General features: G+C 38.2%; 3 protein-coding genes and 2 long non-coding RNA genes across 5 annotated transcripts; 3 read left to right on the plus strand and 2 right to left on the minus strand.

The window, feature by feature from the left end:
• The first annotated feature begins 18,818 nt into the window (after positions 1-18,818).
• Positions 18,819-24,102, plus strand: LOC114291833 (uncharacterized). Its single transcript, XR_014366714.1, has 2 exons — positions 18,819-19,103; positions 23,804-24,102. It is a non-coding gene; the product is annotated as an uncharacterized LOC114291833 (long non-coding RNA).
• On the minus strand, positions 20,153-23,918 carry LOC114291832 (disease resistance protein SUMM2-like). Its single transcript, XM_082925233.1, has 2 exons — positions 23,785-23,918; positions 20,153-21,386 (listed from the first exon to the last, which is right to left on the minus strand). The coding sequence occupies exon 2, from the start codon at positions 21,375-21,377 to the stop codon at positions 20,745-20,747; it is 633 nt and encodes a 210-aa protein (XP_082781359.1). The 5' UTR covers positions 21,378-21,386; positions 23,785-23,918; the 3' UTR covers positions 20,153-20,744.
• Positions 24,103-25,937: 1,835 nt separating the features above from the next.
• On the plus strand, positions 25,938-27,066 carry LOC145823855 (uncharacterized). Its single transcript, XM_082923389.1, has 2 exons — positions 25,938-25,966; positions 26,061-27,066. The coding sequence occupies exons 1-2, from the start codon at positions 25,938-25,940 to the stop codon at positions 27,064-27,066; spliced, it is 1,035 nt and encodes a 344-aa protein (XP_082779515.1).
• On the plus strand, positions 27,066-32,138 carry LOC145823856 (uncharacterized). The gene is made up of 4 exons (XM_082923390.1): positions 27,066-27,540; positions 27,730-28,357; positions 31,628-31,813; positions 31,895-32,138. The coding sequence occupies exons 1-4, from the start codon at positions 27,066-27,068 to the stop codon at positions 32,136-32,138; spliced, it is 1,533 nt and encodes a 510-aa protein (XP_082779516.1).
• Positions 32,139-41,210: 9,072 nt separating this feature from the next.
• LOC145823376 (uncharacterized) lies at positions 41,211-44,216 on the minus strand. The gene is made up of 2 exons (XR_014365662.1): positions 43,995-44,216; positions 41,211-43,287 (listed from the first exon to the last, which is right to left on the minus strand). It is a non-coding gene; the product is annotated as an uncharacterized LOC145823376 (long non-coding RNA).
• Between the last annotated feature and the right edge of the window lie 27,873 nt (positions 44,217-72,089).

A 72,089-nucleotide genomic window follows, 5' to 3' on the forward strand; every position in this document is an offset into this window, starting at 1 on the left:
CACCATTCTGGCCGCTCTTTCCCAATCCCATCCCGAGGATGTGTTGAAGCTTGTTCATGAGGTATACTGATTGAGCATTGACATACACCCCCTCATTAACAGCTAAGATGTTCTGCACGACCCGAGCCTCAGCTAGGGTAAAACCGGATAAGAACACATCCTCCATACCGTGCTCAATTTCCAAAACTGGCGTAGATACTTCCAGCGGTGGATGGATCGATGAATTCCCAAAAACAATAGCTACTCCCTTTCCATGGGGGTATTTCACCATTTGAGGCAAGGTAGAAGAAACTGGCTTCACTTGATGCAGCCACGGCCGCCCCAAGAGTAGATTGAAAGTGGCGGGAACCTCTAGGACGTGAAAGTCAATTTCATGCTGCCCTGGCCCAACCTTAGTTTGAATTTTCGCTGTCCCCATGACTTCTCTGCTTGTGTTGTCGTATGCCCGAATCACCTGGGCTGTTGCCACAAAGTCCGCGGTCTTCAAACCGATTGCATAGGCAGTCCTCGCTAGACACACATTGATGGCGGACCCTGTGTCGACAAGCACCACGAGTATCCACTTGTTCTTGCACTCCACGGAGATGTAGAGTGGCTTGTTATGGTTTGCACCCTCAGGTGGCAGTTCTTTGTCAGAAAAGGTCAACATCGGGGTAGCTCCTCCCGGAAAAACTAAGCCCACCAACTGTTTGGGCGTGGTGTCTATTGAGAGCTTGGCCTTGTCCATGGCCGATAAGACAGCTTGTCGATGCACTCGCGATGCCATAAGCAATCCCCAGATAGAGATGTCTGCCTGTATCTTTTTCAACTGCTTCAGTACGACCTCTTCTTCGAGTTGCTTTTCTTTCTGTTTCTTTGCCTCCTTATCTTTCCCAGATGCCTCTGGCTAGTCTAGGGACGGGGGCTTGAAATACCGCCCGCACTTGGTCATATGATCGACTTCGCCGATATACCAGGTATCATCTGGCTGATTGCTCTCCCAATCCTCATCTGTGTGGGCAAGACATAAATCATCGTCCTCCCACCACATTCCGTCAGTAGCCAACAGACACCTGTCTGGCTCCGGTTCAATTGCACCCGTAGTACTCTCCGTCCACATGCTCGCAGTATTCTCTATCTTCGTGCACACAGTACTTTCAGTCCCCTCAGGGCCCTTGGCTTTCCTGATTCTCTCAGCCTCCTCAAACCCTTCTTGTTCCAACTGCGTCAGTACAGCTGGCTGTTCAACAATTCCCGCATTCACAATGCCCAAGCCTTGAGCAAAATTCTTAGCACCGGCGCTCTCCGGCGATTCATTCTGATTTCTGGCCCTTCCGGCCACCACTGATATTCTTGCCCCTGCTGGGCCCTGTTCCAACTGAGCTTCGTCAACAACGTCTGGCAGGTCATCAAGCCAGCCGGTGACCTCTGCTGACTCCCCAAAATCTGACCAGTTGATTACCATGCCCTCTAGCTCTTATTCATTGAAAAATTGGAGGTTGGCGAAGTCCTCTTCCACAGCTGCCAAGTCATCTATCCTCTGACCAGATTCATCTCCTTGTATCATGCAAAGCTCTGCCCCTACCGGCAATTCAAAGTTCGGCCCAACTTGGCCCACTGATCGGATGTAGTCACTCGGACTATATAAAAAACTCTAAGATTCCTCAAATCCTGGCTCGACAATCCCATTCTCCCCTGGAATCTCCCCTGTTTTGTCTTCGACAGCCATCACCAATGGTTTGGGCCGGGCTCTGGAGATGTCCAACATGCACAAGTCAGTGCAGTCAGGTAGGAGCACCTCTGGCTTGGGTAGGTGGGTTGGGGTAATATATATGCTGGGATCGTAAGACACGACCCCAGTCTGGATAAAGTTGATTATTTTGGGAGGTGGAGCTTGGTTGTGCGGTGAGAGAGGGTTTGTTATGACATTGGGTTTTTCTGGAGGCACAATTACCTGCTTCTCAATGAGATCTTGAATCTCATGACGCAATCTAAAACATTGGTTAGTGTCGTGACCATGTTGTTGGTGATATGCGCAGTATTTTGCTGGGTTATGAGAAGGAGGGAGTGGATTTGGCAATGGCCTCGGCTCCAGGGGCTTTAAGTGCCCTTTCCTGGTTAATACCCCTAGAGCCTTGGACAGGGGCATGTATAAAGGCGTGAAGGTTCTTTGGCCTCTGGGTTGGAATTTGGTGGTTTGTGTGTTGCTTCTGGACGCGCCGGAGAAAGGTGTAGCTGCCATGGGTCTTTGAGGGGGAATGGTGGTGACCATGCTTACTTCTGAAGCTCTAGCATTTGCGGCATTGCTGGTGCCTGTGTTGTTGTTGCGGTTGAAGGTTCTTCGGGGTTGCTCTCTATCTTGGTCAATCAGACCTTGTTTCATAGCATCCTCTATTTGTACCCCCATCTCGTGCAAATCTGAAAAGGTAGGGAAAGGGAGCACAATCATTTTCTGCATCAGTTTTGGCTGGAGATTGCGTACAATCATCCGGATTTGATCTTTATCTGTGGGCCTTAGGGTCATCATTGAGGCCTTCGCCCTCCAACGGGCCACAAAATCTGAAAAGCTCTCCTAAGGCTCCTGTCTTGTTGTCTCAAGATCACGGGTTGTAATCTCGATCCGAGTGTTATAGGAGTACTGTGCAATAAAAGCCTCGGCCATCTCGTCCCAGTTCCGCTTAACATCATCTTCTAATTTTGCATACCAGATAGCGGCCACACTTGACAAGGTCCGACCGAATAGTGAAAGCTTTTGTGGTCTGGTGAGGCCCATCAGTCGCAGTATATCTGAGAACAACCAAAGATGGACCATGGGATCCCCGGATCCGTCAAAGTAGTCGATTTGTGGCATTTTGAACCTATCTGGCAGCGTCATAGCCACATCGGTATATCCGTCCTCGACGTCTGGGATGGACTTCACCCCTTGGGATTTCTTGAACAACTTCTCGAGCTTGCTCAATTTCAATGCTGTATGGTCTACCTCAAACTCAAAGGGAGAATCCGGTTGATTGACCGGCGTAGGTGCCTTGGATAACTGTGGTAGAATCGGGGGCGGAGCCGGCCCCGTCGGGATGTCCGTATCTCCCTAGATATTTGGTGCCTTCCTGGGTGCCGGAACTCCTGGTGGAGGAGGAGCTGGGTGTGAAGCAGATGCCCCAGTTTGTTGTTGCAACCTGGCAATTAACTCTGCCTGCTGGGCCATGATCTCGGCTTGTTGTTTGACAAACTCATCCCGGCGAACAGCGTCCTGCTACATGGCTCTCATGGTCTCCTGCATCTGGCGCATCATTTCTTCAACTCCTGTCGGTCCCGCCATACTGCCTTGATCTGTCTGAACTACTGGCAGGTCTATCTCGATAGCAACAATTGAGATCTCAGTCCGACTGTCCACTGATGGGGTAATCCACTGCTCTGGCAACCTCTGCTCGGATACACTGCGTCTTCTCGACCTCCGTCTGATAACTGGGGGTAGAGAGTGGAACACTGGTTGTCCGTTGACCAGATCCTTAGATCGATTGAGTCGGTAACCTCTTGTCCAGAGTGCTTGGGGAATATCTGCTTGGTCTGAAGCAATTGTGCTAAACTACCTAGCAAAAAGATAAATAAAGCAATAATAAGGAAATAAACAAGCAGACAAACGGACAGCATAACAGCGTAAATAAACACAATGCACAGTCGGGTATAATTAACACACAATTGATACACCGTTCTCAAAGACTGATCATTATTCCCAAATCATTGTCCCCGAAGCTGAATCTGATACCCGCAAACAACTGATTCTGAAAATACTGAACTGGTGCCCGCAGGCCTAATACCCAAAATACTGAATTGGTGCCTGCAGGCCTGATGCCCAAACTTGTAAACTGATACATGCATTCGTATAGAGACGCACTCTAAAAGCACATAACAAACAAGTGAGAGCCAAAACACCCCTATGTTGGGGTAATGTTTCCCTGTCCTATTTTGTCAGAAGCTAGGGTTTCACTATGCACGCGACGGTTTCAAACAACCTATAAACAGGTAAGCAACCTATCCTAGTTTGGAACGGTCACTATGGATTCCGAATATGCACTAGGTCGAATGGTCAAAAAGGGTGCCCCGGTAAAACCGGGGTTTGTGTTCCCGTCGTGGCAGAGCCCGCAACCGGTCAGCCTTATGGCACGCTTCTTAAAGCGAGCCGCCGGCAAACCATTCAGGAATAGCATACGGCAAACACGGTATCCTAGGGACACCAATGCAAATGCAATACAAAGAAACACATAAGTGTAATCAAAACCAGATATCATGAGTTCGAGTCAAGTTCTCTAAATCCCTAGCGGAGTCGCCAGAAACTGTAGATGTCCCCGAACGTCCCAGGAGGGAAATCCCGTTCTGTTCATTTGGGCTCACTACAGTTCGGACTCAAATTGTCACGGTCCTGTATCAAATCTCGCAGAGTGCAATGCAAGACCGATGAATCATCAAAGAGTCCAAATCCAGCAAATCGTTTTTGAAAACAGATTTTTTTGAAAGAAGTGCCAAACATGGACTGCTTTTCCAGATACAGAGTCGCCACCTAAATATTTTATTTTGGAAAATTTAGGAAACCCTGACTCGTTGCCTAAGGCCACGTGTTCGTCATCACCAAAGTTGCCTCGGCTCGGGAACTTGGGTACGATTGGGGAAGGTCACTTCGTGAGCACCCCCGTTCGCCCGATCAAAGATCGGCCTCTACTAACCATGATATCAGGTTTTGAAAACATTATGCGTTCTTATTCCGGTTATTAGCCTAGATTTACTATGTAATGCGCACAACATACAAGTATAGATTGGATCGCCTAAATTGGAACAAAACGTTTCATGTTTGTTTTTGAAAGCGGTTTGCTACTCGCAAGTAGGCTAAAAATGCAAATTTTGCCACCCTCGAGTGGGCTTATAAAACATGATTTTGCCACTATCTAGTGGGCTTAAAACTCACAGTCAATGCATTATTCCAATTCAGATAATCCAACTTTCACTCACAGGCATTCAGGCAGTTATATCACATAAGCAATTAGCCTCATGGTAAGCATGCTATCATGGCAGTCACTCACACACATACAAGGATGCTAAAGCATAAGTACTTACCGAGTACTCCAAGCCAAAACAGAAGCTATGTTAGAAATCCATGCATGATCCTAACTATACAGAAATGCCTAATGCAATACATGCAAAAATGCAACTACAATAGGCTCGGCTATTCTAAGGATGGCATGTGAGATGCTACAACTAACAAGTATTTAACTTGAAATTGAAATACAATGCAGTTAGTATGATGCGCCGAGCCCGGTGCATGCAAAACAGACGAATGATGCAAACATGCAAACATAAGTATGCTAATTGAAACATGCCCTAATCTAACCATCATAAGCTGGTAAATAAAAGGGAGAAAGACGTGGGGTTGGAAGACATAGATCACACACACGCACACTTATTACAACATTACCCTCGCTCGAAGGGTCCGAATAAATAATATACAGTCCGAAAGTAATACAGTCCGAATGAATAACGAATTACAATTAATTATTACATAACCACTAACTAATTAAGAAATTAGCTAAGTAAGCAAATAAATTAAATGAATGTGGCTGCCTCAGCTCTATTTTGGATGATGATGGATGCATGCATGCTCGATGCGCTTTGTCGGTAAATTCCATCGCGATGCCTTGTCTCGCCTTTATTTGCAGCTAATTTTAGAAACTTACACAAAGCTCCAGAAGGCTGAAACTCCACCTTGGGAAAGCCACCGACCAAGTATTGGCTTGGAAAACCCTTGCCGACCACCCCTTACGGTGGAAACCAAAAAAGGTGGTCGGCCTACCAGGAAACCTAGTCGGCCGACCACTTTCTATCCCTGGACTCTGGTTTTTCTTCAACAAAGGCAAGAAGGAGAGAAAACAAGGTATTTTCAACATATGTGTGCGCGACCACTCCTCCCTGTCCTTGCACAAGCTCTAGGGAGTGTGGCCCTCGGTCCTCGGGCCATCAACCACGCATCTCAATGCATCATGGCCGAGGAGTCGAATTGCACGTTTTAATGTGACATGAATGCACAAATACACACTTAAGGCCTAAACTCCATCATAGGAAATCTGGAATGTTGGCAACCGAGAATCGAGGCACATTTCGTCACTTGGAGTACGAAACGTCCCTCGTTTTCCGTGCTTGGACTATACCCTACTCCAAGCACAATGCAACAAGCAATGCGTGGCACGTGCAAAATGCGACTAGCATGCAATCCTAAGTGTAATGCAACCAAGTGATGCAAGCATGCAAGGGATAAAATGCAAACATGCACCTAGCATATACAATGTTAACACTACATGGCATGCGCAATGCTCATGAACTAAGGCATACTTGATGCGACTATCAACCTAGCATACACAATGCGAGGAATGACATATCATGGCATGCACAATGCTCCTAACAACCAGCATACACAATGCAAAGGCTAAACATGCAACAACATGAACTATATGGCATGCTCGATGCAAGATGGACTTATACCAATGTGAGTGGACCTCAACCACACTCACATCAGTGGCCATATGACAAAAATGAGAGAATCGAAATGCGTGCACATATGCACGAATACCAAGGACCGAAACTAAGGCATCAAATACCACTCTACCAAAGCATGGCAAGGGATGAAAGATGGCATACAAACATGCAATTTCCAGCACTGAAATATGATGCGCAATGGTCCCGAATCATGGAAATATGGCACCCAATGCAAGCTAAGGGGCTCAGGTACCGAAACTAGTGAAGTGCGTTACACTAGAGGTACCCAAAGCAATGCACCAAAGGCAAAACCAACCCCAAATAGACCCTAGGCAGGTCTGAAACAGTGGGGAAATGGCCTAAAATGATGGCTCGGAATGCAACGGAATGGAGCTCATTCAATGGTCGGTAAATGAGGCATACAAGCCCGACTCTCAAACGCATTTAAAGAGATGAAAACATGGCAACATGGAATTCTTATAAGCTCTGAAATGTGATGAATAATAGGCTCAAAATATGAACACACCTCAGTATATGCATGGAATGGATCTCAAAACTCAAAGCTAAGCATGGACCTTGAACTACAAGCATGCAAAACTAATATCATTCAACCACAAGACCCAAAAAGAGAGCTGGGGAAATCCAAAATAAGCACATTATCAGTTTAAGACATGGCCAAAATACGCTAGAATCAATGGCCTATAAAGCATGCAAAGAAAGCTAGTGAACCATGAGTTGTTCTACAACTATATGAAGCATATGAGGGCTCACCCAACCAGCTAAAAAAAGAAGTATTTCATGCTAGAATATACCCAAATAACCACTGAAACTCAGTTAACACATGCAAGAATGATGACCCCCTTTGGAAAGCCATGCAAGGGGTTGCTCTACATATACATGATAGACAAACAAAAGGGAAAAACCAACTCTGGAAATGAGTTATGACAGGCCTAAAACCCACCAAAAAGAGCCTGAAATTGGTCTAGGAAGCATGCAATGAAAGGTCCCTTTGAAAGGCCTTGAATGGGATTGTTCTACACATGCATCATAGACATAAAATATGGAAAAATCGGCTCTGGACAGAGCTAATGCAGACCATAAAACTCACAAAATAAGTCCTAGAATGTGACATCACAACATGAAAAATGGAGCCCCTTTGGAAGGCCAACAATGCCAGTAAAGAGAATGAGGGGTGAGAGGGTCACCCCTCTATGATTTTGGAGCTCAAAGACATATCAATGCCACTGAAAATCCATTAGATTTTAGTGGCTAAGAGGCCAAAACAAGGCCAATGCAAATGCTCAAATGCATGGCTCAAAGCATGAGGAAATGAAGCATGCAAGGAAGAAGATGACTCCAAATAGAAAAGAGTCCTTAAACAAACATGTTTAGAAGATCAAAACAAGACTTTTTCTAGTTTATGGAAAATCTCGAAAATGCTCACAAGTAGGGCTAAGATATGATGCAAAATAAGCCTACAAAGAGGGATAGAGCATACAAGGAGGTGGATGGTCTCAAATAGAAAAGTGTCCTTAATCAAATTCTAAGAGGAACTCAAAATAAGACACTTTTAAATTTAAGACAAAGCCCAAAAATGCTTGCAAATAGGGCTAAGCTATCATGCAAAATAAGGCAAGAAAAGGGGAAATGGAGGCTTACCCTTGTAGCACAGCAAAGCAGCAGCTTCTGGACCAAGTTGGTGAACCTTCAACCCTTGCAAATCAGTCCCAAAGTTCTGGAATGGATGGTGGAGGTGGTAGGCTATGAGGTGTAGTGCAAATGGTGCAAGAAAATTAGGGTTTGGAGCTTGGAATAGTGAGTTGTGGAGGGTAGAGTGTATATGCCTTAAACAAATTTGTTGAGTCCCTCAAATGGAAGAGGAGGGCATCTCTTATAGAGAAGAGAGGCCAAAGCTTCTCTTGGAAGCTTCAAATATCCTCCATACACGTGTATGGAGGATGGTCCAAATGCCTCCCAACTGGCACAGCTGGATTGCATTCAGAGAGAGCAAAAAGCAAGAAGCAGGCCGGCCAGTTCAAGTGGTCGGCCAGCCACTCCCCCTAGTCAGCCGACCAGGGGTCAAAAGGTTCAAGGAGGAATGCTGGTCGGCCACCCCAAAAAGGTGGCCTCCCAGATGAGTGCAACACAGCTATATGGTGGAAAACTAGAAAAGGTGACCCAAGAGGGAGAAAAACCAGCTTTTTAGCAAGGTTCAAAAGGGTCAAGAAGAATTACTAGTCGGCCTACCCATATTGGTGGCCTCTTAGATGAGCACAACACAATGGTGGTATGAAAAGCCAGAAATTGTGGCTCAAAAGTGAGAAAAACCAGCTTTCTGTCAGAAAAATCGGCTTTAAGAGAGAGAAAAAGAGAAAACTGGTTTCCAAGGGAAAAAGGTGGCCTCGCACCATACTACCACCTCCCTAGAAATGAAAATAGGGTCTCTACCAAAAACGGACTAAGACGGATGCAAAATGAGGGTTCGGGGGCCAAAACGCGCAGTCTGGGGCCTCTAAAACAGGCTGTTAGGCACCGGAAGTGGCGTATGACCACGAAGGTGGTCTCCTGGGCCACAGTGTCCCTCTAAAGGGAGGAAATAAGGTGTGTGCTAGAAATTGGAGCAAATGGAAGTAGTTAAGCGGTCCCGAACTGAGGCACACAGCCGACGGCTCCGAAAACCGAAAACTGGGCTCCAAACGGGAAAAATGGCCTACGACCCCAAAACGTAGCCTACGGCCGCTGAGAGATGGTCTACGAGACCTCTTCCTCCCTTGGGGAAGAGAAAATAGAGAAAGCAGGACCTGGTTCACAAACCAAGGTAAAGCACAAAAGAGCCCTGAAGTTCGGAGGCAAGGCTTCCAGCCGAGACTCCGCAACCTCAGAACGAGCACAGTATGCAACATCACCGAACGCTCAATTGGTGACGTCTGAGTCTTAAGATCGGTTAAAAATGGGGTGTCTACACCATTGAGGCATGATCAATGGTCCAAAAGAAGTTTTTCCTTACTTAATCAATTATGAGCCAGGAATTTATAAGGTTGTCGCCACCTAGGATGGGCAGTCCTCTATTTTAGATATGATGGACATGGGTGATGTAACTTATATGCTCGGATGTACGATCCTTAGGGATTGTTTTGGGAAAATTCTCGGTTTGTCTTCCATGACTTACATAAGAAATATCCTACAATGATTCTAGATGCAAAATTGCAAACCCATTGGCTTGCCTATCAGTAAAAACCAGAGCCTTAGGTATTGAGTGTATCCTCGGATTGTCTTTGGGAGAAATAGATGACCTATATTCCTTGATTTTTTCTTTGTTGTTGGACCTAAAGTATGTTTTGTGGGCGTATTCGGCATGATAAGTGTTATCTTTGGTAAATGGTCAACTGAGTTATTTAGACATTGACCTTGTCCATTAGACTGTGGATAGAATGCTTTACTAGTAGTATATTAATTTGCTCCTTGTAAGATTCAATGCGCTAGTTGGGCGCATTAAGAATGAACGCAAATTGGTCACCAAAATATCTTTAGAGAGGTAATTGCGCAAGAGGTAGTGATCTTCAACCACTTCATTTGAGGCGCAAATGGTAGATTCCGTTGTATATGCTTATCGCAAGAGGTACTGATACGGCTTATGTTTGGAATCTAGAATTGCACAGATTGTGGTTGTATTTTTTAAAATTGATCACTTATTTGTTGTGAGATGATGGAATGCTAACACTATTATGGTTTTTGTCATAATGATTAGCAGATGATAATGTCAGCAGGCAAGATTGGCTCACTCACACGAGCAATCGCCTTTGGCACTTGGGAGCGAGCAAGGATGAGACTAGTGGTTTATTTTTATTTGGAGCCGAGAGAGGCTTAAATTATCCACTATGCATGTCGCCTTGGTTACAACCAAGATGAGGTCGTGTTAAGGACCAAACATGGATGTTAGTACCCACTTTCCATGTTGTGCCTGTTATGATTAGCCAGATGCGAGATCTCATTTGGCGCCTGGAAGGCGAGCAAATAGAGAATTCGGGTTAGGCGCTAGAAAGCGACTAGACTAATATCTATACGGTGTATCGAGTATGACGTCACTCTTTTGGAAGAGTTACTCCACCGTAACATGTATTCATACGACATGTGCTTGGCGACCGAGTAATGAGGTGAGAGAATGGATCCCTGTTTCCTCACCGTGTGAGTCTTACGTGTCATTATTGATATGACTTTCATTTATGTACCCTTTTGTGACTTTTGACTATGTCATATGGTAAGGGGTTGATGTTCTGCTACTTTGGTATATTGCCTGCAGTCATGTATGATTCGGCCTTAAGGGACATCACTGGGAAAGTGGTCAATCCTAAACTAAATGGCATGAGGGCAAAGGGAAGATCATCTAGTATTACACCACTGTTGTATATTCACTGCCGGCAACTCACATCGCTCTGTATGAGAGGCAGATTGAATGTGAATATATTGTAAGAATTGAGAGGGTCAAACATGCTCTTTTTGAGGGATGAGAGATGTTTTTTGGACCGGTGTAATTAGATGGGTTTGGGGTATATGAGACACTATTTCTGTTCTTTTTTGGGTTGATGTCTCTATGCTGGCTCATTTTTGAGTTTCTAGTATAGAGCTCCCACATGCAGGTTTTCTCAGCAGTCGCACGGTGCATTGGCTAGTATGAGATTGTTCATTTTTAGGGAGATTGAGATAGAGATGTGGCAGTGTCATGCCAACTCATGTGCGAGTGGGAGATGTTAGAAATTGGGCGCCCATGTGGCATGACCCTTTGAACCTTTTGAAATTGAACCTCTTGAACCTTATCCATGTAAGTTTGAATTTTAATTCAAAACTTATTCGGATAACCATTCAGTATATCTATATCTATCGTATCAATAGATATGGATAGATGGATAAATAGATATTGGTGGATATATATCTGATTATATATTTTAGATAATACATTGATATATCAGATACGTTATGGGGTTTTTACCCATAACCTTTTTTTTTCCCAGACTCTCTCTCTGACTCTCTCCCGTTAAACAACGATCAAGCCATTTTGCACTGTGACTTGTGTGGGTGATACTCATTTTGTAGTATCACTCCACTGCTGGGTTCGTTGTTCAGATTCTAGAAGCACGTGATTTACCCACGAGGTTCTATCGCAAAAAGGTATGATTATGATATTTTCTCCGTTGCGTCATAATACTTTATGATTTACACCAACTTTAGGGCTCCCAAACATTTTTGGTTTCCCTGTATCCTTCTCCTTTCCTTTTTCCTTTTATTCTTAAATATATCTTTCTTTGGGTTGTTTTGAAAAGATTGTAAAAAGTAATTTTTTTTTTTTGACTTTTCAGTGAGAGAGAGAAATTGGTTAAAAGCTAAAAGTTGAAAAGTGATTTTTAACTCCCTTTCCAGAATAGGCCTTTGTATTAAATAATCCAACTATTTAACACTTTGTATATTCGCTCATGCTCTTGACGGTATGTTTAGCTCATAAATTTAAATAAAAATTAAAAAAAAAATTGGTAGGTGAGATGCATATTTCACCTACATATCACTTAATTTTTGTTTATCCTTTCAAATCTATATATAAATTCATGAATTAAATATAATTTTAATGTCATTTATTATATCCATAAATGATTTGTCTTTCTTTCTAACCCTTTTTATTTACGCTCACTCTTGATGTTATATGTACTAATTGGTATATCAATTAGTGTACTAATAAATAATGTGGCATAATTTTAAAAGTTTTTGGTATTTGTAATTTGTATAATTGGTGGGGTCAGTAATAATATCATAACATATGTTAGTACATTAGTTGGTACACTAATTGGTAGTACCACTGTTATTCATTCTTTCTACCTTTTTATTATTGGAGAAATTATTATTGAGAATATTTTTTAAAACTTATTACATATTATTGAGAAAAGTCTAGCACACCTAGCCCAAAAAAGCACGATCTAATCCAAAAGACAGCCAAGTCCAACTGAGAATTGGAAAAAGGGCAAGACTGACCAACATGGGCTAACTTTGAGACTGACTTGAGTACTAAGACTAGTCACATTGACTTGAGAAATTTTATTTCTATGATAATACTAGGAAATGGAGCATTAGACAAGGATGTCACCAAATACATGGTGGATGCAATGAATAATCAATCTCAAAACTAGCCAATAGAAAAATGTCTTGTCTATGAATCTGACAGTGAGTCTGAGTCTTGTAGTAAGTCAAGTGAGTTTGAATTTCGCCTATCAGATTCTAACGTGTCGTCAAATTCAAGTGGCTCAGAGCTTATAAATTCGGGAGTAGGATTTGAGTCTATATTTTCTTTTTATTCTAAGCTTGAGTCGAATGTAAGCTCTTTAACTTCAGTTAATGAAATAATGAGTAATTCTGAGTACTTCGTGGTGCCAATAGTTAACGATTTTAATCCCATTGATTTTGAAAAGGCAAACAAAAATAATTTTGGGGAAGAAATTCATCAAAGTATAAAAGACTTAATTGAATAGAAAAAGGAAAGACGAGCTAAACCTATAATAGATGAGGTAATTTCAATAAAACTAGGCAATGAGAAAAATCCTTGAACGATCTAGATTGGATCCATGCTGTCTTTAGAGGAACGCAGGCATTTACTTGCTCTTTTGAAATAATTCAAAGATATTTCTGTAGGATTCTTAAAGACATGCCTAGAATCGATCTTGAAATTGTATAGCATAAAATCCCCTAAACTCTGAAGCTAAACCCGTCAAGCGAAAGTTGAGAAGAGTCTGCCCTGATTGGGCACTTAAAATTAAAGAATAAGTAACTAAACGAATCAGTGCCAAGTTCTTAATGTGTCAGAATATCCAATGTGGTTAGTAAAGATAGTTCTGGTCCCTAAGAAAAACAGCAAAACCAGAGTCTGTGTTGACTTCTGGATTCAAGCAAGGCTAATTTGAAGGATGACATTCCATTACTACACATTGATGAGTTAGCAGACTTCACAGCGGGGCATGCACTTTTGTCACTTATGGATGGGTTTTCAGGGTACAACCAGATAATGATGGCACCAGAAAATAGAGACGAAACAATATTCACCACACCAAGGGATGTGTGACAGCACAAGAGTCAAAAGCAAAGGCAAAAAAGGCAATCTACTACCTCGGCAAGAAGATGTTAGACTATGAAGCTCAGTACACACCACTAGAGATGACCTATCTTGCACTGGTGTCTGCCACTTGGAAGACATTACTTGCTTACACACCTAGTAGTGTTGGTTTCAAGATTAGATCTCATCAAATATCTCTTTAAGAAACCAGCACTAATTGGTAGGTTAGCATCTTAGTTATTGCTTCTGGCTATGTTTGACTTGATGTACATCACCAAAAAATTGGTGAAAGGCAAAGTTATGGCAGAGCTCTGAGTAGATCAACCGGTCAGTGGAGAAGGCAATTTAGAATACCTATTCCTAGATGAAGCAATCATGCAGATAGTGAAGGAAACCAAGAAATTGTGCTTTGATGGAGCTTTAAACCAAAGAGGTTATGGAGTAGGGGTCCTCCTTATTTCCCTGATGAATCCCATGTGCCTTTGTCCTTCAAGTTTCACTTTGAAGTTTCAAACAATTATGCGGAGTACGAGCTTTGTATTGCTGGATTAGAAGCAGCCCTTGAACTAAGGATAAAGCGGTTGGATATTGTCAATGACTCAAATTTGGTAGTCTCACAAAGCAGAGGAGATTAGAAAGTCAAACCAGAGATGATGAAAGTATGTTATCGGCTTTCGAACTGCTTGCTACCCAGATTTGAGAAAGTCACATTCAACCACATATTGAGAGAAAAAAATCGATTTGCCAATGCCTTGGCTACCCTAGCTTTTGTGGTCAACATCCCTGAAGGCATAACAAAATAAAGTAGAGGTATGCACCAGCCTATGAATTCATTGCTGCAGTGGAAGAAGCCCAAGATGGACATCCTTGGTACTACGACATCTGGAATTTCATAAAGAAAGAGGTCTATCTACAAGGGGCAACGAAGAAAAACATAAGGGTCGTCCATTTTGCGAAAGACAATTGAGAAATACAAAGATTGGCCAAGCAAGTTTTGTCCATCAAGATCGAAATCCCTCCACGTGAGTGTTGATTGAATGTTAAATTGAAGAGTTGAATGGCAAAAATGAACTGATGCTATTTGATAAAAAGAGGCTTCAAGCATTGTATCATGTTTGAGGTTATCAGCACAGAATTGCCCATGCATTTAGCAAAAAGTTGAAGGATAGGATTCTAAAAGCTAGGAATCTAGCACCCAAAGAAGAACCAAGCTCCAGTGCATGACCCAAGGGAAAAATACAAGCCAAACTAGATAGGGCCGTATTTTATCAAAAAAAAAAAGAAGTAGTTGTACTGATGGATTGGGATGGATTAGAATTTACACAACCTGTGAACTTGGGCAAGCTAAAGAAGTACTCTCCTTGAGATAGCTCGTTAGGCTGAAAACCGAAAAGGGCAACCTAAGAAAAATTTAAAGCATACAAAAAAAAAAAAAATTTGAAGCTCGCAAGGTTGAAAACCTAAAAAGGCAGCCTTGGCAAAAGTAAGAGCACAAAATGAGAGAGTTAACACTCGAGTGGACCTTAACCTAAACTACGAATGGCCTAATTCCTACCCTCGGGATACGTAATAAGCTTGTCAACACAGTCATTGGCATCTAGCATCGAATTACTAAGTATTGGAGGGGATTTTTAGTTATACAACTCATGGATTCAATTGTGAAAATGTCTAATTAGTGAGTTTGCAAAATTGTATTTTGAGTTGTTTTTAATAAGATGAGTATAGCGATCCCGATATTCCCTGTTGTTATTGAACCGTAATCCGGACTCGGTTCCGTAGATTTGTTGTTGTTGTCTCATTCTCTTTTCTGTCCCTTACTCTTTATCTTAGAGTTTTGGGTTGTGTTGGACTTGTTGGGTTATGTTGGTTGTGTTTTAAAACCTAGAATCTTTGCCCAGTTTTTGACCTCTCCGCTCGAGCGGGGGTTTCGGCGCTCGAGCGGGAAAATCACCTTCCCAGTATTTCCTCTGTAGTGTTGGACGCTCGAGCGTGATGTTTGACGCTCGAGCGGGAGTTTGTGTGAGACGCTCGAGCGGGGAGTTGGACGCTCGAGCAGGGGCCTGTTCTGCAAAACTTCTGGATGGTTGTATCCGCAGCTCGAGCGGGGTTTTTGGCGCTTGACCGGGAGTCTGTGAGTGAGGCTCGAGCGGGGGTTTCCACGCTCAAGCGGGGCGACCTGTATAACACACTGAGATTCAGCTTTTTGAATCACTTTTTGATTTCCTTTCTCTCTCTTACTTTTCCGAAAAAGCCATTGGAGAGCACCTCACTCTAGAACCTAACTTCTCTCTTAGGATTGATATAGCTAGAGTGTTTTCCTCACCTTGGGCCTTTGCAAGAAATGTGTTGATCGTCGAGGGCTTCGTTGTGATCCAAGAAATTTGGGATTTGGAGCACTTTGATTTCGGGTCATCTTCTCCATTTGAGTTCTCCATTTGAGGTAGGGATTCTCCTTGTTCTTTTTCAATATTTCGTCTATAGATAGACATGTGGTAGTTTTGTATTGCATGAAAACCATACCTATGTTGGGTTTGTTTGAAAATCATGAGGGAACCTAGAGTTGGTTGATTAAAAATGGATTTATTGTCTTTGGGTGCCTATTGGACTATTTGTGGCGTGAAATAGCATGTTGTGGTTGAAATATAGAAAAAAAAAACCCTAACCTAATGATTATGATTTAATTTGCATAATTAGTTTGGAAGGTAATGGAAGGAATGGAATTGATTTTGGGAAAATGAGAAAAGTGTTTTTGGAATAAGTGGTGGGACATATTGATTTTCAAAATTATGAAAGTTGATTTTGAAAGTGAAGAATGAAACTTTAACTCTATGTGAGTCATAGAAAACAAATATGGGGATTGGATTGTTGTATCATGCGTGTTGAGTGTACACATTTGGGGGAATAAATTGTAACAACCATGCTTGGGTTGTTAATGGGTTTGTGATCTCATGATAATTGAGTCTGTTAATAGATGTACAATACATTTGCATCTAGAAGTTTTGTCCTTGGTCATCGGTGGAGGATGACATGGTTGTGTTGAATTGTCGTGTATGCATTATACCATTGTTAATGGAACATCGTATGTAATGAATTGTTGAGATACATTAGATATGTATGCTTGCTTGGGAAGAGGTAGTTATGTGTTCATATACTTTAACACATTGTTTGTATCTGGATGGTTTATGTATATGTGTTATACATGTTAGTTGTGCCTTGTTGCATTTGGTTGGTGGTGTTATACTCTGCGCTAATAATCAAAGGTACCGTTACCTTCCAGCTAGCGCCTGGAGAACTGTCTGCGCTAATAATCGAAGGTACCATACCCCTCCAGCTAGCGCCTGGTAAACTGGCTTGTTGTTGTAAAAGGTGTATTGTTGGCTTACTACGCACATTGCTAATAGAGCGAAGTTGGTTGTAGTTGTTTCGTTGTAACTGAAAATATCATGGATTTTGATTGGTTACAGTTCGGAGGACCGAGTTACTCCATTGGTTGATTGTATACATGTTGGTGGGTTGTAAATTTATATTTTTACAAAGATATGCATGTATAGTTATGATAGTAATGGAAACGAACCAAAAGGGTCTTTTGTCTTTTGGAAAGTGTGGAGGAGAACGTATGTTTTAAAGATAAACATGTTTGAAAAGGTATATCTGAGTATGTATAGGAAATGGAAGAGAGTATCGGGCTTAGTGTGATTACTTTCTAAGTATTTGTTAATGTTATGACAGATGGGGAACGGGGGTTAATGAAAGAAAAAAAGGTAAGACAAACCACTTGTAGCGTTGAATGAAATGGTTGTTTTCGAGAAAAGTTCATACATTTATATTTTGTATAAACTGTCACATTACTATTCTAGTATGAGAATGAGTGTTCATGATCATAGCTATCTGTAAGTTGTTATTGTTGAGGATCATGTTGAGTTCCCTACTGGACTATATGTTCATCCCATGTTGTTGAATCTTTTTCAGGTATTAAGCAGGTTGAGCTGCAAGTTTGGGATCTACTTGTTTACTGGCCACGGGGCCCCAGTTATGTTGGCGGAATGCCATTGTTGTAAAAAGGTTACACCCTTCTTCTTATACCTTAAGTGATGTAAGCCCAAGGGCAATTTACTAAGTATGTTCATGTAATATTTACTTTGCATACGAATGAGAGTATCGTTAATCACTTCTACGGATTGAATATATGAGTTTATTTCCGCATGTTATCCTTGTAATTGAATTAAGCTAATGAATTTGGTAATGACTTCGAGTAATAAAAAGTGGGGCGTGACAATGAGTGAGTGATTTGTGTTCCTTTCTGGTTAACCAATTACACAAAATTTTGAAAATAAGGGAATAAACTTCGTTGCACGGTTTCATTGATAATGATCTCAGACGTAACAAATGAAAGAAAATTTAACTAATTCCCATTCGACAAAAGTCGTGAAACGCTAAACTAAACAAACGTGAAAAAACTCTAAACTCGAGGCACCATAAGTCAAGAATCACCTAGTCTTTATCCTCTTGAATAGTCTCTCATTGCATGTCTCAACCCACTGAATCCCATGTTCAAGCCACTGGATGAATTCTATTGATAGCTTGTGGTTGGAACTCTCTTCTACCATCATGAATGTCCTATCTTGCCAAACTTTGGCATTGACCTTCAAGTGAGAAGCTTGGAAAGCAAAATTTGAGGCTACAGGGCGAACCCAAATTGCTGTAGAATCTGATGAGGGAAATAGTAGATGATATGAGTCAGGCTAACTACCTCTACACCTAGGAAAGGGAGCATCTCTCAGGTTATAACTGAAAGTGCTAACCGGGGGCAACACCAGGCAATGCCTCTATGAGTTCGGGCACATATCCAATCATGCCAATCTTCAGCGAAATTCATTTTCAACAAATTGAGCTCGAGTATGATATGAAATCTGCAAGTAACGAGTAAGAGCACTACAACAAAACTGACTTTTTACAGCATCACATCAACGGCATACAAGATATGCATGTCGTAGTTTCTCATGTTTACGACTTGCATTTTTTGTACGTCGTAAATACTTTTCCAATCACGGCGTGTCTATTGCGTAGGCCGTAAATAGTAATAATAATAATTTTTTTACCACTTGCAATGTTAGCCATGAATAATAAAACTTTTTACGACATACAAATGACATGCCGTTAATACATAAATTATCCACGACACACAATTTATGCGGTAAATGATATAACCCACAAAATTAGGCGCCAAATTAAAATAATATCCGGCGCCAATCACCAAAAACTCAAGCGGCATGAATTTTTTTTAATACCAAAATGCAAACTGTTTGGCTTCTAATTGGGAACATAGAGAGCTGTAAATCGGATAATAGAAGAGAGGGAGAAGATTTCGATATGGAACAGAGCTCTAGGGTTCGAAAGGGAGACTGGTTCAGTGGCGCAAGATTTCGATCTGGAACAGCGTGCTCCCTCCGGCGGTGAGACTGGTTCGGCAACGGCAACGATCGACGGTTCGAAGGGGAAGGGTTGCGTTCTTGATGTATGTTTAGATTCCCCCTTCCCCCTTCCCCTCTCTCTCTCTCTCTCTCTCTCACCATTTTATTCGTTTAGTTTCTCTGCTTACATAGCGAGAATAGTTACAAGAGGAAGTGAAGAATTTCTAGGTCGAATCCGATATCAGTCCGATATCAATCCATTAGCAAAAAATTTATGATTAAAAATTCTGTTTATGATCAATCCATTGCACTGTAATGTGGAGTCCACGTTCTATCGTGAACTGAAATTCTGTGATTCTGTTTATCAGTAATGTTAAACAAAATTTATTCGTGATTTTGGACTTGAACGTTGAACTGGAATTCATGAATTTATAGTGCAGATTTTAGTAACACACGTTATATAGAACTGATTCGAAATTTTTAATCACGAATCATTTCAGAAAATAAGCTGATTCGAATCATTTCAAAAAATCTATGATTAAAAATTCTGTTTATAGTGTAGATTTTATTCACGAATCAAGTGGACTATCCATGAATTTCTAGGTTGAATCAGTAACACATATTCTATTTATATTGTAGATTTTATTCGTTCTGAAATTCTGTGATTCTGGACTCCACATTAAACAGAATTTATTTGTGATTTTACACTGTAATGTGGAGTCCACGTAATTTACTCTATAGCATTAGAATGAATGAGTGATGCTAAAGAATGTTATGATGAATAGGTAAAATTTAGAAATAGATTCATAGATCGCAAATAGAAACTGCCATAAAATATAGTTGTATTTTGCTACTGTGCTACAAAGGCAATGGCAGTAGGAGTAAAGATATAATAAGAAGTTATGTCAACTCTAAACCAACATTATCAGAATGTTATGAGTGGCCAATGCAAGTACCTGAAATTGTCATGTTTTAAACTTACCTTTACGAAGAAACACATTAACCAATAGAAGATACAGTGGAAAGATCTAATTAACTGATCAACCTTAATGGATGCCATGAGCCTATTGAAATACTTGAAAATGCCAAATAAATCTACAAAAGTACTGACAAATGAGAGAATAATTGACAAATAATTAATCAACCATGGACAGAGATCTGAAAGTGGTGTCAACAATAATTACTGGGGAAAGAAGGATCTTACAAGATACACAAATCCCTCTGAAGCTTCAACAATGGCTTTCATTTGATCTGTTGGAGTAGTAGGTGTTGTGAGCAGCACCTTAATTGCAAAATAAAGTGAGAATTATACTTTTATTAGAAACAAAATAGAGCACCAAGTATATACTAATAGCAATTTGCCACACTAGCAGGTTATCAACTTCATCGAAGTATGGTTACAAATATGCAGCCCAACATATAACTCCTCTAGTCCTGATAAGCTTTTCAAAACCCCTGGAGAAATACTATCCACCTGACATTTCAACAAATACATCAACCTCAAGTGAGTAAGGTTTCCTATTTCTTTCGGTAGCTCCTTCATAGAAAAGCCAGTAATGTTGAGAATTTCTAGATTACTTAGAGCACCTGACAGTTTTGCAACTCTTGTGATCAGCTCCAAAAGGAATTCCAATGTCTTTCAGTTCAAGTTTCTTCCAAACATCATCTAGTATTACAAGGACTCTCTTACTCAATATTCTTTGTTTTAGCTCCCTTGCTCTCTCAGGTAAATTTTTCTTACTGAATCAAAAACCCAACTGCGCAGCTATCATACCTTGAATAACAGTGAAGGATGGGTCTTGGGGCACTTCTACCAACACAACTTCATTTAACAATTTATTTTCTTCTGCTTTCTTGGCAACTTCTTTCACCAATGTTGTCTTACCAACCCCTCCCATCCCACATATCCCAATCATATTGATTCTATCATCCGTCAGTGCCTCCATGACTTCATTCATAATCAGTCTTCTAGATTCAAAACCCTTAATACCTCTGGCGGATATAAATGTGGATGCGATCCCCATCGGAGCACTTGAGAAGTCTCCTAATCCTTCATATAGCTCTACCACATCTTCAATCTTCATCTTAGCTTCCTTGCTCGATGAGTATCGTGATTTCAAATTTGGGCACCACCCTTTGTCTTCATCACGAAGGAATCTTTCGGTCTCTTTGCTAACTTCATCCACCGTTGTCAACCACTGCTCAACACTAGGTTCAATAATTTGCACATTCCTTTGTATTCTATCTCTTGTGTCTTCCAATTTTTGGACTTGTTTTTTGAGATTCTTAATGTTTCTGTTATAGAAAATGAAATATCCAAATTGGCTAACTGGGGTCACCAATTGTTCACCAACCGAAGCAACAACATCCAGAGCCATTTCTCATCTCTGTTTCAGTCAGTGTAGTAAAATGTAAAATGTAAAAAATTGAACAGAACAAAGAGCTTTTCTACAAAAATTGAAATGGAAATCAAGAAAAGAAGCTTTGTATAACATATATTATAGGAAAAGTCAAGAACCCCATCCATATCCACCCAGAAAATTTTGGATGAGTGATTGTGTGGTGGAGATTAATTTGTGTAATGTGAAACCCATGTGAAATGTGGTAGAGAATAATTTCTAGATACTTTTTGGATTGAGTGCTCGTTTGGCATAAATGATTTGGGTTAAAATGGTCATAAAAAGACAAAATAAACTAAAAAGTCAATAAGACAAAATGTCACATCTAAACTATAATCATTTTATTTTCTCTCAGAAAAGTCAAAAAAGTCAAAATGTCCATCCCAAACGAGACTTTTTAGTCTCAGATTATAATAGCCAAAAAGTCAAAAAAGCCAACTCACATCTCAAATGAACCCTGATAAGGATGTGTTTGTAGTATTACTCTATAATATATCTTTTGATCTCCAATATTTTAAATGTGTCAATTTGCTCCATAACCTATTAAATTTGTTACTAAATGGTCCCTACCTCCGTTAATTTCTACAATTGATAATAGAAGTAAGGGTATTTTCATGAAATCACATATGCCATTGAAAAAGTTAGGGACTAAATTGATACAATTAAAATATTAGAGACGAAATTGAAACAAATCACACACTTTCGATACTATTTTTTTTTTTTTAATCTCATTTTACTAATATAAATGTAGTTTGAAAAAGATGTCTTCCATAATCAATTCCAGATGGAAATGAAGGTAGAGAGTATTTAGTGACAAAATTAATAGGTTGGGGACCAAATGACACATTTGAAACATTCGAGACTAAAATGACACAAGATGCATACTTTCAGAATCATTATTGGTGTGTTTGGTAACGTTTACGTTTTCAGTTTATATTTACAAAAATTTTATAAACTGGTTTTTGTTTATTTTTAGAAAAACATAAACTACAAACGCGTTTGGTAATTGACAAAATGTTTAAAAAAATTAAAAAATATAAAAAATAGTGAGAAATGGCAAGTGGTGGCAAGTGGCGGGGGAAGATGGCGGTGGAAAGTGGTGACGGTGGGTGGTGGTGGTGGGTGGGTAGGTGGGTTGGTGGGTGACGGTGGTAGGTGGTAGTGAGTGGGTGATGGTGGGTGGTGGGTGGTGGTGGCAGGTGAGTGGCGGATAGCGGGTGATAGTGGCGGGTCGTGGTGGTGGGTGGGTGGGTGACGGTGGCGAGCGGTGGTGGCAGGTGGGTAGTAGATGGCAGGTGGTGGTGGGTGGTAGCGAGTGGGTGGTGGGTGGTGGGTGGTGGGTGGTGATGGTGGGTGGGTGACGGTGGCGGGTAGCGGCTGGTAGCGAATAGGTGGTGGTGATGGTGGTGATGGGTGATGGGTGGTAGTGGCAGGTGGGTGGCGGATGGCGGGTGGGTGGCAGATGGTGGTGGTGGTGGTGGTGGTGGGTGGGTGGGTGACGGTGGCGGGTGGTAGGTAGTAGCGAGTGGGTGGTGGTGGCAGGTGGGTGATGGTGTTGGTGGTGGTGGCGGCGGTGGTGGTGGTGGCGGGTGGGTGGTGATGAGTGGTGGTGGCAAGTAGGTGACAGGTGATGGTGGCGAGCGGTAGATGGTAGTGGAGGGTAGTGGATGGATGGCAGGTGGGTGGTAGTGGTGGCGAATGGGTGAGAGATGGGTGGTGACTGGTGGGTAGTAGTGGTGGGTGGTGGTGGCAGGTGGGTGGTGAGTGGTGGTGGCAAGTGGTGGTGGGGGGTGGGGGGTGGTAGCGGAAGACGGTGGTGAAAAATGATGACGGGTGGTGGCTAGTGTTGGGTGGTAAAAAAAAAAAACTCAAAACTCAAAACGAAAACACATTTTTTGTGTTTTCATTTTTTGGCCAAATTTATAAACTGAGACCACTGATTTATAAATCAAAAATTTTACCAAACAAGTTTTTATTTCAGTTTTTTAAATTTTTATAAATATAAACAGAAAACTGAAAACGTAAGTGTTACCAAACGACACCTATGTATTTAACTCTAATATAATTAATTTAAAATTTTCTTTTGGGTCCCCTAAAGCTTGGATAAAAATACAGTAAACTTTACAATTTTAACATAATTACACGAGACTTCCTTAAGATTTTAATTTACATAACATTTAACCTAATTTTCAGCAATAGTTCAATACGTCAAATGGATGAAAAATGATATCATTTTCTCTTTTACTTTGATTACAGTTTTCATCCCTGTACTTTAATCCATATTTAACTTTAGTCCCTGTAGTTTTAAATTAAACAATTTAGTTCTTACATTTTTAATCTAATTTCAATTTGGCCCTTATGCCTAAATTTCTATTAAAGTGTGTACCTGTGTCTCTCCTGTATAGATGAGAAAGAGCAAGAACAGCTTAGAAACCCGCCCAGTAGTGAAGAAGATGAGCAAAGCTATCCACCAGCCTCTGCTTCAGTCTTCACCTCCAACAATGAAATTGAGAATTTGAATTGGAAAATTGAATTTGTTAAAAATGATTTCAGCTTTCGAATATTTATTGCTTTACTTGTCAATTGTCGTGTTCACAAAAAAAGAAAAAATAATGTTGATTGCTTTGCTTGTGAGTTGTGATAAATTATGTCCTTACAATATACTTTGCTTGTGATATATAAAAGGTGATCAATATTCTTTTGATGTGTCATGGTTTATTGGCTTAAAACAAGAGTTCATAACTTGGTTTTCACTCTACTATGCTGGATTAGACAACTTATTTGGACCCATTACAAGTTTCTATTTCGATGATTCATTTTATTCCATTTGTAAACTCAATACAACAGAATTAACGAATTGTACTAGTTCAGTTGTCCAATTAACAGTCTCAATTGAGATGTTAGGCACTCAATCATTATTAAAGACATAAATCGTAACATCATTTTGTGTAAAAGAGATAATTATAACATTATTTTTTAATTCATAAACCTAACTATAATAACTAATAAATATATGAAAAAATATTATCTAAATTAAAATCCAAATGAATGAGTATAATTATTTTAAATTTGTGAGACTAAAGATAATATTCCACTTTAGATACACTTTATAAAGTAATTATTTTTATAGTGTGTTCGGATTTTGGATTTAATTTTTCTTTTAAATTTTTTTTACTTTATTCACATTTTACTTATTTTTTTCCTTTTCATTTTATAAATTCTTATCCAAATTTATAATTCAAATACAATTTTAACATAATTATTTTGCGGTCTTTCAATTGAGTAGCTAATATAGTCTTCATTTGGGATGTAGGTTGGCTTTTTGGCTATTTTAACTTGGAGCTAAAAAGTCTCGTTTGGAATAGACTTTTTGACTTTTTTGAATTTTGTAAGAGAAAAAATAAAATGATTATGATTTGGATGTGATATTTTGTCTGATTAATTTTTTAGCCTATTTTGTCTTATTAATTTTTCAACTTATTTTTTTTTTAATAATTATTTTAGTCTAAAACCCTTTATGCCAAACATAGCCATAACGTTCCGCTTTAGATTGTGTTTAGTTTATGAATTTGAGAGTTTTCCATTTTCAATTTTAAATTTCTCATTATGAATCAAATTTAACCTTAACTTCTTTTACAAAGTGGAAATGACCAAAGTGGACCCACCCATCCCTTTGTATTCTAAACTTTGCTTGTATCCAATTTTATTAGATAAATTATAGTCACCTTCCCTAAGGGTCTTAACTTTGCTTGAAAAGATGCATGTTCTTAGTAATATTCAAATAACAAAAACTTTCTGTGGCTTAATGCTATAGTTTTGAAATTTATTTAATGCTTATTATTTATTGTCTTCTCATGTTTATTCGCTTCATAATTTATGTAACCCTCTCGATGGTTATCTTTTCCATTATTTGACATGCAGAGTATCTCCCCTAAGCTTTGAACTAGAAGCTACATTGAAGTTGGCAAGATTTCTCTGCAGGTAGACTTGTTAACCCATTTTCTAAGGCGATGATTGCAATATACTTTCATACTCGAATGAATTTAGCCTGTAGGAGTTGGATGATATCCCAAAATCTCTTTGATGGAAATGTGCAATCAATATATAAGTATAAATTAATGACACTGTATTATTTATACAATGCTGCCTGTATCATTTTATTCTACATTTTATAAAGGTATGAATTGTACAGATTTCAATTTTGAGTTGTATTTAGATTTTTTTTTGGGATTTATTTTTTAAAAATATTTAAAAATGTTTAAGAAAAATTTATTATTTTATTTTAAATATATAATTTTTATTTAAACATTTTTAAATTTTTTATTTTAAATACTTTATTTTATTTTGTAAATATTTTAATATTTTAATATTTTAAATTCAAAACACAACTCCACACTCATTGAGAACCATTAATGAGAAATTGAAATTCTAAATCACCATCTTGGTGTATTTGCTAATCATTTTGAGCATTGATGCATGTAACTAGTTCGAGCGAGCGATTTTTGTGGATGCAATTTGTTAGCAAGCGGAAAGTTGAAGATGGATAAACAATGGTTACATTTTCCAAGGTTTATTTCCAAACACAACCATAAATATGCTTTCAAATGTTAAACTACTCAAATTTTTTTTTTGATGGAATTAATAATAATTTAAAATTTTCAGAGTATCGGATGAGTATTTGGATGGAGCGAGAAAATTTGTCAATACGGTTAAGGAGAATGCAGGGAATCCCGATATGATCATATGCCCTTGTGGAAGTTGTCAAAACCTATCACAACAACATTGTGATACTGTGTTCGAGCACTTAGTCATGAAATGGATGGATCCTAGATATACGTCATGGGTTCTTCATGGGAAACGGCTAAGTGAATCTATAGAAGTTCAAGAGAATGTTGCAATTCCAGAGACTTATAGGATGTTTAGAGATGTTTATGTACAAGATGATTTTTGGCAACCTACAAATGAAAGTAGAGAGAGGGAGTTCACACAAGCATTAGAAGATGTTAAAACTCCTTTATATCCAGGTTGTACAAAGTACACTAAGTTTGCAGCAATTGTCGCTTTATACAAGCATAAAGTTGTGCATGGGGCATCTGATAAGAGTTTTGATGAACTCTTGAGAATAGTGTCTGACATGCTACCAGAAGGTAACATACTTGTGCAATCTATGTATACAACAAAGAAGTTGCTTAAAGCATTTGATCTAGGGTATGACAAAATACATGCTTGTGTCAATGATTGTTGTTTATTTAGAAAAGAGTTAGAGCATATGGAGACTTGCCCAAAATGCAATTGTTCATGTTGGAAAGTAGATAAGCGAACTAAGAAGATTAAAAAGGGGGTTCCAGCAAATGTGTTGCGTTATTTTCCCATAATTCCAAGATTTAGAAGAATGTTCAGGTCACAAGTAAAAGCAGAACAATTAACTTGGCATTCCACTCACAAAAGTCAAGACGGAAAGATGCGACATCCAGTTGATTCATTGGCATGGGATTCAATTGATCAAAAGTGGCCCTCTTTTGCATTGGATCCACGAAACCTTCGACTTGGTCTTGCAACAGATGGGTTTAATCCTTTTGCAAATCTTAGCTCAAGGTATAGTTGTTGGCCAGTGATGTTAGTGACTTATAATCTTCCTCCATGGTTATGCATGGCAAAAAAAATATAATGTTGACATTACTTATACCGGGACCAAAGCAACCAGGGAATGACATAGATGTGTATCTACAACCACTTATAGAAGACCTACAAGAATTATGGAATAATGGTGTCGAGGCCTATGATGCAACCAACAAGTCTATGTTTAATTTGAAGGCTATGTTGATGTGGACAATAAATGATTTTCCAGCTTATGGGAACTTAGCTGGATGTGCCACAAAAGGGAAAGTTGCTTGTCCTATATGTAGCATTAACACATGCTCACAGTGGTTAAATCACAGTAAGAAAACAGTGTACATGGGCCACAGGCGATTTCTATCTCCGGATCATCCATTTGGAATGAAAAGAAGTTGGTTTCATGGAAAGCAAGAGCTTTGGGGGAATCCTAAACCATTGAGTGGATCTGATGCGTTAGATGCAATAAAGGACATTGAAACTAATTGGGGAAAGACTACAAAGGAAAGGAAAAGAAAAAAGGGACCAGGCGAAACAAAAAAAAGACCAAAAAGAGTCTGATTGCGTCCAACCATGGAAGAAGAAGTCCATATTTTTCAATATATTGGGATGTAAGTGCTTGGAAATTATGATTTCATATTCGTTCATCTATCGTTAGTCTTAGTTAAATTTTTTCTTATAATTTTTTGAATAATAAATCTTTGTTTGATGTTACAAGCATTGCTTTTACGTCATAACTTGGATTTGATGCACATTGAGAAAAATGTTTGTGAAAGCATTTTATGTACACTTTTAAATGTTAAGGGAAAATCAAAGGATGGTCTTAAGGCTCGTAAAGATTTGGCGGAAATGGGAATTAGAAGTGAATTGCATGCAGAGAATAAAGGATCCAATTTTTACTTGCCACCAGCATCGCATACACTTTCCAAGGATGAGAAGAAGATTTTTTGTTCTAGGCTACAAGATTTGAAGTTGCCTGATGGTTATAGCTCAAATATTGCTAATTGTGTTTCATTACAAGAATGCAAGTTAATTGGACTCAAGTCACATGATTGTCACGTCTTGTTTCAACAATTGTTGTCAGTTGCATTAAGAGGACTTCTGCCAAAAGGACCAAGGAATGCAATATTCCGATTGTGCTCTTTTTTCAATCAGTTATGTCAAAAGGTGATTGATAGGAATAAGATAGAACAACTTGAAAATGATGTTGCTGAGACTTTGTGTATATTAGAAAGATTCTTCCCTCCATCATTTTTTGATATTATGGTACACTTAACAATCCACTTAGGCCGAGAAGCTCGCTTATGTGGACCAGTGCAGTTTCGTTGGATGTACCCATTTGAAAGGTTAGTCTATGTCATATTTTAAATATAAGAATTATTTTTTGTCTAAAATAAATTAACTTCTAAAAAAATTTGTTAAGCTGAATTTTATTGTTGTTTAGATACATGAAGATACTCAAAGGTTATGTTAAAAATCGTGCAAGACATGAGGGATGTGTCACGACCCAAACCTGCCCCTAAAAGTTTGGTCCATGACCGGCCTGTACATAGGCCTCAAAACAGAATTTGAGAATCATATTTAATCACATACGGGGCTTTAAGCAGAAGCAATATCAATAAAAGACAACATCCATTGAGCTTGTGCATACATGATGGTTTAATTGAATTTAAGCATTTAAATACATTCAGATAGTTACATATACAATCACAGAATTATGCAGATCTCACACACACTTATATAAGACTCCAAAAATTGCATAACTCTCAGTAATCAAAATTAAGGCCTCAATACGAAGGCATACCCCAGGCGGCTTGGCAAACAGGTTGACCCCAATACAATTCTAGTGTCAATCCCCAATGGTTCACCTACATAAACATACATAAAACAGAGTGAGCAAGGCTTATTGAATAATAGTACGTGATAATCCAATAAATAACTTGAATCACAAGGTATATAAATGCAGAGAACTTATTGTTAATCTTATCCTGTGGTTGCTTTCAGAATGGGCATAGGCCTAGTTTTTAATTAGAACGGCTTTAAGCCCTTGAACAGAGTGGCGTTGAGCCCTTAAACAGAGTGACGTTGAGCCCTTATCAGAATGGCATATAGCTCTTATCAAAATGGCATTAAGCCCTTTTACGTATGTATGAACTCAAGAGGTGGCTCGCACAGATTCTAGAGGTGACTCGCATGGCAGCACTTAGCTCCGTGCAGCACTTTGTTTCATACTAACAGATCATACAGAATGGTCACAGGCCCAGATGTCACAAATTGGCCATAGGCCTCACAGATGTTACAGAACGGCTATCAGCCTCATAACTTTCACAGAACGGCCATAGGCCTCATAACTTTCACAGAACAGCCATAGGCCTCATAACTTTCACATCGGCTTTAAGCTTGGTTCACATATGTATGGACTCAAGAGGTGGTTCGTACGGATTCTAAAGGTGACTCGCATTGCAGCACTTAGTTCCGTACAACACTTTGTTTCATACCAGGAAAAAATTATATCATTAGGTCTTAATCATCCATATATTGTCATAGCATAGCATAACCGGAACGGATGAACAAAAACAGAAACAGAAATAATCTTAGATTCTTAAGAATACCATTATGCAATAGTGCACATAAGTTTCCCATGGTTTGGTCACAGATTGATACAGGTGTCTTGCGTAAAACAGAATAATAATAATAATAACCATTAACAGAGGGCACATATATCATTACAGTACGCTTAATAAGAACAGAATAATTCACATTCTAACGTGGGTCACATAATGATGTTAAACATTTGCATTCATGTCATAGGTTCTTAACGACCTTGGGTCCATATGTAACACAACAGAATAATCTCAGATTCATACAGATACCTTGGCTCAAGGAAGAACATAAGTTTCATTTATTCGTTAAGAAACGACGTAGTCTGCTTACAAGTAACAAAATGTTATATCAATTATTAATAGCACACCCAATGTACTACACAGTACTACTACTCACAGTGGTAGGTCTCTGATAGCGGTGGAACGATGTCCTCGTCTTGACCTACAAACATAATGCACATAGCAGATTATGAGGATAAAACCAATCTCTTTCTTATTCCTTAATCAATAGCCATGGTGGTTCTAAACTCATTAGTCCTCCATAGGTTATAATCCATGCCTCAGAAGATAGGAGGAATCGATAGGAAAATAGTTTAAGCGAAGAAATGGTACAAAACCGGTAGACAAAAAATGAGCAACTCTCACTAATTTGGGCATAACTATTTCTGTACTTAGAATTTGGGAGTGAGACCACCACCAATGGAAACTAGACTTCCGGGGCTTGATTTTAGGCTCAAGAATCACTCAAAACAGAGTCCGGATGCAAAAGATATGCTTGTTCAAAGTTATCCAGTTAATGTTGAAACAGGGGTGGCCGCACGTGCGCCCACCTTGGCCGCTCGTGCGGCCCAATTCCGCTCGAGCGGAAGAATCCGGCCGCTCGAGCACCCAAAAGCAGAATGAAAACCCCTTTTTTTCCTTCATGTCAGCTTGTGCGGTGCCTATGGCCGCTCGTGCAGTCTGGGCAAAAACAAATAGTCCGAAAATGGTTTTTGCTCCAACACTTGATCTATCCATTTTTTTAGCTTGATTTCAAGTCTAATTACTCAAAAACATGTATAATTCCTTCCAAAACATAATCAACTAACATCATCAAATAGAATCTCATCTTTTCTATACATACAACCTTTCATTATATATGCCCAAATCATGTAAATATAACTTAGATTTAAGGAAAGCATAAATTAATTCCTTTTATTCAACCCAATCCATTCCTAATTCAACACACTTATTCATTTACATATCAAACTTCCAAATTAAACCTTGATTTCATGTAGTAGATGGATTCTCTACAAGGATAGTAGTTAGAGCCACATACCTTACCCCAAATCCTTGTTCTTCCCTTTAAGCTCTTCAACTTTCCCAAGCTTCTTGGTTGATCTCTTCCCCCTCTCTTCTATTTTCTTCAATAATCTTCAAATCCCCCATGGGTGTTGAGTTGCCTCTCATTCTCTCTCTCACAGTTCACTCTTTCTCTCCCTTAGATATTTTTGACCCAAAGTGATGAGTTCAACAACTCATATATCTATGCATATATAATACACACATAAGTTCACCATAAAGGGGGAAACCAAACGTGCCCTTACGAATCGTACAAAATCAATTTTCAATTAAACTTTCCAGATGACTCTAAAAATTATGCTGATCATAAATATGCCCTCTGTTCTGGCTTCTGAAGCCTCTAAGGCCTTCAATTTGCGGTATAAAGTAAACCACCCAAATGTGTATTAACGAATCAGACAAATTAGATTTTCAATTAATTTTCCCAAATGGTTCCAAAAATTCCCGTTAACATATCCAAGTACTCAATTTTGATTTCTAAACCCATATAGGTCGGTAATTTCAATTTTAAATCCGTAACTCAACAGAAAATGCTTCAATTCCAAAAGATATAATTAAATTAAACACCTCATCCCATAGTTAAATACAGATGATTTCTTATATGTATTTTGGGGTCATTACAGGATGAATAGCAGAATGCTATCTAGTTGAAGAGTGTATGCAATTTTGTAGTCGGTATATGAAGAAAGCAGCTGAAATAGGTGCTCGACATAATCGCAATATAGAGTTTGAAAGTGAAACAATACTAGAAGGACGCCCAATTACTTTGGGAAAATCAATAATGATACCAGATGATGTGTTGCAAATTGCTCATCGATGTGTTCTAATAAACAGTGCAGAAGTTCAATCTTATATAGAGTAAGTATGATGAGTTAAATATTACTCTGTAATTGTCTATTCAAATAATGTTGTGTTCTTACCATTTTACTTTTTTATTAGGACGCATGCAGAGAAGCTTAAGCATTTGGATAAGCATTTCTTGAGGGATGCTGCATTACTACATTCTAGACCAATGGATACATTTTGTCAATGGTTGAAAGAGAAGATCAATTCTTATGGTGGTGAGGTGTCAAATACATTGAAATGGCTTGCAGCTGGCCCAAGAAATAATGCAATGTCATACTTGGGTTATGTCATTAATGGGCATCGCTTTCATACAACTAATGTTGAGAGGGCTACATAAAATAGCGGTGTTTCCATTGAAGCAGAAACTCTTTGTCGAGCTAGTAAGAGAGATACCACACAAGTTGTGAGAAAAATCTCTTTTTATGGGGTTATTAAAGAGATTATTTTGTTGGACTATTATAAATTTCAAGTCCCTTTATTTAAATGTGATTGGGCAACTACTGGAAATGGTGTCAAAGTTGAAGATGGATTTACTTTGGTTAACTTATAACATGGAAGACATCAATTTGAGAGAGATCCATTCATTCTAGCCTCACATGCAAAACAAGTGTTCTATTTGACAGATAGTGATACATCTAGTTGGGAAGTTGTACTTAAACCACCCCCAAGAGGTTTTCATGATTTTGAAATGTATGATGATGATGCTTATATGCCGTGTGGACATGTCGATATAGCTAGGCTTGAAATGGCTAACAGTGATGAAGATGAGTGCTATGTAAGGACTGATTGTGAGGGTGTGGAAGTGTTGCATGATGAATGAGTTACTAAAAATATTTTGTTGACCTAGTAATGAAATACAATAACATTATGCGCACTTGTGTTCTATTGGGATTGATATTTAAGAACTTATTTTTCTCTATGTAATATTTGTGGTATGTATTAAATTAATTAGTTCTTTTTTCTCCTTTCATAATGCTCTTGCACATACTTATCTCATATAAAGGATATAACCTGATTTGGTTTTATTCTTTTCATTTTTGCAGGTGGAATTCTTTTCTAAGGATTTAGTAATAGAAGTTGCCAACCAACAATATGTGTGCAGAGGTAACTTTATACATTATTTAATATAAATTTAAACTTGAAACAAGTGGTTTTTTCTAACTTATTTATTTTGGATACACATTTGTAAATAATTATTGGCTGCCTTGTCTTTATTTTTTCATGTGTCATAAAGAGTTCTAAAAAAGCAGCGAAAAGACATAGTAAAGAGAAAGAAGCTGTAGTTGCTTCCACAATGGATGACAGAAGTAATGGACCCATCAGAATTTCAGATGCAGGTTCCAATACTCGACAAGTTGAATCATCAAATGTAAATGGAGACTCTAGTCAAGAACCAAAGAAGAAAACTAGGGGGCCGTCAAAATTAAAGATGCATGACAAAGGAAAACAAAAGTGTGATGAGATCGACTTCAATAAAAGGGACCAACTGATAGGACCTGAATCGGTACAATTATCAACCTTAGAAGGAATCTTAGCTTGAGAGTTGGTGCCAATTAACATAGATTATTGGGTTGATGTTCCAGTTGAGATTAAGGATAAGTTATGGGATTGTGTGAAGGTAACATGTTTATGCAGTTAATTATAAATATTATATAACAATTCTTAATTTTTTTCCCTCTTCTAATACTAAATGTTAGCTTATATGAAAATGCAGCTTAGATACAACATGCATGATATCCACAAAACACATGTGATGCAAAAGTTTGCAAAATTGTGGCGCAATCACAAGTCTGAACTATCAAGAAAAATAAGAACTCTTGCTGCAACAGGTAAAGGTCATTTAGCACGTAATATTGCCCTCACCAAACCTGATAACATTGGAATGGCTGAATGGAAGGCATTTGTGAAAAATCGGCTTTCAAAAGGCTTTATTGTAAGTTTTCTTTTTCATAACAATTTTATGTAATTGTAACTTTTAATTAGAAGCTCATTTCTTTTCATAACAATTAAGATAAAGATTATAAATTCTTAATAAATGTTGACATTTCAAATGTTTACACTTAGGAAAAAAGTAACAAATTCAAATATATGAGGGCAAAGCAAAATGTCTTACACATCATGAGTCGAAAAGTTTATGCACGATTAGAGGAAGAAATGGTAAGTTTGATAGTATAGGCAACATTTATTTGTAAAGCATTTTGATTTTGTTTCTTCTTATTTTGAACTATGTTTTATTGTTGTTTTTTTTTTCTTTTTAATAGAAAAATCAGAGCCCACACCCAAATTCTATATCTAGAGTTGATGTTTGGATTAAAGGACATACAATGAAGAAAGGAAAACCTGTGAACGAAGTGCTTCAAGCAGCAATGGTATGAATCAGCTTTAGAAATTATGTCATTCCTTGCCTTACTAAGTCACCAAACACCTATACAAACCCTTGAAGCACAACTTTTTTGATAATTTTACAGCCACATATGGTCTACAGATGGATATTCACACCACAAATAGTATTAAATTTTCAAAGTAATTTGTCAGGAAATAATGTATCCTCTGTATATGTTGGACATGTGATTTAAAAGAACTTAGAGTGGAATATATCATATTCAATATCTTTGTAATTGTTTATTTGTTGCATTATTTGTTGCTATTGTTGATATAGCATAGCATTGCATTAGTTTTGGATATCACCATTTTTTTTAAATACAAAAATGTATATATTGCATTATAATTTAATTTTTTAATAAATGTTGTATATTGTAGAAAAAGGTTGAAGAGCATCACAAGCCTTCTATAGAAGAAGGCCCAATGTCTGTCAAAGATGATGCAATTGTTCATGCGTTTGGTCCAGAATGCCGCGGTAGTGTACGAGGGCTTGGATTTGGAGCATTTCCATCGAAAGTTGATGCACAAGTGTACCAAAATCAAAACGTGAGAAAACTAAATCAACAAATGCTGCTCTTACAACAAGAATTCCAGAGATGAGAGTTGAAATTTTAAAAGGAAAGAGGCAAAATGAGGTAAAAAGATTAAGAATTTGACAATATATGTTATATGTATTGATGTTTCATAAAAGTTTTTAAAAATTTTCAATTAAAACTTGTAGGAACCAAGCGAAGATGCAACGGGTAGGAAACGTTCTCATGGAGAAACCCAGGTAAAATTGCCTTAAATCATTTGAGGGAAAGTCTTTTTTTGAAAATAGCTTTCATGTCAGTTTAGTTTAAAAATAATAAAATTGTGTTGATATGTGTGCATAGGAATTTAACAAGATTTCAAGAAATCAATCTCTTTGACAATGAATCAAAATAGAGTTTGTTACAGATATTTATATCTTCTAATATAACTGATTAGTCACTAATTCTAACAAAATAAAATAAAACATATACATATATTATAATATAGAATAGTATTTCAAGCTTTTGTAATATGTTGATTTGTCTTCATATATAACAAGATTTTTATAGAAGGATATTCAACAAAATTTTTAAAACAAATTAATTACAACTTGTAGGAGCCAAGCAAAGGGACAAATGGCAAGAAACATTCTTATAGACAAATGCAGGTAAACTCGGACATTTCTCATGCTTGTACTTTTGCTTGCATCATTTTCTACTCAAGCTTTTGTCATTTTTTCATATGGATCCCATCATATATTAAATTTGAGTAAACAAATACTTCTTACAATTGTATTACAATTTTTTTAGGGTAAGCAAAACAGTGCAAGTGGTGAACATAGGGTGCACAAAGGTGGTGAACATAGGATGCACTCACAAGAAAATATTTGGGTAATTTTGGTATGGCATTATTACTTACATAAATTTTGTTATGTTTATACTTTTGTTTGCTTACTTTTACTCTAGAGTTTTTGTCAATTTTGCATATGGATCCCACATCATCTACTAAATTTTTTAGTAAACAAATATAACTTGATATTGTATTAAATTTTTTTTAGGGTGATGAAAATAGCGAAGGCTGTGAAAATGAAGACATTTGGGTAAATTTTCTATGGCATTATTAATTATCTTAATTTTGTCTTCAATTCATTAGCTTATTTTATGTTTTCTTTCATGATAGTTGCATGATGAGAATGAAATTGGAAATGGTGGATCTAACTTGGACAATGCCAAATGCAAATTGTTGCATTGGGATGGGACAAAGGTGGTGGTTGCGGAAAGCACAATTGCGTCAACAGATTCTAAACAATTGGTACATCACGTGCCTCTTGGCCCTGGGTGTTGGAAAGTGTGGGTTAATCATGTCAAAGTCAATGCACCATTGTTTTACCCTAATCATAAGATGTTTGTGCTTGAGGATACTATTGGAAGCACTATTGCTTGGCCAAACCATTTCATTAGCTTTGATTTTGAGTAGAAATTCTAATATCTATGGATAATTTGTGATATGACTTTGATGCTTGTGGATATAGTTTTGGATAGTTTAGAAACTCTAACATCTTTGGATAGTTTTGGATTTTGTATAGAAACTTGTATATGATATAATTTTTGGATGGTTTAGAACTTTTTGGACAATTAGAAGTTAAGGATAGTTCTTTTTGGGTGGTTTTGAATTAAGTTAGTTTTTGGATGTTTGGAATGTATAGACAATTGTTGAATGTTCATAACTTATATATGGATATAGTTTCTTTTTGATGGTTGAAACAATATTTTTGTTGTTGATTGATGCTTGTTTGTAATATTTGTTAGATTGTACAAAATTGGTCAAATAGAACTTACTGAATTTAAAAAAATATTTTTTTAAAAAATTACGTATTCTACGACAGGCATAATAAGTCGTTGTATTACATATTTTACGGCGCGTAATCAGCGTTGTTATTTGTCTCACCAATTAACGGCGTGCAAAAGTAGTCGTAGAAAAAGTAACAACAATGTACAAAATCTGCCGTTAAATAGTTTTTAACGGCGTACTATAGCATGTCGTAGAAAAAGTAATAACGACGCATAAAATCTGCCGTTAAATAGTTTTTAACGGCGTACTATAGCATGTCGTAGAAAAAGTAATAATGACGCATAAAATCTGCCGTTAAATAGTTTTTAACGACGTACTATAGCATGTCGTAGAAAAAGTAACAACGACGCACAAAATCTGTCATTAAATAGTTTTAACGGCGCACAAAGGATGTCGTTGAGTATGACTTTCCATGACTGGTTATAATATGATGCGCGTTGTACGTCGTAGAAGGGTTTTTATGGCATGCATTGCGCGCTGTAAAAACCCTTTTTTGTTGTAGTGGTTGCCCACACCTTCAACTTCTCCATAAGCTACATCTGGGAAAAGAGAGAAACAGAAAAGGGAGATAAAAGAATAGAGAGGTCTAACATGAGTGGAAAAAGCAAGTAGGGGTGTGCAAAAAAACAAATGAGAGATAAAAGAATAGAGAATGAAAGATAAGAAACCAAGTGAGATGGGTGGTACTTGAAGCAATAGCGGGCTACCAGCAGTCCGCAGTCCTACCAACATGAACCTCATCGAAACTTGTAAAAGTCTTTGCCAAGACTAAACCAGTGAAGCTCCTTCCATCTTTAACCTGCTTGGCCACATCAACCAAGATAGGGCTAACTATCCCACCACTCAGTATCGCTAGGAACCAGGCAAACAAACAGATACATATAGTAGCCCACATACACTATTGAAACTCACCCCTGGAAAGTTAACACGGCAGCATTAAATTCCAAGATGGTTCAACTGGCGCTCAAGCACATCTTCATCAAGCATGGCAATTCAATTTGTTCATTCAGGGCATGACACACGGTGTTTCAAGGACAATAGGAGCATTCTAGCATCAATGTCAGAGTCATGTTAGGTTGTTAGATTGCATGTATAGCAATTTCGAGTTGTGATTTTGTTTTATTCTCTTAGTCATGTTCAAGAGTCATTGTCAAATTCAAATGAAAAACACAAAAGGCTAAGCATTTGAAAGAAATAAAAGATTTTGATAAAAAGAATGTTCGATTTCATTGCATATACTATGAAAATTTAGGATTTGTGCAAAACATGAATTTTTACAAAAAGCATGGGGCATCCCCTAAAGGCATACTGTACAATGTTTTCCAAAAAAAAAAAAAAAAAATTAAAAGTGAAAAATGAAAAAGCATAAACATCCTAAAGACTATGGCAAATGGAACCCGGTCTGCCTCCCCAAGGGCACTTCGAACCACCCTGAGATGGACCCTCCTCATCTTAATCATCATTATCACCATCATCATCATCTTCGCTATTGCTGTCGGACTCATAGCCATCATCCAAAGTGCCTCCCCCTACCTCATGGGATGCGGATGCACCTCCTGTATGCCCAGACAGGCCATCAACCTACAAGAATCAAATAAGAACTCAGAATCAGCAAGGATTACAATATAGTTGGAATCATCATATGGAAGAAAAGGAAAGTCACCTAAATTGGGCCCCGAGCGCCGGTCACATACTTCTGGATCAGTGCCATCATGCTCGGCAATGTCCTACAATTGCTCTCAGTATGCCCATAAGGAACCTAATCAGTATAGTTGAAAGACAGAGATAAGGGATAGGATGTATAAACCAAAAAAGTGGGATAACTAGGTACTTGCTCGACTCCAGCATGCCAAAATGGTCTTGGTACAGTTGACTGGTGTCAAGGCTTGTAGTCTTTTATCATGGATACAAAGGATCAAAGAGGGTGAGTGTTCACGGGAATTTACAGAACTTTTGGATGAAGAGCTGGAAAGGTGGGGCACTTCAGTCATACCAACTGACAAAGTATTCAGGCAAAAGGATGAAAAAAACAAGTTGATTGGCATGGGAAATCAAGAGCTTCTTGATTACTTTAGTTCAAGCACCCTCTGGACATCCTCAAGGCATAGGTATGTCCTAAACTCAAGCTTAGGCATTGGCACGCCTTCTGAGGCACAATTATTTTATCATTTATAACATTGGCACTAGCACACAAATCATTTGGCATGGTAGCAATATTCCTCAAAACCACATTTGGCATCATGATAAAATAACTGGCAAATTTTGGCACCCACTTGATAAAACTTGGCATGTGGCACCACTTAATGCATTTTGGCAAACACCTGGCATCATTTTATACATCATGGTAGAGTCGAAACCACTAGGCACCCATTTAAATTCCCACATCTTATCGATGCAAGTGTGGAATAACATCTAAACCTCCATATCTTGCCGTTGTGAAAATGGAAGGAAATGACTTTGCATTCAAATTCCCATGTCTTGTCGATGTGAGTGTGGAATAATATTTAAACCTCTATGTCTTGTTGATGTGAGCATGGAAAGGAATCACTCGGTAGTTAAACTCCCATGTCTTACAAATACGAGTGTCGAATAGCATCTAAACCTCCGTGTCTTGTCAATGCGAGCATTGAAATGAATCACTTGGTATTTAAATTCCCATGTTTTGCAGATGCGAGCATGAAATAGCATCTAAACCTCTATGTCTTGCTGATGTGAGCATGGAAAGGAATCACTTGACATTTAAAGTCTCACGTCTTACCAATACGAGCATGGAATAGCATCTGAACCTCCATGTCTTGCCCATACAAGCATGGAAAAGAATCACTTGGCATTCAAATTCTCAAGTCTTGATGATGCGAGCATGGAATAGCATTTAAAATGTCTTGCTGATGCGAGCATAAAAAGGCACCACCTTGCATTTAAAATTCTTGCATTTTGCTGATGAGAGCGTGGAATAGCATTTAAACCAACATGTCTTGCCGATGCAAGCATGAAAAGGCACCACCTGGCATTTAAAATTCTCATATCTTGCCGATGCGAGTGTAGAATAGCATTTAAACCCCTATGTCTTGCCGATGCAAGCATGGAAAAGGCACCATTTGGCATTTAAAATGGCACCCAATAAACCCCTATGTCTTGCCGATGCGAGCATGGAAAAGGCACCACTTGGCATTTAAACCCCCCTGTCTTGCTGATGCAAGCGTGGAAATGGCATCAACCGAACCTCCATGTCTTGCCGATGCAAGCATGGAACAATATCTTATAAACTCCATGTCTTGCCAATACGAGCGTGTAATGGCATTCATTAAACCCCATGACTCATCGATATTACCCCGAGACCGCACTATCTGGCATTCAAATACCTCCATGACTCATCGATACGAGCATGGGAAATCATCATTTGGCTTTTAATGAAACCATGACTCGTCGATACAAGCATGTAATAGCATACAATGGCATACCCTTGCTCATTGATACAAGCGTATAATTACATACATATTGGCATCATCAGCATCATAATGGCATCACTTTAACCACATTGTAGTGTGCTTTATTATTTGGCACAATTTTCTTTGGAAAATTTTGCACGATTGGCATAAATCAGAAAAGAATGGAAATGAACTCAACATAGGAATGACAAGGTGAGTACGACAAGTATCACCCGCTCCCCTCTTCTTAAAATGCATGCTTGGATGAATGCTTGAGTGTTTGTTGTATACACTTACTAATGTATATTGTCGCACAACTGCCCTGAACTACACTAATTAGATTCCTTGCAATCAAGGATATGTAAGCAACTTGTGGCTTTGATATCTTGCATGAATGTATGGCACTACCTTAAGCCTTAGGGTCATGTCACCTAGGATGGTCTCAGGTCTTTAACGTTCACTTCTCATCAATTCATGATTGTTTGAGCTTGTTAAAGAGGGACAACTGTACACACCCCATTTTGACAAACCCAAGGACTTCGGGTGCTTGTAAGCCACCCGATGATGAAATGGTACTTACTTTATCCTTAGAATGTTAAAAGGTTGCTTAGAGTTGTTGTACAAACCTATTTTGGCCAAAAATTAGCTTTTTCAAAAATGACCATTTTACCCCCGACCCATTTTTAGCCGAAAATTAGCTTCTTAACCCCAGAAAGCCTAATTGTTTCTTGATTGATCATATTTTCCAAAATTAGTAACCCGTTTTATCAAAAACATTTATCAGAATGCAATTCGGGCTTACTTGTGCCACATGTAGGCCAAGAGCATAGGGCAACGTACTTGTGCATGCAATGCATGGCACGTTTACCAAGGAAAAATACACATGCGCACATTAGGTGTGAGTCCACACATTATTTGTATGTGCGCACCATCGTTTTACGTGTACTGGTGGTCCGTACATGTGCACATTGAAGTATTGTAGAGTTATTTTTGGTAACTCAATTTTGGTGTAAAACTGGTAGGAACAACGGAGGAGGAAGTGATGAAACTCCATAAGGGTTTCAAAGGCTTTCCGGTCACGCCCCAAACCTGCCCCTAAAAGTTTGGGCATGACTCGTTTGAAAACGAACACTTAACCTGTAGTAAATAACATATGGGGCCTCATCGGAAGCATAAAGTAGGAAAATAACTATACATATAAATTCCATTGAGCTACATCTACATGCCAGGACCTCTTATACATCACATTCATCATGGAAAATAAATAAAGCTCCAAACCATATGTTGTAGCATCGGTGATAAACAACCATATGTACAGACCCAGCCCCATCATTGGGCTTATATAAAAATCATTGAAGTTCTACCTCTTTAACTTTAAATGGGTAATCAAAATTAAGCCAACATTTCAATAGACTTTACAAAAATAAATGGCTTCTTGCAGTGCCTGAACCCACGAAGGTTGACAAAAGAAAACAGGTGTCATGACTAGGACTGACCACTTGGTTGGTTACCTACAGAAACATACATTAGACAGAGTGAGCCAAGCTCAGTGAATAGTAATACATAAATAAAACGATGCTTAAATTGAAACGTAACACATAGCAATGCATATAAAGATGTAGAGTTCACATAGTTAGTCTGATTCTGTGCTACGTACATAACGGCCTTAAGTTCAATCTTGCAACATAAACATGGTGGCTATAAGCCCTTGAAACATGGTGGCACGAGGCCCTTGAAACATGGTGGCTATAAGCCCTTGAAACTTGTGGCACTAAGGCCCTTGAAGCATGTGGCATAAAGCCCTTGTAACATATGGCACTAAGGCCCTTGAAACATATGGCATAAAGCCCTTGTAACATATGGCACTAAGGCCCTTGAAACATATGGCATAAAGCCCTTGTAAAGTTAGCATGAAGCCCTTGAAAAGTTGGCATGAAGCCTTTGGACATGCATATATGAACCCAAGAGGTGTGTCACACGGACTCTAGAGGTAACTCACAATGTAGCACTTAGTTCCGTGTAGCACTTTGTTTCATTTCATAACAACTTATACGGATGGCTATAAGCCTCATAACTTTCACATATGTATGGACTCAAGAGGTGTCTCACATGGACTCTAGCGGTGGCTCACAATGTAGCACTTAGTTCCAAGTAGCACTTTGTTCCATACCAATAATCATTAGGTCTTACAAACCAAACCATACATGTAATGTCATACCCCGGAAATAAATTCATACATATGCATTATGCTTGAATCATAAATAGAAATCAGAATTCATACTTGCTTATACTTGGCACTGTAATAGTGCTAGCAAATCAATAATAAGTATTTTTTTTTTTTGTTCGTTCCATAAAGGAATCCCCCAACATTGTGAACTTGTAGCATACTTGAACATGTACATACATAAACTGGTAACATACGTAAACTTGTGACAGACTTAAACTTGTAACATATACTTGAAATATACCTGAACATACTTGAACTTGTAACATACTAGAAACATGCCTGAAACATACTTGAACATCATTCATTAATTCAAACGGAACATATCATAACTAGAGCATTTCTTGTTGTATCGTGTCATTATCGTACGCTGAACAATGAGAGACTAATTCACATTCTCACGAGGGTCACATAATGATGTTAAACTTTGCACTTATATCATAGATTCTGGATCACTTCCAATTCATAAGCAACATAACAAATTAACTTCAATTCATCTGGATACATGTAGCTACTCTTATATTTACTCAGAATCCGTTCTTCAAGAATGAACATAAATTCTTTTGGGTAAATGACTTACTTTACGTGCTCTCTTATCAATAGCATACACCTTTGTTTAATCATTCTTATATGTTAACATAGTTGCCTTGCCTTGTAATTAACATAGTCCTAATGGTAACTGTTACATCATTCCCATGAGTTGACATAATTAATGTATAGTTAACAGGACATTCCTGATAATTAGTAACAAAAAGTAAGTACATTCTCATTAGATTATAGATGACTTTATTGGTTTCACAATTTCACAATTCGGCCCTTGGCTTGAGGGGTTCACACAATCACAAGTTCCTTTGATGTTTTCATAATTCCATAATGTTTCTCACATAACATACATAACTTCATAAACTCTTTTGAAGTTTCCATAATATCACAGTGTTTCTCACATAGCATTCATAACATTTATGTCAACATAATTCTTACGACGAAGATTTAACATCAATAACGATAAATGGTTAAAGGTACATTAAAGTGCTACTACTCGCAGTGATCGGTTCCCGGTGGTAATGGTACAATGTCCTCGTCTCGACCTACAATTACAGTGCACAACACATAATATGAGGTTATACTCGATCCTTTACTTATTCTCTTTGATCGTTCAATCAATTAGTCGTGGTGGTACCAAGCTCATTATTCTTTAATATGTTGTAATCCATGTCTTAGAAAACAGGAGAAATCGATAGGAAATGGTTTAGGTGAAGAAATGGTACATAACTAATTGACATAACGTGAACAGTCGTCACTAATTTGTGTATAACTTTTTCTGTATTTAGAATTTGGGAGTGAGACTAGCGCCATTGGAAACTAGACTTCCGGGGCTTGATTTTAGGCTCAAGAATCACTCAAAACGGAGTCCGGATGCAAAAGACATACCTATTCAAAGTTGGCTGGACAGAGCTGTCTCCGCACGTGCGGGTGAACAGTGCCGCACGTGCGGCCCTGGACAGCAGCAGTCCGAAAATGGCTGAAATTGTGGGACTTCTCATTTTCAAAAATCAAACCTTAATTAAATGTAAATCAAAGCCCAAAACCCTTTAATACATGACCAATTTCACACTATTATTCTTCATCAAACACCATAATCTCACAATAAACAAATTTAATGATTTTACTTCTTCAATCAAGGAATTCTTAGAAAATCAAGGTTCATGGGTTCAAAGCGCACATCTTCTATATCAATCCATGATTTCAAGTAGTAGATGGGTTCTATACAAGCTTAGTAATTAGAGCCACATACCTTACCCAAACCTTTGTTCATCCCTTAGTCTCTTCAATTTTTCCCAAGCTTTTGGTTGATCTTTCCTCTCTCTTCTATCTTCTTCAACCATCTTCAAGCTTCCATGGATGTTGAATTCCTTAGGAAGAAGCTTTGTCTCTTCTCCCTCTCTCTCTCTCTCTCTCACGGTTCTCCTTCCCCTTTCTCTAGATATTTTTATTTTTTGTTTGGTTCATAATAGATGAGTTCAACAACTCATAAGGCATATATGCATATATAAAAGCTTCCCACAAATAGGAAGGGCCAAACACGCCCTTACGAATCGCACGAAATCACATTTCAATTAAACTTCCCAGATAACTCTAAAAATTATGCTGATCATAAATATGTCCCATGTTCCGGTATCTGAAGTCTTTAAGGCCTTTAATTTGCAGTATAAAGTTAATCACCCAAACGTCCATTAACGAATCAGACAAATTAGATTTCAAATTAATTTTCCCAAATAATTCCATAAATTCCCATTAACATATCCAAGTACTCAATTTCGATTTTTGAACCCATAAAGGTCGGTAATTCCCATTTTAAGTCCGTAACTCAAATGATAATGCTTCAATTCTAATAGATATAATTAAATTAAACAACATCATTTCATAGGGAAATAAAGATGATTTCTTATACGCATTTTGGGGTCATTACATCTCCCTAGCTCTATAAATAGAGCCCCTCGCCCTCTCTTCGATGGGGTTAAGAACTTGGAGGCTTTTTGCACACTTTGAGAGCAAACATCATCCTTCCTCTTTCTCACTACCTTAGCCACGAAAATACCTCACCTACAGCAACAAAACAACTCTGAAAATTCTATACGGTCTGAAGCATATCAACCCTAACTTGGACCCAAAGTCTGAGGGAGGCTTGTGGCAAAGGACTCGGTTTCACTTGCTTCTTTTCACGTTTGTTCTTTGGTTTCTCAAAACCAGAAGGTAACTCTCAGTTCTTTTCATATTTCAATCTCTTTTCTGCTTTCATTTTGGTATCCAAGCATGCTGGGTTGTTAGTTTGGTCATTCCTTAATGTGGCTTCTTAGTTCTTATCATTTTCTCACATCCTCTTGTATGTTTTCATTCTTTTAATCAAAACAGCATGTTTGTAGGCTTTATTTATTCATGTAAAGATCATGCATGAGCCCAATTTGACCATCATGTAATATTAGTTTATTTTTGTTTTTTACTTGTTAGTTGTTAGTTTTTTTACTTGCATAATATTCATGTTTGTAGCCTCAAACCGGGCTTAGGATTACATTTTGTATGTATTAGTTTCATGATTAGGTCATGTTTATTTTATGTCTTGCATGTAAGATGCATGAAGTGGGCATCCAGGTAAGTCTTCTTGTCCTTCTTAGCATGTGTGTGTTTCTTGCATTGTTATTTCCAATTATGCAAGTTTATATGCTCTTTTATGCAAAACTGTATGTTTTGATATACTTTCTGTGAATATTTTGTATCTTAGTTTATATTCAAGGCCATGGATTATCAAAAATCCATTTTTCCTAACAACGTAAGAATTTTATTTATTTATTTATTTTTATTTTTTTTATGAATATGGCCTTAGTCGTTTAATAAAAAATGCGTGATATTTACTTTTTCTTCAAATCACATAGTTTAGGTTAGTAAAGAATTTTTAGGTCTAAAATTAATTTACATGAATAATTAACCACTAAAATCATAAAATAGAGGATGAGAAGACGCTAATCTTTGGATTGAGCAAAAGGGAGTGCTTCCATGTAAATAGCCTTCCATTTTTGTACCTAAACTCCCGAACCCAGAATATTCTTGGTTATGACGAACTGGACCTTAACTTTGTTTTCATCATTAAAGGTTTCTTAATTCGCCTTTAAAAATTAAGTGGCGACTTTATGTCAACAAAGAAAGTCGATGTGGGAAGTAATGTCTTAGACTTGAAAAAGACACTACGCCCACACCTACCAAGTCAAATGTCCAAGTATGAAACGGGTAGGGTCTCTTGACATTGTGTAGCTCAACTACCGGTGCATGTATTGGATTCCTAAACTTTTGACAACACTAGTACCTCTTTACATAGTTCTTGGCATCCTCCTCCCTCGTCGGCCAATAGTAGCTGAGGTAAATGAGGTGCTCATACAGTTGTTGCCCTCCTTGATGTTCCACTTTGTGGGCTTCTTCCAGCACATCGCTTGCCTCATCTTTGGATATGATAGGGGTGTCCCTTCGAAGTTTCTTCGATACAACTTTCCTTGGTCAAGGAAGAAGCGGACAACCCGCCTCTTGACCCAGATTGCGTAGGTTTTATTCTCAGGTAGTGTCCCATTTTCAAGAAATTCAATGCATGGTTGTCTTCATTCCTCACTACTTAGGAAATTGGCTTATTCTTCTTTTGGATAGGATTGACACTTTACACATTGCCTCTGCAATTCGATACTTTCTTTTTCCATCTCTAGCCAGTAATAGCCTTATCTCTATATTCGTTGGTATAGACTAATATCTCCATGTCCACAAGGCTTAGCATGGATTTGCTTATGTGTGTAAGTTGTCTCTTGCCTACAAGCGCATCTTGCCAACAAATTGTTAGGACCGCAAAAGTATAACTCTCCTCTGAGGAGCAGGAATGATGCAAGTTCTGCTGGTCTAATAGCTCTTTTGTCTGTTTTCAACTATTAAATTATACTTTCTTTCCACCCATTGGCAGCTCGCTTTGTATGTCCCTCAGTTATCACTATTGGTGTTATTCTTTTCTCGATGACAATGGTTATACTATCTTCAAGGATATCCACCTTTGCCTCCAGTGTAACCAGGGCATCGGGAAAACAGTTTTATGCCTGGGGGGTGTGTTGAATTTGGACATCTTCAAACTGTGTAAGCAATCTCTAAACTATGTTGTGGTACAATGTTAAAAGAGGTTCCTTCAAACCAAAGTTACCAAGTTTTTGATTTATGACTAGCTTGGAGTCACTCCAAATTTTCAACTTGTGGAGGCCTTCCTTTTGAACAACAATCAAACCCAGTATCAGCATCTTATACTCAGTCTCATTATTCGAACATTCAAAGTCAAGCTTGTATAATAGGTGAAACTTCTTTCCATCTTGACTGGTCAGTGTAATGCTAGTGTAGACCGCCCGAACGTCACGGCTCCGTGCGCGAAGGAGCGAAATCCGTTTTGTTCATTAGCTACTACAGTTTGGACTCGTGTCACGGTTCTGAATCTAATCTCGCAAAGTGCAATGCAAAACCGATAAATCACCAAAGAGTCCAAATCCGACAAATCATTTTGGAAAACTGATTTTAATAAAGAAGTGCCAAACATGGACTGCTTTGCGAGATACAGAGTCGCCACCTAAATGTTTTATTTTGGGAAATTTCGGAAACCTTGACTCGTGCCTAAGGCCACGTGTCCGTCATCACCAAAGTTGCCTCGGCTCGAGAACTTGGTTACGAGAGGGAAAGGTCATTCAATGAGCACCCCCGCTCGCCCGTTCAAAGATCGGCCTTTACTAACATGATATTTTGTTATAGAAAACACATGTGTCCTTATTCTGGTTCATTAGCTAGAATTACTATGTGATGCGCACCGCATACAATTATAGACTAGATCGCCTAAGTTGGAACAAAACATTTCATGCTTGTTTGAAAATGGTTTGAAGTTGCTACCCGCAAGTAGGCTATGACGTGGATTTGCCACCCTCAAGTGGGCTTAGAAAACAAGGTTTTGCCACCCTTGAGTGGGCTTAAAACTCGCATTTTGATGAATTGTTCCAATTCAAGCAATCCAACGTTCATCCACAGGCATTCATGCAATTAAACACTTAAGCAGTTAGCCTGATGGCAAGCATGCTATCATGGCAATACTCACACTCACGCAAGATGCTAAAGCATAAACACTTACAGTGTAGTCCGAGCCAAAATAGAGAACTAGTTAGTAATCATGTATATCCTAGTTCATGTTAAGATGGCTAATGTAACACATGCAAAATGCAACTAGAAATAGGCTCGGCTATTCTAAGATGGCGTATGAGATGCAACTTGATAACACGCTGTTAAACACGTATTCAAGTAAATGTATTGAAATACAATGCGGTTTGTATGATGCGCCGAGTCCGGTGCATGCAAAACAGATGAATGATGCATGCATGCATAGCATAAGGATGCTAATTGAAATATGTCCTAAAACTAACCATCAAAAGCTGATAAGTAAAAAGGAGAAAGACGTGGGATTGGAAGACATTCATACACTCACGCACACTTACTACAAGATTCACCCTCTCAACGGAGGGTTCGAATGAATCAACTAGCTAGCTATGCTAAGCTATTCTAACTAATCTAATAATCTAATTAGACTAATTATTACATAATCAAAATGAATAACTAGCTAACACTAAGCTAATTATTATAACACATTTAACTAATTAAGCAAATTAATTAAGTTACAAAACCAACTAAGTAAGAAAGGAAAGAAGCTGAATTGAGCTGCCGCGGCTCTGCCTCAGAATGATGAATGATGTATGCTTGATCGCCTCGCTTGGAAATCCGTTGCCATGCCTCATATTGCTTCTGTTTGCACTGTTTTAGACTTCTGAAAACTGTACAAATCTCCAAAACACTTCTGATCCACCTCATGGACATGCTGAGAGGCCATCGGCCAAATGGTATAGTCATCGACCAAGGGATAAGGGTCATTGACCAAGGGATAAGGGTCATCGACCACTTTTGAGTCCATCGGCCAAATACTGATAGCCAATCAGCACACTAGATAGCTGATCGGCCATCTCTTACTACAAAATGCTCCTTTTTGCTGCAGCAGAGCTCAAACAGAGGCATGGCAATGTATTTGTAAGAAAATGTGTGTGCAACCACTCCCCTTATCATGCTTGAAACTCAAAGGAGTGTAGTGCTCGACTCTCGAGCCATCAATCACGCATTCCAATGCATGATGGCCAAAGAGGCCGAGTTGCACAGATCAACATGGATGAAATGCACAAAAACACATAAATGCCTTGACCTCTATCATGCATGATCAAGAGGGCCGGTGACCGAGAATTGAGGCACGTTTCATCATTTCAAGTATGAAACGTCCCTCGTTCCTCGTGTTTGGTTTAACACCCCAAACCAAACACAATGCAATGCATGCAACATGGAGATGCTATGCAATACAACATAAGCATGCCAAATGCAATGTAACAAGCATGCAAAATGCAATGCAACCTAAACATGCAAACATGCAGTGTACCAAGCATGCAACAATATGCAAAAATCATGCAATGCGACAAACATGCGACAACATGCAATGCGACAAGCATGCAACATCGAAAAAATGGAACAAACATGCAACAACATGCAGGATGGACTTAAACCAAAATGGACAGACATCAATCATGCCCAAATCAGTGGCCAAAACACCAAAACTAAGGCACCAAAAGGCAAAACATGCATGCACACATATTGGTCCATAAGCTAGGCAACAATGCACAATCCTTAAATATGATGAAGAAGTGACAAGTAAGAAAGTATGACAATGGAGTAAGCTCTGAAATCATGTGAGGAATGATGCCAAATCATGCACATAATACAAGCATAGCATGCTAGGAGGTTCAAAACTTAAGACTAGCTAAGGAGTTTGTACCAAGGCCACATGAATCAAAACCCAAAGGGCCAAAGACAACCAAAAAAGTCCTAGATCATGCCAAAATGAGTCTAAAGCATGCATGGACCAAAGCTACAACAAGCAAACATGAAAGGCATAAGGTATGATACATGCAAGGCCAATGAAGAGGGTCACACTACACCTACGAAAACCAAGCATAGCATGACTTAACCAACAAAAATCAGAGTTATGGCATGTCAAAATTAGCCCAAATACACACTGAAATGGTAGCTTAAAGGCCTAAGCATGGTGGTATACACAATGATCCATTCTTGAGGCATAAAGAGCCAAACCTCCTAGGCATAGTGACAAGCACAAGTGTATGACCATGAAATATGCTCTGAAATTATATAACAAATGATGCCAAATCATGAAAGTATCCCAAGCAATGCATGCTAGTGGCTGGGAAACTCAAAGCTAACAAGCTAGAATGCACTATGGCTATATAAAGCATGGCATGCATGGCCAAGAAAACACAAATTAGAGCTTAAGCATGGTAAAACAAGGCTAAAAGCTTCTTTGAGTTGAGCCAAAACATGCAAGAATGATGGTCCAAACACAAGATGCATGTTACGCTAGCATGCAAGATTGTACTACAAGTATGTGAAGCATGCAAGACGCTATCAAGCCAACCTAAAACAGAGTTGAGGCATGCTAAAATAACACCAAAAACATGCTAAGAACAAACCAACTGAAGCTTCTCAAACATGCTCAATCATGAGGCAGTCAAAGCAAGTATGCAAGGCACAAGGAGAGGGGATGACCCTCTCCTATTTGGGACCTCAAAACTACCTTTCCACCACTGAAAATCCTCTGGATTTTAGTGGTGAGAAGGCCAAAACAAGGTGATCCCAATAGTTTAAAAAGAAGGCACAAGAACAAGACCAAACAAGGCCTAAGAGGGGGTAGACTTCCCCCAACACAAAAGTGACCTTAAACAAACATTGCAAGCATGAAAAATCAGAACTTTTTGTAGTAGAAAGTTAAGCTTAAAACCACATGCAAGTAGGGCCAAAAGCTTAAGTGAAAATAAGGGATCAAAAGGTTAGTTTCTCACCCTTGAAGAACACCTTCAAAATCACAACTCCAGCAACTTTTCTGAGATTAAACCAACCCAAAAACTCTAAAACCAACTTGAAGAAGCCTCACCAACAAAAGGATGGTGTTCTAGTAGGTGTTTGTGTGCATAGTGTGAAGAAATTACACTTTTGAGCACAAACAAGGGCAAATATGGAGAGAGAGGTAAAATATATAGAGAGAGTGATATATGTTTTGTATATCAACTTTTTTAGAACCTCTAGAAAGGGAGAGGGGACTCCCTTCTTATAGAAAATCAATTCTCAAGCTTATTGAGCAAGCTTGAGTCTTGATTCAATCCCTCCATACACATGTATGGAGGTTGAGATCTGTGCTTACCAGCTGTCACAGCTGGCACAAAAATATCTGCAAAAGCAGGTGAAAAGGTCTCGGCCAAGAAATATGGTCGATCGACCAAAAAGAGTGTCGATCGACCAACAAGAGTGTCGATCGGCCAACACTTATGGCCGATGGCAAGAAAACAAGGCCGATAAGCACAAGGCTTGGCCGATGGGTTGCAGGGATGGCCAACAAGCCAGCCTCTTCCCGCAGAAGCAAAAACCACAAGTCGTTGGTCCATAACCAAGCACAAAACAAACAAGTCAAGAGATCCTAAGGCAAGGTGTGTAGCCGAGACTTTCGGGAACTTAAAACGAACACGAGCATGGATGATCATCGAGTGTTCGAACGATGAGGTTCAAGTCTTGAGGACGGTCAAAAATGAGCTGTCTACAGCTAGCACCATCTTTTCCAGCCCCAGAGGCGCTATCAAATTTCAAGTCTGAGTAAGCCTCAACTTTTGCTATTGAGACATAAACCTCACCAGGTAGAGACACCTCAGCAAGTTCATGTTCACCAAATGGGAACTACGCTAGCAGATCTACATGTGCTTGGCTCTTGATAGCCCTTGGCGTGATGTATGTAATGTCATATTCTGCCAAAGCCAACAGCCAATAGTCTAACGACCCCGACCTCTGTATCATTATTACATATTAGTCTATTGGGTATAAATTGCATTATTTTATGTTTAATTGATACTTATTTGTTTGTTTGTGAATTATCTGTTTAATTGCCGACTTAGAATTCAAAATTAAATGCCCAAACGGATTCATAAACCAAAATTGGTTAATTTAATAGGTTAGTTAGAATATTTAGAACCATATGGTAAGTTTGATGAAAATTTGATTTGGATCAAAATAATTAGAATAAAATAATCATAATTGATTAGGCTTGAGCCCAATTGATTAGTCTTAATCATATCTAATTAGTGAAGCCTTAATCAAGCTATATATATGTCGTAATCAAGCTTAGGAGCTCATTTGAACAACTTTTGAGCTGAAAATTGAGAGAGAAGAAGAGAGTTCAACATTCGTAGAGAGAGAGAGAGAGAGAGAGAGAAGAGAATAGAATTCAAGAGGATTAAAGGGAGATTGAAGAGATTAAGCTTAACAAAGGCCAAAGTCAAGCTCTGGGTATGCTCTTTACCCATAATTCATGAAGATAATCCATGTAGGAAGATGAATTCACCAAGTTGTAGGATCATTTGCATGTATTTGAAAGGATTGAGCATGAATCATCATGAATATGGAGAGTTTAAGTGAATTGTGTGCATGGATACATAATTCTTCACTTTTGAACTTGGTTTTCTACAAATTCATACATGCATGGGGCTTACACATGTTAATTCTTAAAGTTCTTCATGGTTTTACACTCAACACCTCATATAAACATGTTTTGTAAAGAAAAGAGTTTATTTTGCTACATGCATGTTAAGAACATGATGTTTTGAGCTTTATTTTGAAGAATTGAAAGAGAATTTGATAACATGGTTTCATAATTTCCAAATATTCATGCTTTATAAAGTGTTTCTAAGCTTTTGAGACCAACCATGCAGGCTTTGAACTTGAAAGAAGTTTCTTTGAACTTTAAACACAAATTTGGAAAACCAAAAATTCTTCCAGTTCGCTCGAGTGAGCAATCCTTCATCGAGCAATAAATGAAGGCATCCAGTACTTTTACAGGCGTTTGGTCGTTGGCTCGAGCGACCAAGTGTCCACTTGAGCAAACTCACTTTTGTTCAGCACTTAGCTCCAATAACCATCAAGCGTAACATTTGAGCATCCAGTACTTTTGCAGACAGGCCACACTGCTCGAGCGACCAAGTGTGCACTCAAGCGAACACCTTATTTTCAGCAAATTTTGGCTAATACTTACAAGTACATATTTGCATCCTCATGCCCTTTGGCATTTTTTTGCATCATTTGAACATTCTTAGTCATTGAATAAGCTAGAAACACACATAAGAGAATCAAACTAAGATACGTTACTTGTTTTAGATGTGTGTTCAATGTGTATTTGTGTTATATGATTTGTGTTGATGGTCAACCGAGTTCTATCATTAGTACTAGCCACTGTGAGTGATATCTTTGTAAAAATATGTTGAAATGTATTTTTGAATTACAGAAAGAATGTTATTCAAAATGCTATTTGGATACAAATGAATGATTGCCCCTTTGGAAATGTAATTGTGTCAACCTTAGTGTAGCCCTTGCCTGGGGGTACCAATACCAAGGCCCATGTGATATGTGTATAGAGATCTTTGATGTAGATCAAAGTGGTCCCTCTGCCAGACCTATATGGTCCCTCTGCTAGACCTACGTGGTCCCTCCATCAGATCTAAGTGGTCCCTCTGTTAGACCTATATGGTGCCTCTATTCGATCCGCGTGGTCCTTTTGTGCACTAATGGATGTACCACATATGATTATGATTTGTGAACTTTGATATGACATGTATTCAAATATGCTCTGCTTTGAACTCATGTGATATGATTTTGTACCATGATAGACATCATTCATTTAACCTCTTTATACTGGTATTACTCACTGGGCTTTAGTTCACCCCATTCCCCTATATATATGTAGGTGAGCAAATGGAGTGTCAGGCATAAGGCAACCTTGAGAATCCACTTTTTTATCATCCATTTTGGAGTGCCTCCGTAATGGGGCAATCTTGGACTCATGCGGAGCCAAGCTGTGTCAACCTTGTGGATCAAGATGTTTTGCCTTGTTTTTTTTGTTTAGTTCTTTTGTTTTGGAACTGGTTATGTATGGATATTTTGTATATGGGTATAAGATGCTAAGGCATATGTTGTATTTGCATCCATGAGATGGATGAAGTTTAAATTTCATACGGACTTTCATGTATACACTACTTGATGTACATGTTTATATTTTAATATTGTTTCCATAAGGCCCTGTTATTATTATTAATTATCAGTTTTGTCTTTGAGGCCAGAGGTAATTTGGGATTACTGGTCGGGCACAACCTAAGCCTTTAGGAATAGGTTAGAGTCGTGACAAATAGCCACCTTGCCATTCTCCTAGTTAGAGCGAGCTTACTTAGTAAGTACCGAACTAGATCACTCTTGGTCACAACCTGGATTGGATGTGCTAAAAAAATAAAGGCACAACTTCTGCATTGTGAAGATTAAGGCTAAACAATGTCTCTCAATTGAGGTATACCACAATTCAGCGTCATGCACTTTTTGACTGATGTAATAGACTGGCTTTCCAACGCCAACTATCTCTTGGACTAGTAAAGCTTTGATAGACCAAGGTGTGGAGGTATGATAAAGTAGTAAAGTTTTTCTGGGTTCTGGGGCAATCATTGTGAATGGCGAGGTAAGTGCTTTATTTATTGTATCGAAAGCTTGTTGGTGATCTTGCAACCATTTGAGCTTTGATTCCCTTTTAGCAATGTCCCAAAGGAAAAGGTTATTTTAGCAAGGGTTAGAATAAACATCCTAAGGTATGACACTTTGCCTAGGAATTTCTTCAATGGTTTTTGGGAATGGGGCGATGGCATTGCCAAGATTGACTAATTTTATCTCCATCTGCTTCAATTCCACGTTGGTGCACTAAGAAACCGAGGAACTTTCCCGCAGTAACTTCGAAGGCACACTTGAGAGGTTCATCTTCAGGCATAATTTTTGACAACTCTAAAAACCTTTTTCTACATCGCAGAGGTGTCGATCTGGCATAATAGACTTTACTACTAGATTATCCATATACACTTCTACCTCATGATGTAGCACATCATGGAACACTACAGTCATAGCCCATTGGTAGGTTGCCCCCATATTTTTCAAATTAAAGAGCATCACTGTATAGAAAAAATTTCCTAAGGGTGTTCTGAATGTAGTCTTTTCTGCGTCTTTCACCGCCATCTTTATCTAATTATAGCCATTGAATTCATCCATAAATGAGAACATCTAATGTCCAGCAGTGGAGTCGATAAAGGTATTGACATGGGACAGTGGGAACTCATCTTCAAGTAGGCCTTATTCAGTTCGCGAAACATGGTCTTGCTCTGCCCTGATAAGTCGTTGAGGTTGACCTCATCAAGTACCTTATGTTGTGGCTTAGGTCCATCTTGCATGTACTCTGGAGCTATTTTAGGTGCCTTAACCAACCCTTCTTGAGATCGTCAGCATCACATTTATTTGTCTTGAGGCCATCCTTCCAGGGTACGAAGTCTAGCCCTCAAGACTGTCAAAGTTAATAGACTGCCTTGCCACTCTCGCACACTTTAACAATCTTTGGTAAGGGACTTGTTGATTTGCTATTTCTCTTGTGCCCACTGCTTCTTGGAACTGTCTCTTCATCTTGAATGTCTTCCCACTTCAGTAACTTTACACTAGTAACTTTACACTAGCAACTTTACTAGCTCTTGGGGTTTCATTTATCGACTACTCGATGAAGAGAACTACATCAGAGTAATGTACCTCCTTTGTCCCAAATGGCTTTTCAAACGCGTTTATAGTTACTGTTCTCTTTCCTAGTTTTGCCTTTACATATTGGTGGTAACTTGATGGGATAGCCCTGTATCGGTGTATCCAAGCTCTGCCAAGTATCATATGGTAATTCGTATCCACCTCAATCACATGGAACTTAGTTGTGGAGTGAATCTAGCCAACTGCTAAGTCCACTTGTGATGACCCCAACACACATATCATAATTATATTTATTTAATTATGTGTTAATTTTTAATTGTGATATGTGCCTTGTGATTAATTTTTGTATATCTATCTTATTTAAAAACTATATGTTATGATTTATGTTCATATTTGGAATTTTTAGAATTATTTGAGAAGTTTGATTAAAAATTGATTTAGTTTGACAAATTAAGTTGTGTTTAATTAGCCTAATGATCTAATTAATGTATTAAGCTAATCCTAGCTATATATACGTGTTTATGAGAGCTTGAGATCATTCTTGTTTAGCTTTTGAGTGCAAAAATCAGAGATAACATTTTAGAGAGAGAGTTTATGTGTGTGTGTGTGAGCTCTCATTCTAGAGAGAGAAAATGAAAATTTGAAGGAGAGCTTGAAGATCTCTGCTAGACGAACCAAGATTGTGCAAGAATCAATGTAATTGAAGGCTCTGGGTAAGTTTTGTATCCTCAATTCTTGAAGATAATCCATTTTACAGTTAAGTTCATGGAGTCGATATGATCATTTGCATTTATTATGTTAAAAGAGGTCAAGAATGTGTTGTAGCTTCACATGCATGCAAGAATATGTCGAGTATTACCATTTTGAGTTTGGTTTTGATCATCTTTGTTGAGTTTGAGAGTTAATTTGTGCATGCGTCTTTGATTCATCATGTTTTGACTCTTAATTTCATGTTTTGGAAAGAAGTTTTATACATGCAGAGCTCTTGAGCTCAATTTTGTTAAATACATGAGTTTTGAGAAAAGAGGTTGGAAAATCTTGCATGCATGGACTTTTGAGTTCAATTTTGGTGGATTTAAAGAGGTTTTGAGCAAATGGTTTTTAAAGGGTCATGTATACATGTTTTCTAAAGCAATTCTATGATTTTGAGTAAGCCATGCGTCGCCCAAGGCTTTGAATTGGTGTTTGAAATCTCAAAGTTTTAGTTTTGAAACCCAAAAGTTTGATAGATAACATGAGAGACCATGTGGTGGCTCGAGCAAACTTTACAGGCTTCCAAAATCATTGTAGTCTTTACAGACTGCTCGAGCTACCAAAGGATGGCTCGAGCAAACTCAATGTGCATCCACTCAAGCAATGAAGAGTTGGCTCGAGCGCACTTCAGACCCATCCAGAAGTTTTGCAAATCTCTCTGACTGCTCGAGCGACCAAATGGTGGCTCGAGCGAAGGCCCTGTTTTAGTATATTTTGAAAAGGTGTTCTGGGTTCATATCTTTGTCCTCATGTTTTTCTAAGCATTCCTAGGCATGAAACATGACTCATTGATGATTAATAAGGAAGAAACCAATAGGAGTAATTGAATTAGAAAAGATAAGAAAGAGTTATTCGATTCAAAAAATGTGTTTCAACGTGTATGGTTATGTGTAATGTGTTGGTTGGAACGTTGATGAAGAACATCGAACTAGCCAAGGTGAGTAATGTCTTTGTAAAGATATTTTGTGTAATTCATCAAAGTGATGTTCCGCATAAGCAATCAAGTGTGATGTTCTGTATGAGTCACCATTATGGGTGTTTCAAATGATGTTATTCTATAAGAATGTTCTGTATAGCATTTCGACAAGTTAAATAAGGCTTTTGTGTTAAGTTATCAAAGGTTTGATGAATTATAATTGTCATTATACGTTTTTGAATTATGCTTTTAAGTATGTCAAGTACATTATTGCTTTGATAAGTTATGGAGCTCATTCATTTAACCCCTTTAGTTAGAGATTACTCATTGGGCTTCCAGTTCACACCGTTATATATATATATATATATATCAGGAAGACAAGCATTAAAGGCTGCTTCGGATTCAACCCTTTTTGTGAAGCCACCCGAGTTATGCCTCCACGTCGAGGCCACAACCTTTGTTTTGGCCAAGCGTGCGAAGCTTGGGTTTGTATAGTTCATTATGTTATTGTTTTGATCTTGGGTTATGTATATGAGATGAATGTTTGAAAATATTCTAAGTATGATGTAGGATGTGTTATGTATGTTTCCGGTCATATCATGTAAGCACAGCTCAATGGACAAATTTTATATTCTGCTTCCGCATCAGGGTCGTATCTTTAACTATATATTTTGAACATTCTATCTTTAAGGACAGGTAATTTAGGATTGTTGGCCTCTTACGACCTAAATCTCTAAGAGCAGGTTTGGGTCGTGACAGAGTAGTATCAGAGCATGAGTTATATCTCACACATGGGTCCATTTGAGCAATAAAAGTTTGTAAAATTGAATTGAGGATTGCATTCGTATACATTTTGTAAGACCCCTAAATTTTGTAAATCCTAATAAGACCCATTACTTTTGAATTATTATAATAAAAGCCCTTAGTTCCCCGTTTATTCGTAAAATTAACCCTAGAACTGAAAACGTATAACGAATGAACCTGTACAAACCTTGATTGAACCCGGAACTTAGGAATCATTTCTAACCCTAATACTGATTAATTGAATCCCTAACTATGGAATTACCACTTAAAAATGCTAGGTTTTTCCGGTCTTTGTCATGTTCGTCAGTTAATTGCCATTTTATTTGAAACAAGAAATCCAAACCAAATTAGACTCTAACCCTAATTTAATTTAATTCTACACTAAAATAAATGTCCCAATTCATAAATTAAACCCAAAACCCTCACATTTTTATTAAATCACAAATTGACCCCAAACAAATAGACCATTATATACATACACTTGTACCCTAAAATCTATTTTACACACTATATTTCATAATTTCCAAACATTTGTACACAAAAAAATAAACAAAATAAGTCCCTCAAATCACCCACATGGCCAGTCACCCTAGAAGCTACATATATGTAATGTCCTAAAAGGGAATAAATTGCTAAAATCGTGGGATATGTCTTTAACTTTGGTACATATAAGATTTGTACTTGTAACTACAGTAAATTCAATTAGACCTAAGCCTAACTATATCATATTGAAGTACATAATTAAGGCCTCTAATCATCCAATATTCCATTGAATTCAAACTAAATCCAAAATATCCAATCCAATTCCAACCAATGGGCATTTTGGACCTTTTTTCATAAATTTTGTTATAAAAACAACCCCTCCCTTAGCATTTTACACACACGAAAACACACACAAACACTTCATTCAGCTGAGAGGGAGAGAAGAAGAGAGAAAGGAAAGGTCTTACAATCTAACCAACCAAGCCTCAAGTAAACCATAACACAACTCTCTCTATTATTTTTCCTTTTTCAATAGATATTCTTACTGATGTAAAATCATATTTTTAGATGTGTTGTAATGGTGTTCATGGGTTCAAAGTTGATGAATTGGCCTTTAATCATTCTTCAATTCATATTTCCTCTTAATAAATGCAAAACTATATTTTTCTTCCCATATCTCACATTTTTTTAAAGGCATACCATCACTCTAAAGATTTGAGTTATTGATATATTATTTAGTATGTTTTCATCACAGAAGAAGTGAAAAATTTCCCTTAATTGGCCTCTTTTCTCACAAATCTTTTTATTTTGAGTATTGGGCACGAAGAATTTGTTTTACAGCCAACTTTCCAAATTTCTAGAAAAATGTAGAAACATATTATGGACTTTGGTTTTTGGTCAAAATATTCCTTAAGGAGTTATCTTGCAAGGAAAATTGGTTTCATTGAAAAAGAGTGAGTGCTTCGTAAAAAAATCCAATTTTTGTAACGGTCGACGAATCTGGACAGTGCTAGAGTGTTTCTTAAATAACTAAAAATCTAGATAAGCTATGCCATTTTTGAAACATGTTCTGAAAACTAGATTAAATTCTCTACGAACCAAAGGAAGGTCGATTTCGGAAAAAATCTGAAATAACCCTTTTGATTTTAATCTTTAAGTAGTACTGAATCTAGAAATTTTGTCTAGCATTGGTATTTTACGCTATTGTGTTCATGAATATGCTTATTAATATATGATCAAGTCTTGGTATTATATTACATATTTCATGGGTGTATAGCTTTTATTTTAGTCCTTCGATGATGCTTACATCTATGCAAATTTATTCCTCTGTTACTTGCTTGTACTAACAAACTTAAAACGTTAATCTCAACAGAAAACTAAATGGGGTGGCTAATGAGGTTTCGATCACATGAGTACTTTTATGAGATAAAGTTATATTAAAATTGAATTGATTAGCGGGACGTGTTCCCCTTGAAATTAAAGTCTTGCACAAGCGGTTGTTTTGGAACCCTTGAACGGAGCAATTGTATTCGAACCCTAGGTATTTTGGTGTAAGGAGGGATTTGGGCAAGGCCCATTATTACCATCTTTTTTGAGGCCTTGCGGTTGGCACTACACAGTGGATAACCGTTGGTAGGCATCCGTGGTAAGTTTTGCAAAAAAGTAGCAAAAGAGGGGGCATATAAAATAATCCGCGCTCGATTCTTGGGTTTGGAGGACGAAGTCTTTTTGGGAGATTTCTAGATTACTAACACCTAACCTTGTAATCCTTTATTTTTAAATGATTATCATGCTTCATTACTTGCTTGTTATAATTGTGATGGTGTATTGGATTGGGAAAAGGGACGGGGTATGTGTGCGTTTACTGGGCATTCAAAACTCACAGTGTTTCATACTAGCTATTGAAGATTATTAGACCGGTGGAAGGCAAAGCTAAAGCATTTGAGGACTTACGGCTACCCTAGGAGGATTAGAAACTAGTTTGTAAACGTGTTTTGAGATTGTAAGTAGTAGATCCCATATTGTATTTAAGACATGATTTTCTAATTATTATATATCAATACATAACTTTTATATTACCTATTCCTTATGTTCTCATCGACTCATGTAGATCTTATGTTAATATCTTGTTAAGATCTGTCAAAAGGGTAGCTTTGCTATCTAAGGTGGTTGGACTTTGAAGGGAGGCTGTATTGGCTCCTCCGAGCTTCATAGGGTCTTACTTGGTTATTAACCAAAGGACTCATTAGTGATGTTTCCTATTTTGTAATCTTAGATAAACCGTGTATTTATTGTTAATATATTTTCTAATATTCCCGATTTTTGGGGCGTCACAACTTGCTATCAGAGCCTAGGTTCAACCCTTACCTACGTGTTTCGACCTGCAATTAGAGACTACCTTGCCCCGACTGTGTTATATTATTATAACACTACCTATTCTATTAACTAAAAGACATTTCAAAAATAAATAAATAAATAAAAATCTTGACTTATATTGGGGTGTTTCTTCGAATTTCGAGTACAACAACATCGAATCATGAGGACATATTTCAGGATAGAGAAGTGGTTTCAACTCTGTGGAAGGCCTTACATCGCACAGTAGGGGTACTATTAATTCTACGCATCTTCTATCGGTCATCGAACCCTCATCTTGTATTCGTAACCTTTATTTGATGTCATCCTTTTCCAAGATTAAGTCTTGAGCATCTACTTCTATTTTTATATACTACCTTTTGTAAAATTGACCTCATTTGAGCCTTGATTATTTAGCACAAGGCTTCTTATAAATAGTTTCATTTTCCTTACTTGGTGATGAATTTTGGATATTTAGTATGAAATACGGATGGCCAACACAGTTTCAAGTTAAAGATCTAGTTTAGTCACTATTTCCATAACCTTAGCTAAATTAAAGTCTGAAACCGTAATGTCATCCATTCCATTATATCATTCATATTTCAATTGATTCTTATGTTAATTGATGCTATAACCGCTTCGTATCTTTTCATTCTTTCTATTAATCCAGTCCTTAAAGTCTTGTAGTTATTATTTTGCTTATATATCTATGAAGTTGTGTTGTGTATTTTCCTGTATCTGTATCTTATTGCTTCAAACACCCTAGGATAATTATATTATAACTTTAAGACCAGTTGATTGCTCTTGAGAAATTGCCTCCATAATTAGACCCTGAGTTGCGTTTCACCTCGTACTAAGAATAAAACACTTGAGCTAATGACTACACCGAAACATGCAACAACACACGAGCCTGTGAATAACAATGCAATAGGAATGCGGTACTAGGAAATTGAAACCCTGGGAAAAGACTAGTACCTACGGACAAAACCTTACACCACATTGGGAATCAAATTTTGGAGGAGTTGAGATATTTAAGAGGAAACCAACAGAAAAATAGAACTCGTCTCTTCTTGAAATTCAGGAAGCAGAGACCTTTCAAATTTTTTAGGAGTGCAGGACTTTCTGTAGTTTGAGCATAAGTGTGTAAATTCCCTTTTGTTAATCCTAGTCTTGGTGCCTTTATATTTGTACTTCAAAATTCTTGAGTATATATTTTATTCATCTCATTTCTTCGCATCAATCCCCAACATCATCTTAGATATAGACTAGTCACTCGCACATCAATCCCTGGTCAATAGTTACCAGGAGAGACGACTTATGTATCCGATGGAATATTTTTATTATTTAAGGGGGATAGACCAGATTCCCTAATTTCAACGAATCGACGAACGCAAGGACATCAGTACTAGAGAATCAAACAGATAAATTCTTAACAAACACGAGGGCATTTTGTTGGCCTGGACTATCACTACCTTAGGAATTGATAGAAACAAACTTCACATTAAAGCAATGACATTATATCCTAGATGGCAAGTAGTTCAAAAATTTCACAAATCACAAGAGATTTATGTACCCCTTTCACGTCATTAATTAGAAAGGAAACTCGACTCAATGAAGACGCTATTATTAGAATGAAGCCATTGGTGGCTCGGGACAGAAGGGAGAAGAACTTAAGAGGAAAAGATAATCCATATCATTAAAGTATGATCCTACCTTGTGGCGGGAGGATACAATACGGACAAATTATCCACATTTTTTTTAGATTGGAGAAACAACTTAAATTACGAGAACGAAATTTTTTTAAGGGGGATAGGTTGTGAGACCCCTAAATCTTGTAAATCCTAGTAAGACCCTTACTTTTGAATTATTATAATAAAATCCCTTACTTTCTTGTTTATTCGCAGAATTAACCCTAGAACTGAAAACGTATCACGGATGAACCCGTACAAACCCTGATTGAACCCTGAACTTAGGAATCATTTCTAATACCATAATACTGATTGATTGAAACCCTTAATATGGAATTACCACTTAAAACACCTATGTTTTTCCAGTCATTATCACGTTGATCAGTTGATCGTCTTTTTATTCGAAACAAGAAATCTAAATCGAATTAGACTCTCTAACCCTAATTTAATTTAATTCTACACTAAAATAAGTGTCCCAAATCATAAATTAAACCCAAAAGCCGTCACATTTTTATTAAATCACAAATTGACCCCAAACAAGTACCATTGTGTATACACACTTGTACCCTAAAATCTATTTTATACACTATATTTTACAATTTCCAAACATTTGTACACAACAAAAAAATAAAATAAGTCCCTCAAATCACCCACATGGCCAGCCACCCTAAAAGCTACATATGTGTAATGTACTAAAAGGGATAAATGCTAAAATCGTAGGATATGTCTTTGACTTTGGTACCAATTTGTACATATAAGATTTGTACTTGTAACTAGATTAAATTCAATTAGACCTAAGCCTAAATAGATCATATTTAAGTACATAATTAAGGCCTCTAATCATCCACTATTCTATTGAATTCAAACTAAATCCAAAATATCCAATCCAATTCCAACCAATGGGCTTTTTGGACCTTTTGCACCAATTTTATTATAAAAACAACCCCTCCCTTAGCATTTTACATATTAGAACACACACACAAACACTTTATTCGGCTGAGAGGGAGAGAAGAGGAGAGAAACAAAAGGTCTTTCTAGCTAACAAACCAAGCCTTAAGTAAGCCACAACACAACTCTCTCTTTTATTTTCATTTTTCAAATAGATATTCTTAGAGATGTAAAATCATATTTTTAGATGTGTTGTAGTGGTGTTGGTGTGTTCAAATTTGATGAATTGGGCTTTAATCCTTCTTCTATTCATATTTCCTCTTAATAGATGAAAAACTACCATTTTCTTCCCATATCTCACATTTTTTAAAGGCATACAATCACTCTAAAAATCTGAGTTATTGATACGTTATTTAGTATGCTTTCATCACAAAAGAAGTGAAAAATTTCTCTTAGTTGGCCTATTTTCTCACAAATCTTTTTATTTTGAGTATTGTGCATGAAAAATCTATTTTACAGCCAACTTTCAAAATTTCTAGAAAAATGTAGAAACATATTAAGGACCTCATAGTTATGTCAAAATCTTCCTTAAGGATTTAGCTTTCAATAAAAATTGGTTTCATTGAAAAATAGTGAGCGGTTTGTAAGAAAATCCAATTTTCGTAACGGTCCATGAATCTAGACAGGGCTAGAGTGTTTCCTAAATAACTAAAAATCTAGATAATCTATTCCATTTCCAAACATGTTCTGAAAACTAGATTAAATTCTCTATGAACCATAAGAAGGTCAAGTTCGGGAAAAATCTGAAGTAACGCTTTTGATTTTAATCTTTAAATAGTACTGAATCTGGAAATTTTGCTTGGCATTGGTATTTTATGCTATTGTGTTCATGAATATGCTTATCAATATATGATCAAGTCTTGGTATGATATTACATATTTCATGGGTTTATACCTTTTATTTTAGTCCTTCGATGGTGCTTACATCTATACAAATTTATTCCTTTGTTACTTGCTTGTACTAACCAACTTAAAACGTTAATCTCAATGGAAAACTTAATGGGGTGGCTAATGGGACTTCGACCACATGAGTACTTTTATGAGATAAAGTTATATTCAAATTGAATTGATTAGCAGGACGTGTTCCCTTTGAAATTATAGTCTTGCGCAAGCAGTTGTTTCGAAACCCTTGAACGGAGAAATTGTATTCAGACCCTAGGTATTTTGGCGTAAGGAGGGATTTGAGCAAGGCCCAATATTACCATCTCTTTTGAGGCCCTTCAATTGGCACTACGCAGTAGATAACCGTTGATAGGCATCTGAGGTAAGTTCTACAACAAAGCAGCAAAAGAGAGGGTATACCGAATAATCTGCATCCGATTCTTGAAGTTGGAAGGACAAAGTCTCTTTGGGGGATTTCTAGATTACTAATACCTAACCTTGTAATCCTTTATTATTGAATGATTATCATACTTCATTACTTGATTGTTATAATTGTGATGGTGTATTGGATTGGGAAAAAGGGACAAGGTTACCAATGTTACCATCTCTTTTGAGGCCCTTCAATTGGCACTACGCAGTAGATAACCGTTGATAGGCATCTGAGGTAAGTTCTACAACAAAGCAGCAAAAGAGAGGGTATACCGAATAATCTGCATCCGATTCTTGAAGTTGGAAGGACAAAGTCTCTTTGGGGGATTTCTAGATTACTAACACCTAACCTTGTAATCCTTTATTATTGAATGATTATCATACTTCATTACTTGATTGTTATAATTGTGATGGTGTATTGGATTGGGAAAAAGGGACAAGGTGTGTGCGTTTACTGGGCATTCAAAGCTCACGGCGTTTTATGTCAGGTATTGAAGACTATTAGGCCGATCGAAGGAAAAACTGAAGCATTTGAGGACTTACGGCTACCCTAGGAGTAATAGAAACTAGTTTGTAAATGTGTTTTGAGATTGTAAGTGATAGATCTCATGTTGTATTTAAGATATGATTTTGTAATTATTATATATCTATGCATATCTTTTATATTGCCTATTCCTTATTTTCTCGTTGACTCGTGTAGACCTTGTGTTAATATCTTGTTAAGATCTGCAAAAGGGTAGCTTTGTTATCTAAGGTGGTTGGACTTTGAAGGGACGCTATATTGATTCCTCTGACCTTCATGGGATCTTACTTGGTTATTAATCAAAGGATTCATTAGTTGTCACACCCCAAACCTGGGTATGACCAGCCATGGCTCACATGGACTTAGCCCAAGGCCCACGTAAGCCTAAACATGAACCCAAAATCACAAAGAATAAATGTGATGATAGCCCAAAAATAAACAAATCAAAACTCAAACCAGTGACAAGTCACAAGTATAAACAGCAAAACCAACCATAATCAATACCATCCAAACTTACGGAATATAAACAACCCACATATCAAAATAATCCTAAATGAACCTCAATAAAAATAAAAAGAAATATGCACAAACTTCACATAACAATCTAAACAAAATAATGAATGTCCTAGGGGTCTATGCAATTGAGTCCCCATTGTAACGCCCTCAAAATAAATGCATAAATCAATCATTCATAATATCCATGGACATGACAAAATAAAATATATTCATTCATCAGAGTGTTTTCCACAAAAGATGTTACATGTTGACAACAAAAGTAAATGCCCTACGGGCTTACAAGTTTCCAAGTCAACACTTGGTTACAACAAAAGAGGGTCAAAAGCCCTTTACAGTTAAAGCCCTCGGCTTGGAAATAAAAACATGTAACACAAAAGAGATCAACAAAAGAAGCCTGTTGCCTTTAAATCACCCAAGCTAGGTCCTTGGAGGCGGCATGTCTCCTGTACCTGAAAATGATGTCCTATATAGGGTGAGCCAAAGCCCAGTAGAGATATGCTAAACCAAATATGAGATATAACTAAAACGTTAGCATCTGATAAATGTTCAACACATGTACATCGATTTACACAATTTCTATAACCCATCAACATTGATATTCATCTTTCAACTCGGTTTCATTTCTATTTCCAATTCACTTTCTTTGACATGGTTCATCCATCCAAATAATTCTAATGAGACTGCAACTCATAAAAAGACACTTCAATTCATCAATGATTCAAAATGAGACTACAACTCATATCATCAATACTTCAATCATCAACGTCATTCAAACGCAATTAAGATTTCGGGACTTTCACCCTGAACACTCCGTCCAACATAGTTATCAACAAAGTCTATTCCCTATCTCCTCCCAAACCGTGGAGTACATCCCCTATCTCCTCCAAAACCATGGACTACATCCCATTTCTCCTCCTAAACAAAATACATATGCAATGCATTTAAACACTTCATCATATACAATGATCAATTAAAGCACAGATTAAATGTGTTAATCCAACCGTCATATTTAATAACATAATTCAATTGATTAGTTTTAGTTTACCTAATCATCATGCAATTCTACAACAATCATGGCTATCTGTAGACACCCCATTTTTGACTGTCCGTAAGACTTGGACGTCGTCGTTTGAACACTCGATGATCATCCTTGTTCGTGTTCGTTTTGAGTTCCCGGAGGTCTCGGCCGCGCGCCTTGCCTCAAGATTTCTTAACTTGTCTGTTTTGTGCTTGGTTGTGGACCAAACACTTGTGTTTTTGCTTCTAAGGGAAGAGGGTGGCTTGTTTGCCATACCCTCAACCCACCGGCCAAGGCTTGAGGCCATCGGCCTGGTTTTCTTTCCATCGGCCAAAGGCATTGGCCGATCAGCACTTTCTTTGGTCGACCGGCCCTTATGTTAGTCGATTGGCCATTTTTGGTGGCCGAACCCTGTTCATTTGCTTTATGCAGATATTTTATGCCAGCTGGCACAGCTGGCATGCACAATTGACACCCTCCATACACGTGTATGGAGGGATTTGAGTTTTGCATAGCTTCTCCAAGAAGCTTTGCAATTTGGATTTCTATAAGAGGGGTGGCCCTCTTCCCTTATCAGGGGTTCTGAAATTAGGGTTAGAAATTTGTATCTCCCTCTATCTCTATATCTCCCTATCTCTATCATTTGTGTGTGTATTTGTGACCTAAAGTGAGTTTCGTTCACATTATTGCACACAAACACCTAGCATTACACCATCCTTGGTTGCTGAGGTTCTAAGGAGTTATTGTTAGGGTTCTTGGAGTGCTTTTGATCAGAGAAAGGTGCTGGTGTTGTGTTCTTGAAGGTGTTCTTCAAGGGTGAGCATTCTTGCTTTAGATACCCCTTTCTTGCTTAGGCTTTTAGCCCTTCTTGCTTATTGTTTTAAGCTTAGCTATTAACTGATAAAAGTTCTTTTTTTACTTGCTTTTGAACTTTGTTTAAGGTTATTTTGAGGTTTGGGGTTGTTTACCTCCTTTAAGGCCTTGTTAGGCCTTGTTTTAGGCCATCCCTTTTGGCCCTTGCTTTGAGATTTGCATGACCTTTCCACCACTGAAATCTTGAGGATTTTAAGTGGTGTAAAGGTGCTTTTGGTGTCTTAAATAGGAGAGGGTCATCCCCTATCCTTGTTGTCTTGAAAGCTTGCATAAATGGCTTATGTTGGTAGCTTGCATGCTTAGCTTGTTTTAGCCTCATTTCAGTATATATTAAGCTTTGTTTTGCCATGATATAGCACTGTTTTAAGTTGGTTTAGATATACCATGCATGCTTCATGAACTTGTCTTGTAATCCCATGATTTGCCTTAACATGCATCATGCTTTAAGCCATGTTTCTAGCATGATTTTGGCTCGACTCCATGAAGCTTTTAGTCTTGTTGTAACATGCTTAAGCTCTGATTTGAGTTGTTTTGACCATATATGCGATGCTTTGTATAGCCACCATGCATTTTAGCTTGCTAGCTTTGAGTGTCCAAGTCACTAGCATGCTTTACTTGGCTCATTTCAGTGATTTAGAATCACTTGTTATGTTATTTCAGTCCATATAGTATGCTCATATACTTGCATTTGTCACTCCTTTAATGTTTTGAAGGGTTTGTGTTTTATGCCTCATGAATGTGCCATTGTGTATGCCATCATGCTTAGGTCTTTGGGATGCCATCTAAGTGAGTTTTTGGACTTACTTTAACATGCCATATCTCTGCTTTTCATTGGTTAAGTCATGTCTTGTTTGGTTATAATGGGTGTAGTGTAATCCCCTTTTTTGGCCTTACTTGCATCTTGCCTTCGGCCCTTCATTTTTGGTTTGTTTTAGCTTTGGCCCTTGCATGTTTTAGACTCCCTTTAGCATGATCTAGGACTGTTTTGGTTGTCCTTGGCTCTTTGGGGCTTGTTTCATGTGGCCTTAGTACGAGCTCCTTGGTTAGCTTTAAGCTTTGAGCTTTAAGCTTTGAGCTTTCTCGCATGTCATAGTTACTTTGATTGGTTGATTTGGAGTTGTAGACACCCCATTTTTGACCGACCTTAAGACTCAGACATCATCATTTGAGCGCTCGGTGATTGCACATGTTGTGCTCGTTTTGAGGTTTCGGAGTTCTTGGCTGAGAGCCTCACCTCTGGACCTTGGGACTCTTTGTACTTTGACTCGGTCTACGGACTAAGTCTTGTTTTCTCTTCCAGGATGGGGGAAGAGGTCTTGTAGACCATCTCTCAGTGGCCGTGGGCTACTTTTCGTGGTCGTAGGCCACTGTTCCCGTTTGGAGGCTAGTTTCCGATTTTCGGAGCCGTCGGCCGTGCGCCTCGACTCAGGACCGCTTAGCATTCTCCATTTGGCATGATTTTTGGAACACACCTTGCTTCCTCCACCTAGAGGGACACTGTGGTCCGGGAGACCACTTTTGTCGTCGTACGACACTTTTTGTGCTCAATAGCCAGTTTTCGAGGCCCCTAGCCGCCGTCTTGCCTCCCAAACTCTCGTTTTGCATCCGTGTTGGTTCATTTTTGGCATGAACCTTGTTTTCCTTGTTTGGGAGGTGGTACAATGGTGGGAGACCACCTTTCCTCCTTGGAGACCACTTTTCCCCGCCGGCCGGTTTTCTTGTCGGGAAACTGGTTTTCTTGATCTTTGGGCCACATTTACGGGTCTCCCACCACACCGCTGGCTTTCTTTCAGTGTGGAGACCACCTTTTCTCGTTGGAGACCACTTTTTCTCGCCGGCCGGTTTTCTTGTCGGGAAACTGGTTTTCTTGATCTTTGGGCCACATTTACTGGTCTCCCACCACACCACTGGCTTTCTTTTAGTGTGGAGACCGCCAATTTCCCTAGCCGACCACTGTTTTTTTTCAAAAAACCAAAAAAAGTGGCTGGCCGACCACTTTAACTACTCGACGGCCTTCCTGCATATTCTACAGGTGTTGTGGATGCCAGCTGTGCCAGCTGGAGTACACAGAATGCATCCTCCATACACGTATATGAAGGGATTTATCCAAGCTCTGAGCTTCTCCAAGAAGCTTTAGCCCGTGTTTTTCTATAAGAGAGTGGCTTCCCCTCCCTTCTCCAGGTTCTGATTTTGGCTGAGAGCCATACATGTATCCCCCTCTCTATATTCCTCTCTCTATCCATATTTTGTGCCTTAAAGTGCTTTGTCCCTTCACTTGTGCACACAACCTCCTAGCCAAGCACCACTCTTTTGTTGCTGAGGCATCTTGAGGTTGTTTCTGGAGTTTTTGGTTTGGTTTAAGCTTAAAAAACCTGCTGGAGTTGCAGCTTTGAAGAAGTTCATCAAGGGTGAGTTTTTGAACCTTAAATCCCCCTTTCTTGCTTAAGCTTTTAGCTTATCTTGCATGCTATTTTGAAAGTGCTTTGTCCCTTCACTTGTGCACACAACCTCCTAGCCAAGCACCACTCTTTTGTTGCTGAGGCATCTTGAGGTTGTTTCTGGAGTTTTTGGTTTGGTTTAAGCTTAAAAAACCTACTGGAGTTGCAGCTTTGAAGAAGTTCATCAAGGGTGAGTTTTTGAACCTTAAATCCCCCTTTCTTGCTTAAGCTTTTAGCTTATCTTGCATGCTATTTTGAGCTTAACTTATAACTAATAAAAGTTGTTTTTTTGCATGCTTTTGATCTTTGTTTAAGATTACTTTGGTGTTTGGGATTGTTTACCCCCTCTAAGGCCTTGTTTGGCCTCATTTTTGTGCCATCTTTGTGAGCTTCGGGACCACCTTGTATTGGCCTTCTCACCACTAAAATCCAGAGGGATTTCAGTGGTGGGGATGATGTTTTAAGGTCCTAAGAAGGAGAGGGCCATCCCCTCTTCTTTGTGTCTTCAATAAATGCTTTATTTGCCTCATGTTTGAGCACCTTTGGTAAGTATGTGTTGGCTATGTCTTAGCTTGTATTTGTGGTTATTTTTCTGAGGCATGTCACTGTTTTTGCTTAGTTTGGTCACCCCTTGCATGGTTAATACACTTGTAGTGCAAATCACACAATCTAGTCTTGTATGCCTCATGTTTGAGCATGTGTTTCTAGCTTGTTTTTGGGCCATCTCAGTAGATTTTGATGTAGTTTTAACATGCCTTAGATCTTTTTTTGCTTGGTTTGGTCGGCTCTTGGATGCCTTATACACATGTAGTGTAAATCACACACACTAGCTTTGTATGCTCCTTGAAGTGGTATGTCATTTTAGCCTATGTTGTGTCCATTTCATCATGTTCTTGGGCTTATTTTATCATGTCGTACCTCTGTTTAGGTCTGGTTTGGTTAGCCCTTGTATGCTCCATACACTTGCCATGCAATCCCATGAAATAGCCTAGTGTGCATCATGTTGTGACATGTCTTTTAGGCATGCTTTTGGGTTGACTTCAAGAAGCTTTTATCCATGTTTTGGTATGCTCGAGGTCTGATTTTGGTTGTCTTGGTCATCCATGACTTCTTTTGCATAGCCTTGGTTCAATCTTGCTTGTAAGCTTTGTGTATTGAGTCATCTAGCATGCATTACTTGGTCTATTTCAATGATTTGGCATCATTTGTAGTGTAATTTCAGTCCATGTTTCATGGCCATACACATGCATTTGTCACTCAATCAATGCGTTGGAGGGTTGGTCCTTTATGCCTTAACGTGAGCCATTGTGTATGCCATAGCTTGCGAGCCATCATTTCAGTGATTATTTTGGGTTATTTTGCCATAATATAACTCCAATATTTGGTGCTGAAGTCATATCATGTTTGGTCCTAATAAGTGTAGTGTAATTCACCCTATTTGCTTTACATATTCTATGTCTTATGCCCCTTCATGCTAGCACATTTTGGCTTCCATCCATACATGTTTTAGACTCATTTTAGCATGTTCTAGGACTGTTTTCATTTGCCTTTGTCATATGCCTCATGCTTTGTATAGCTATAGTGCAATTGGCCTTGCTAGCTTTGTGTTTCGATGCTTCACGTATGCTATCTTTGAGCTCTTTGGATGATTTGGCATCATTTAATACTTGATTTCAGAGCATATAGACTTGCCATGTCCTCACTTCATTCAAGCTTTGAATGCCTTTAAGTGTTGTGCATTATTGCCTAGTTTATGGCTTAGCTTGTATGCTTGTATGCCTAGGTATTTGAGCCATCATCCCAGCATGTTTGGGTCCTTATTTTGACCTACTTGAGCTCTGTCCATGCTTAGTTCATGCATTTGTGCCATGCATTGCATGCCTCCTTTGTAGTCCTCTTTGTTAGCTTCCATGCCTTAGGGTCCTAGCATGTCATACTTGTGTTGTTTGAATGATTTAGCATCATTTCTTACTTCATTTCAGTGCACTTAGTGTTGTTACACTTCCACTTTTAT

Source organism: Camellia sinensis, chromosome 4 (genome assembly GCF_055761805.1).
Source record: "Camellia sinensis isolate YWXY chromosome 4, ASM5576180v1, whole genome shotgun sequence".
Classification (NCBI taxonomy): Eukaryota; Viridiplantae; Streptophyta; class Magnoliopsida; order Ericales; family Theaceae; genus Camellia; species Camellia sinensis.

Bases quoted from the DNA above. Each gene is read 5' to 3' on its own strand.
- LOC114291832 (XM_082925233.1), bottom strand. From the start codon at position 21,377: ATGGCTCTGGATGTTGTTGCTTCGGTTGGTGAACAATTGGTGACCCCA.
- LOC145823855 (XM_082923389.1), top strand. From the start codon at position 25,938: ATGGATAAACAATGGTTACATTTTCCAAG. The intron at 25,967-26,060 runs GTTTATTTCCAA...TAAAATTTTCAG, and splicing joins CAATGGTTACATTTTCCAAG to AGTATCGGATGAGTATTTGG.
- LOC145823856 (XM_082923390.1), top strand. From the start codon at position 27,066: ATGTTGACATTACTTATACCGGGACCAAAGCAACCAGGGAATGACATA. The intron at 27,541-27,729 runs GCGAAACAAAAA...TGATGTTACAAG, and splicing joins GAAAAGAAAAAAGGGACCAG to CATTGCTTTTACGTCATAAC. The intron at 28,358-31,627 runs GTTAGTCTATGT...GCAATTTTGTAG, and splicing joins TGGATGTACCCATTTGAAAG to TCGGTATATGAAGAAAGCAG.